The 72,089-nt window shown below is 43.1% G+C and overlaps 2 protein-coding genes across 3 annotated transcripts in view; both read right to left on the bottom strand.

The window, feature by feature from the left end:
• The window catches only part of fat3a (FAT atypical cadherin 3a), a 124,588-nt gene extending 110,537 nt beyond the window's left edge, over positions 1–14,051 (bottom strand). Inside the window, exon 1 of the mRNA XM_061718741.1 lies at positions 13,934–14,051. The gene's annotated coding sequence lies outside the window, so the exon portion shown is untranslated. The remainder of the gene's footprint in view (positions 1–13,933) is intronic.
• A 6,698-nt stretch (positions 14,052–20,749) lies between these two features.
• Positions 20,750–57,396, bottom strand: nlrx1 (NLR family member X1). 2 transcript variants are annotated; one of them, XM_061718743.1, is made up of 12 exons: positions 57,240–57,396; positions 49,931–49,991; positions 47,010–47,122; positions 45,058–45,448; positions 42,565–42,796; positions 38,433–39,600; positions 33,782–33,965; positions 30,348–30,443; positions 29,274–29,360; positions 27,321–27,572; positions 25,764–25,965; positions 20,750–22,381 (listed from the first exon to the last, which is right to left on the bottom strand). In XM_061718743.1, the coding sequence occupies exons 2-12, from the start codon at positions 49,945–49,947 to the stop codon at positions 22,241–22,243; spliced, it is 2,883 nt and encodes a 960-aa protein (XP_061574727.1). In that variant the 5' UTR covers positions 49,948–49,991; positions 57,240–57,396; the 3' UTR covers positions 20,750–22,240. The 2 variants fall into 2 exon arrangements, with proteins under 2 accessions (XP_061574727.1, XP_061574728.1); XM_061718744.1 differs by lacking the exon at positions 29,274–29,360.
• Positions 57,397–72,089: the final 14,693 nt, after the last annotated feature.

The following is a 72,089-nucleotide window of genomic DNA, read 5'->3' as shown; positions in this document are numbered from 1 at the left end:
CAGAAATGTATGGGTGACATCACAGAAGTTCTGGTCCCCGATGGGTGCTGCTTGCAGTCAGTTTTATTTAAATTTGCTGCCCCATCACAAGTTTTTCTGATTTTGGGTTGCAAAATACCAAACTTTCAGATTTAAAGGGGGTGAACTATCACCCTCCAAACCACTCCCAGGAGGCTCTGGGGATAAAAGACTGGGTTCTGGGGAGTTCTGGTGTCTGGATTCCCACAGAGCTGTTCAACAGCCGTCAGGGTCTCTGAGGCAGCGTACCAGTGGAGGTATGTGTGTAAAAGCTTCCAAAAAGAGCGGGAAAGAGGGATGGTGCAGGGTGTGGGTGTGGGGTGAAATGGTAATGAGGGGGGTGGGATGCGAACCAACTGCTTCCAGTCTGATGCCTCCATTCATCCTGATCCAGAGAGGCAGAGAGAGGAAGAACTTCAGGGGTCAAACACTCCAATTTCAATATCAATGCCCTGCACTTCCAGTGTGTGTGTGTGTGTGTGTGTGTGTGTGTGTGTGCCAGTAATTACAGCAGCTCCTACATGTGCTCATTCATCTCACAGTTCCAGTAACACAGTAACACGGGGGGAAGCAGCAGAGCCGTTGAGCTGATGGTTAGCTCAGAACCAAACACACCAGCAGCTGCAGGAACTGCAGCAACGCTATCAGGACAGAGCTCATGAAGCCAGCACCCAGAACTTCTTACACCGGATCGAGCCACCAGTACCGGACCGGAAGAAAACACAGAACACACACGAATCCAACACAAGGAGAAAAGATAACACAAAAACCACACACTGTACCGACTGGACACGCCCCCTGTGATGTCACCGGCAGGTTTCTGAGCAGTGTTTTCAAACACGCCCCCTTATTTCAGTCAGTTATTGATGCTAGCTTGGCTAGTTTATGCTAACCTATGATACATATTAATATTAAGGCTTTACACGAATTTGCTCCAATCTGGGAAACCAGGACCAGAAGAACTGAAATCAGAACTATAAGAACTGAAACCAGGACTAGATGAACCAAAACCAGGACTAGTAGAACTGAAACCAGGACTAGAAGAACTGAAACCGGGACTAGATGAACCAAAACCAGGACTAGATGAACTGAAACCGGGACTAGATGAACCAAAACCAGTACTAGAAGAACTGAAACCAGGACTAGATGAACCAAAACCAGGACTAGAAGAACTGAAACCAGGACTAGATTATGTAAAACCAGGACCAGAAGAAGTAAATCCAGAACTAGTGAAACAAAAACCAGGACTAGTAGAACTCTGGTAGGACCTGTGGTCACATGGTCTGCTGTTAGCAAGGTTGTATCCAGACCGTAGTGGTTGGTGGAGGAATCGCAGGTTTGGATTCAGACCCTAATGATCACCAGAAGAACCACCGGTCTGGATTCTGATCCTAGTGGTCAGTTTAGGAACAGCAGGTCTGGATCCAGATTCAAGTTGTTGGCAGAGGAATGGTAAGCCTGGATTCTTACCCTAGTGGTCGGTAGACGAACCGCAGGTCTGGATCCCACCAGAACTGTAGTGATGAAGATCAGCCGTAAATGTGAAGCTGCAGGAGTCTGGAGGAACGAGCTGCCGTCATGGAAACTAGCAGATGAAAACTGGGAACGCTCCCGAAGACATTCAGCTTCACATTCACACACAGCAGAAGACCCCGGTGTGTGTGTGTGTGTGTGTGTGTGTGTGTGTGTGTGTGTGTGTGTGTGTGTGTGTGTGTGTGTGTGTGTGTGTGTGTGTGTGTGTGTGTGTGTGTGTGTGTGTGTGTGTGTGTGTGAGTGATCAGATCAAATCGAGGACATCTCAGCCTTCAGGCGGCTGGTTTCCACTCTCCGTCTCTCAGAGTGCTCTCTAAGTCTCCAAACATCCATCCATACACTCTCTCCATCCCGCTGACAGCCAGGCAGGGGGAGAGCTTATTCCCTGTCATCAGGGGAGCGGGTTGGGAGTCAAACCTTGTGATCTGGACCACCTTCTTTCTCCGACACATCAGTTTCAGGTGTTGCACCTGTTGTTCACCACAAACCTACTACTACTGCTACTGTCATTTAGCAGACGCTTTTATCCAAAGCGACTTACATCTGAGACACACACCATGGAGCAATTAGGGTTAAGGGCCTTGCTCAGGGGCCCAAGGTGGTTCATCTTGGTTGCCGTTCCGGGGCTTGAACCGATGGGTAGCAGAAGGAGGTTAGAGTCCGTCTGCTGAGGTTCCTGCTGAGGTTCCTCCAGATCCACAGGTCCACCACCACCACTGAACATCTAAGCTCCCAAAGATTAGAGATGCACCGATCGATCGGCAACCGATCATTATCGGCCGATAATGGCACTACCAGTTTTGATCGGAGTTCTCAAAATAATAGTTCAAAGCAGGTGGATCCGATGACGTTTACAACAAGAAACCGTGGCCCGCGCATGTGTTCCCACACCTCATACAGAGGTGTCCTAAGGGGTTGTGTCCGTCTCTACAAAACATCAACACTGAGAATGGTGTCACTGGTAAGGGAGTTTTACAATGTCCGAAAAGGACAACAAATTTGCCCCGAGGAGGAATGTTATAAAAGAATTTCAACACAACAAAGCTGACATTTGAAAGCTTCTCACACAAAGGAGTATATTGGGTTCTCAAAGTTGACTGCTGCTAAGGCAGAGAAAGAAAAGGAGCAACGCCACTAACTCACCTGTAACAGAGACCTATAAACGACAGCAAGAAAAATAAAGAACTACATCGTAAGGTAATGGATTCATACGCCTTGATCAACAGCTGCTTTCTGTTGTAGAAGACGTCGGGTTTAAACACGTCGTTAGCTGCTCGGATCCCGGTATGCGCTGCTGCGTCGTAAATATTTCACTGATGAATGTTATACCAGAATATATACAATCACATCTAACCCTAACCCTCACTAACCCTCATGCAGGACGACAGTCGTGTCAGTCACTTCACGAGTCATTAGGAGTTCTAGTGTGAAGAGTTTTGCTTCACTCACAAGTGTCCTCACATGCAGCAGATGCTATTGCTAAAGCTTTAGTAAACCTTAATAATTCATAATTAATTTTAAGATTGAATTCCTCTTTCCACAGGAAAACTAAGGTTTATAGTTTACAACTTGTATCAACAGAGAGTCACATGTCTGCTGTTGTCTGTGTTGCTGCACATGTTTTACATAATTATTACCACAAGAAAAGCTTAAGCTACTAAGCTTCACATACTCTTTGTAAGCCAGTCCAAGTCATCTCTAAGAGTCTCTAGAGGGTGTAATATTGCCTCAGCCTGCAATAAAACAGATCATTCATGGTACTTTCTCATCTCCTAATGTTTATACCTAACAATGTCAGTGTTGTGTACATGACACAACACTATTGACAAATTTATGGATTTCACGCTAAATTCGGTGATCGGCAATATCGGAATCGGCAGACACTGATTTTGGTGATCGGTTATCAGCCCTCAAAATCCTGATCAGTGCATCTCTACCAAAGATCCACAACTCTGCAACACCTCCTCTTTGAACCTGGCCTCGGTGGGAGGCGTCACGCTGGACTGGGATGTGGAGAGGAGCTGTACTGTCCACACTGCCTTCGTTGTAAATTCTGTTCAGAACTTCCTATGTCTAGGCCTAGACCAAGCGAGGAGAGATCTGGTCCGGCAACGTCAGGACTACGTCTCTGCTTGTTGTTATGCCGTCCTGTTGGTTTCTCTGACAAGCCAAGTGTGAAGCACTAGGATGAGAACCTGCACCAGACCAGGACTGAGGTTCTGCCTCCAGTGGAGGAGTATCAGCATCTGAGGCCCCGTTTACACGTAGCAAAAACGGTGGTGTTTTCATGCGTTTTGGCCGTTCGTTTACACCAAAACGAAGCTCAAAGTCTCCAAAAACGACCATTTCTGAAAACTCCAGCCAAAGTGGAGATTTGCAAAAACTCTGTCTTAACGTTTGCTTGTAAACGGAGGGAAACGGACATTTAGTCTTCAGAACGTCACATTATGCGACAAAAACGTCACCAGCGTCATGAGTGCGACCTGTGTTTACAATTTGTTTGGCCACCGTCAATATTTTCTTGTATTTTACCTGTTTTATATTCTAAAGTCACACTTAAAAGTTACTCCACTTCTCTGTCACTCCAAACCAAAGACTCTCGTTCATCTTGGAAGTAACTGGAAGTTACTCGTGTCATTTGTTGATGTTTTTTTCCAGGATTCTGATTGGCTAGCATGACTTTATCTTCTCGTTACACTGCCCCCTGCAGGTTTGGCTGCTCATAGCACCTTAACAGTGTATTTATGCGGGTTCACGTAAATGATGGTATTTTTCAAAACGTAGAGGGGGAAATATCCTTGTTTGTAAATACCCGGCTATGTGTAAACGTGGCCTCAGGGTCTTGTTGGTGGGTGAGTGTGGAGATCTGGAGGTGGATCAGAGGTTCTGGTTTTCAGGACAAGAATCTAAGCAGGCATGAGCTGTAAAGGTTTTCGTCGTATTTCTGTACTGTACTTATTTCTGTACTTACTTACTTACTGCTGGAATCTTACGCGTTCCCTTCATTTAGATTTTGCTGGGATAAACTCACTGTAGTTTAGACATGTGGCTCTGGAGCAGGAATCTGACCAAAACTCCCTGAGACCTCCTCGGGGACGGAAACCCCTCAGACATGGTGCCACCTGACGTCAGCTCCGCGCAGACCTCTCTGAGCACCTCTGAGGCTGTCGTTACCGTCCTCGTCTGACTCTCTCCAAGCGCCCTACGAGTCACCCCCACCCCAGCCCCCAAATTTATGGATGCTCATCCCCACGGCAACAAGTTCAACAACTCAGCTATCTGAGCAGAAGACGAACGGTCGGCCTTATAAGGTGCAGAGAAGGACGGTCCTTTCAGCTGAAACCGAAGCGAACGGTCCGTTACTGGGGGAGAAAACCAGCCCTACAACGTTACGAGAACAAGACATTGTGCTTAGTGTGAAACTTGAAAGTTACGAGACGTTCTGTTTAGCATGAAACGTCAACGTTATGAGAACGAGACATTCTGCTTAGTTTGAAACAACAACAACGATACGAGAACAAGACATTTGCTTCATGTGAAACTACAACAACGTTACGATAACAAAAAAGTCTGCTTAGAGTGAAACTTCAACGTTACATGAACAAGACATTCTGCTTAGAATGAAACAAAAAAAACGTTACGAGAACTTCTGTTGTAATAGACGCTATATAAATAAAACTGAATTGAATTGTGCTTAGTGTGAACCTACAACTTTATGATAAAAAGACATTCTGCTTAGTGTGAAACTACAACATTACAAGAAAAAAAACCTTCTGCTTCATGTGAAACTACAACAACGTTACCAGAACAAGACATTCTGCTTAGTGTGAAACTACTACAACGTTACGAGATCAAAAAATTCTGTTTATATCAACTGCATATGGACTGCAGATATCACACAGAGAAGCTGTCCAAACCTGACTCAGCAGACCTACCGGTCTGGATCACGTGCATCTAAATGTTCTCGGTTACAGGAGAGGACTGTTACAACTGATCCCTTCATATTCAACCATGTTTTCAAAGGACAGTGATGGGTTCAGCACTAAACGGTGCAGTTTTCAGGGCGTCTAGCTGTCATTTTAGGAGGTGCAGGACTGGTTTAGCAATAAATAACATTTCAAAAGAGCAGTCATACCAGACAGCTTTTCTCCTTCAGCAAGTACTGATTTCATCTGCTGATTGGTCCTCTGAACGCAAACCACGAATCAGCCCCGCCCCCCTTAGGTCAGATTCAGTTCAAACAGAATCATCTTCCAGTTGTCTGTCGCCACGGCAACGCGACTTGTGGTGACACCTAATTTGTTTATGAGAGTAACCAATAGAGGGTATGTATTGACGTCACTTTCCCACTGGACCAGCCCCCTTACTCGCACTGAGTGGCAAAACATCAGCAAAAACAGCTGCAACTAGTGGAGAAGACGGGATAACAGCTGATTATGGGATTAAAATAAAGGCAGTTGGACTTGACAGTGACCCGTACAGTTACCCCAAGAACCAGTGGTCCATGGACATTAATATTTGGTACAGTTACCCCAAGAACCAGTGGTCCATGGACATTAATATTTGGTACAGTTACCAAGAACCAGTGGTCCATGGACATTAATATTTGGTACAGTTACCAAGAACCAGTGGTCCATGGACATTAATATTTGGTACAGTTACCCCAAGAACCAGTGGTCCATGGACATTAATATTTGGTACAGTTACCCCAAGAACCAGTGGTCCATGGACATTAATATTTGGTACAGTTACCAAGAACCAGTGGTCCATGGACATTAATATTTGGTACAGTTACCAAGAACCAGTGGTCCATGGACATTAATATTTGGTACAGTTACCAAGAACCAGTGGTCCATGGACATTAATATTTGGTACAGTTACCAAGAACCAGTGGTCCATGGACATTAATATTTGGTACAGTTACCAAGAACCAGTGGTCCATGGACATTAATATTTGGTACAGTTACCAAGAACCAGTGGTCCATGGACATTAATATTTGGTACAGTTACCCCAAGAACCAGTGGTCCATGGACATTAATATTTGGTACAGTTACCCCAAGAACCAGTGGTCCATGGACATTAATATTTGGTACAGTTACCAAGAACCAGTGGTCCATGGACATTAATATTTGGTACAGTTACCAAGAACCAGTGGTCCATGGACATTAATATTTGGTACAGTTACCAAGAACCAGTGGTCCATGGACATTAATATTTGGTACAGTTACCAAGAACCAGTGGTCCATGGACATTAATATTGTGCCACGAATCCAGTTTCCTGATATTTATATTTACTTAATTTCTACGCCGGGGAAATACACGAAGCAAAGCTTGAAGGTTTACAAAAGTCTTGACGCTTGGTCCGACTTCAAGGATTTGTTGTAGAAATTAAAGCGATGAGGACACCGAACTTTATGATTTGACCGTTTAACGTTAGCTACCCGAAAATCCAACATTACCTGATACAAAATGGGAACCGCAAATCCACGTTTCGGTGTCTGGAATCCAGTTGTTTCTGTGAATTGCAGCGATCCATTTGTCTCTCTTAAGCTTATTTTTCAGCAGTCTGTAAAACGATAACTCTGATTTCTTGCTAAATCTATGAGTACAGTCGATCGCACAACAGCTCTTTCCCATTTTAGATGTTTTCCAGTTGCTCAAACTGAAAGTTTACGCTCACACTCAGTCTTTCTGACACTCAGTCTTTCTGACACTCAGTCTTTCTGACACTCAGTCTTTCTGCCGCTCAGTGGGCGTAACCCGCTGTGAAGTCGTATCTGTGACATCATTCGCATTCCCTCTATACAGCTATCCCCATGTGCATTCAGCCCCGCCCCCCTTAGGTCAGATTCGGTTCAAACAGAATCATCTTCCAGTTGTCTCTGTCGCCACGGCAACGCGACTTGTAGTGACACCTGATTCGTTTCTGAGAGTAACCAATAACAGCAGAGTGAGCGGGGAGCAGTGAAGGGGCACACATGGTTCTCACCAGAGCAGACAGGAAACAAGATTTAGGCTGGAGAGTTGTTGACCGACATGACCAAAGTCCCTGTCCTGATGGACGAGGCTGGTCATGTTCCTCCAAGTCCACAGGTTCCTCTGGGTCCACAGGTTCTCCAGGTCCACCTGTTCCTCCAGGTCCACAGGTGCACCACCATTCAACATCCAAACCCCAACAATCAATAACTGCCTCAACTTTTTCTTTCTGTGTTATTTTTGGATTATCGATGTGCCGCGCTGCAGATTGCGGAGGGATCTTTGCAGACCATCTGCTATCCTCTGCAGACCTGCTTCTAACTGGGCATCTCCAGATACTAACGAACCACCATGCTGGTCCAGCTACGTCTCTGTAGCTAGTTAGGTTCATTTAACAAGTCCGACTTGGATTTGAGCGTCAGATCCATAAATCTAACCTGTTTCAACGCATCACGGGGACCATCCTGAAGGACTTGAACTCCACCATCACACAGGAATTTCATCAAACAGTGACCTGAAATAGCTAGTGATAGCCCTGACTGTTTCCAGCTTTTGTCAGTATTGCTCTGGGTTCGTCCCTCAGCAGATCTGAGGTCAGATCTTTGAACAAAACGTGACGTCATGAAGCTCCAACAGCAGCCGAACGAGCACGGACACTCAGCTCCGCCACTGACCGGGTTTTCTGTCCAAATGACGGAGAAAGATCCTCCCCAGTGAGTTGACAGCAACAGGACCCCCACAGCCCCGATGGAGAAGGGGGCGACAGAAACACCCATCCCCCTCTTTCTGTCATACAAGCAGGGAGAAAGCGGGAGCAGCGTCCTGGGTGTTGGCATTCAGCACAAAAGATGCAAACAATGATGGAGGGAAGCCAGGGATGAAGAAGCAAAAGAGGAGGAGGGACTGCTGCTGGAAGGCCGTTTCCAAGAAGACAGCCTGTGGATCAGGAACTCAGACTGAAGGAACGCCGTCATGTCCGACTAGCACAGACCAGAGCTCAAGGAGTCATCACAGGTGGAAAAACTACATGGACATTAAAACAGTCTGAAAAGTTGAAGCTCAGCCTGAAACAGGAAACTAGAAGGTCTCATATTCTCCCTTTCAACGGCTCAAAAGCTGTTTTCAGATCGTCTTCAGACCATGAGCTCCAAGGAGCTCCAAGCACTGCTACTACTATCACTACTACTACAATTACTACTACTACTACTACAACTACTACTATCATTATCCAGCTTTATCCTCTGCAGGGTCATGGGGGTCTGCTGGAGCTTATCCCAGCTAATTTCAGGCAAAAGGCAGGGGTTCACCCTGGACAGGTCACCAGTCCATCGCAGGGCCACATATATACACACAACCAGACACACTCACACCTACGGGCAATTTAGAATCATCAATTAACCTACTACTACGCATAACTTCAGACCTACTATTTACTGCCAGACACTAGATTAAAGTATAACTGTACCACCTAACACTAGATTAAAGTACAACTGTACCACCTAGCGCGAGATCAAAGTATAAATGTACTACGTAACTGTGACCGCCGGCAGAGGACCCAAATGCAACACACAGAGCACACAGCGGTAGCTTGTCTGGTTCACTTTATTTTCCACAACAGAGATGAAGAGCAGTCAGTAATACCAGACAAGGAGCAGGCAATAATCAGCGTCAGGTTCGGAAGACAAGGTCGGGTACCGGGGAACAGGAGACAAGGCAAAGTCCAAAAACAGGCGGCGTCGGCAACGAGAAGTCAGAATGGAGAACGCTGGAGAGTCTTGCATCGAGATGGCTAAGAACAATGAAAGTGAGTGGAGCAGGGGACTAGATAGTGGCAGAGTAAGTGAGCGGCAGGTGTGTGCAGGTGAGTAGCAGGTGAGTAGCAGGTGTGTGCAGGTGTGTTCAGGTGAGTAGCAGGTGTGTGCAAGTGAGTAGCAGGTGTGTGCAGGTGTGTGCAGGTGAGTAGCAGGTGTGTGCAAGTGAGTAGCAGGTGAGTAGCAGGTGTGTTTGATCAGTCCTGATTGCAGAGGGTGGAGTGGAGTGTGGGGCGTGGCAGAGTCAATGAATGAATGAGAGACTGGGGAAGAAGAGTGCAGGTTGTGACACTAATGCTAGATTAAAGTACAACTGTACTACCTAATGCTAGATAAAAGTACAACTGTACCACTCAACCCTAGATTAAAATACAACTGTACCACCCAACGCTACATTAAAGTACAACTGTACCACCTAACATTAGATTAAAGTACAACTGTACCACCTAACAGTAGATTAAAGTACAACTGTACCACCTAACATTAGATTAAAGTACAACTGTACCACCTAGCGCTAGATTAAAGTACAAATGTACTACCTAACGCTAGATGAAATTACAATTTTACTACTCAACGCTAAATTAAAGTACAACTGTACCATTAAACGCTAGATTAAATTACAACTGTACTACCCAACCCTAGATTCAAGTACAACTGTACTACCTACCGCTAGATTAGAGTACAACTGTACCACCTAGCGCTAGATTATAGTATAACTGTACTACCCAACCCTAGATTAAAGTACAACTGTACTACCTAGTGCTAGATTAAAGTATAACTGTACCACCTAAAGCTAGATTAAAGTACAACTTTACTACCCAACCCTAGATTAAAGTACAACTGTACCATTAAACGCTAGATTAAATTACAACTGTACTACCCAACCCTAGATTAAAGTACAACTGTACCACCTAGCGCTAGATTATAGTATAACTGTACTACCCAACCCTAGATTAAAGTACAACTGTACTACCTAGTGCTAGATTAAAGTACAACTTTACTACCCAACCCTAGATTAAAGTATAACTGTACCACCTAAAGCTAGATTAAAGTACAACTTTACTACCCAACCCTAGATTAAAGTACAACTGTACCATTAAACGCTAGATTATAGTATAACTGTACTACCTAGTGCTAGATTAAAGTACAACTGTACCACCTAAAGCTAGATTAAAGTACAACTTTACTACCCAACCCTAGATTAAAGTATAACTGTACCACCTAAAGCTAGATTAAAGTACAACTTTACTACCCAACCCTAGATTAAAGTATAACTGTACCACCTAAAGCTAGATTAAAGTACAACTTTACTACCCAACCCTAGATTAAAGTACAACTGTACCATTAAACGCTAGATTATAGTATAACTGTACTACCCAACCCTAGATTAAAGTACAACTGTACTACCTAGTGCTAGATTATAGTATAACTGTACCACCTAAAGCTAGATTAAAGTACAACTGTACTACCTAGTGCTAGATTAAAGTATAACTGTACCACCTAAAGCTACATTAAAGTACAACTGTACCACCTAGCGCTAGATTATAGTATAACTGTACTACCTAGCGCTACATTAAAGTACAACTATACCACCTAAAGCTAGATTAAAGTACAACTGTACTACCTAGTGCTAGATTAAAGTATAACTGTACCACCTAAAGCTAGATTAAAGTACAACTTTACTACCCAACCCTAGATTAAAGTACAACTGTACCACCTAGCGCTAGATTATAGTATAACTGTTATGACTATTGCTACTCAAAAGTCCTTCAGGGATTGCTTTACCGAGACATAAAAGTTTGGACGCGTGAACTCAAATACACATGACTGTTTATTCCAGTATAAACATCCAAGAAACGTGTACATGGCTACATGGTCACAAACTGTGTGCTCATCCCGGTCTCAATCACCTGCAATCAATTACACCTGCACCCGTGAGCTCAACTAAATTACCTCCAACTAAATTACCTCCAACTAAATTACCTCCAGCGCTAGATTATAGTATGAATGTACTACCCAACCCTAGATTAAAGTACAACTGTACCACCTAGCGCTACATTAAAGTACAATTGTACCACCTAGCGCTAGATTATAGTATGAATGTACTACCCAACCCTAGATTAAAGTACAACTGTACCACCTAGCGCTACATTAAAGTACAATTGTACCACCTAGCACTAGATTATAGTATGAATGTACTACCCAACCCTAGATTAAAGTACAACTGTACCACCTAGCGCTAGATTATAGTATGAATGTACTACCCAACCCTAGATTAAAGTACTACTGTACCACCTAGCGCTACATTAAAGTACAACTGTACCACCTAGCGCTACATTAAAGTACAACTGTACCACCTAGCGCTACATTAAAGTACAACTGTACCACCTAGCGCTACATTAAAGTACAATTGTACCACCTAGCGCTAGATTATAGTATGAATGTACTACCCAACCCTAGATTCAAGTACAACTGTACCACCTAGCGCTAGATTATAGTATGAATGTACTACCCAACCCTAGATTAAAGTACAACTGTACCAACTAGCGCTAGATTATAGTATAAATGTCATATCCAACCCTAGATTAAAGTACAACTGTACCAACCTACCCCTAGATCAGTGTTTCTCAATCCTGGTCCTCGTGGGCCCCTGTCCTGCATGTTTTAGATGTTTCCCTGCTTCAGCACACCGTGATAAAAGTACCTGTGTCATCAACAGAGCTGTGCAGACCTTGGTGACAAGCTAACGAGGACCTTTAATTAGAATCAGGTGTGTTGGTGCAGGGAAACATCTAAAACATGCAGGACAGGGGTCCACGAGGACCAGAGTTGAGAAGCACTGACCTAGATTAAGGTATAACTGTACTACCTAATACTAGATTAAAGTACAACTGTACCACCTAACGCTAGATTAAAGTATAACTGTACTACCTAACACTAGATTAAAGTACAACTGTACCACCTAACGCTAGATTAAAGTACAACTGTACCACCTAACACTAGATTAACAGAGACAAAGTCTATGTTTCTAAGTAACGATTGAGACTAAATTAATTATCGTCAGCAGATCTAAAACATCGTTCCGATTTATCTTACAATAAATGTTGACGTCCTTGTTGATCTTCTGGACGTAAAGTTGACAGTCTGAAGCAAAGCAGACATGGAACACATTAAATTAAATAAACGCCACTGTCTAACTTCTGAATTCCTGGAACAAGTAGTACAAGTACTCCAAATACATCTTCTTTTTTCTTAAATGTCATCATAAAATCCATTAAACTGATGATTTCAGGATCTTCAGTGTATTCTGGAGCTGAAAACTGCAGATGTCTGAGTTCTGGTCCCTGAGGAACTGATGCTCAACAGTCATTGGCTCATCTGTGTTGGAGGGGCGGGGTTTACTGATATGTCATTTGTGTTACTTCCTGTCTTGGTTTTTCTAGCAAGAAAGAAGATCTGGGATTGTGTTTGTCACCTGTACCTGTCCATGAAACCAGGGGACACTAAATAGATGGACAGACTACAATATGTCTTAAAGATGTGTCCCTGGATCCAAGACCGGGGCTGCCCACCAGACCTCCACCAGACCTCCACCAGACCTCCACCAGACCTCCACCAGACCTCCAGGACCAGAGGTGTCCACCAGACCTCCACCAGACCTCCACCAGACCTCCACCAGACCTCCAGGACCAGAGGTGCCCACCAGACCTCCACCAGACCTCCACCAGACCTCCACCAGACCTCCACCAGACCTCCACCAGACCTCCACCAGACCTCCAGGACCAGAGGTGCCCACCAGACCTCCACCAGACCTCCAGGACCAGAGGTGCCCACCAGACCTGCAGGACCGGGGCTGCCCACCAGACCTGCAGAACCGGGGCTGCCCACCAGACCTGCAGGACCGGGGCTGCCCACCAGACCCCCACCAGACCTCCAGGACCTCCTCTACACGGTACTACCTCGGCTCCAGTACTGCAGGTAGGACCCGGGTGTCTGTCCTTCTGGATCAACTTGTAGATCTGTCCTCACACCTGCAGCTAATCCTGGTGTCTGCAGCATCAGGTCCTGAACCTGTTCTCCATCCCCATCCCGAACACTCCGTCGCCATGACAACAGGAACCCCCAGCTCCCTCATCCATCAGGACCTCCAGGTCCATGTCCTCCGTGGACCTGGTGTCGTGGAGGTGATGGAGATGAGGGCTTTAGCAGCGGAGGCCTGCTGCGTGGGGGGGCATCTCCCACGACCAGCCCCCACTGGACCGGATCCGGACCAGGATCTGGTCCAGATCCGGAACAAGATCCGGTCCGGATTTGCTCAGAAAACCAGATCCAGCCGACCCGAGAGTGAAGGCATCCACGCAGCCGTGGAGTGGGGGTGTGTGGGGGGGGATCCGCAGCCCTGCAGCCGCGGCCACGCTCCTCACGCACTTACCTACTGCAGAACCCGAACCAGAACCGGTCACGTCCACGCCGTGGTGGACACAAAAACGAGCGAACCTCAAAGCTGCCCACGCAACCACCGCACGCATGCATGCACGAATGCATGCACGCATCCGTTCCTCCGCGGCTCCGCGGCTCCGTGTGCGGGACTCACCCGGACCTGCTGCCGAAGGCGTCCGTGGGACTCCGGAACCGACCGCAGAACCGACCGCAGAACCGACCATAACCAGATCCCGCGACGCTGCGGGGCTGCGGGGCTGAACCCACGCTCGTGAGAGAGGCAGGGCCGGGTCCGCAGAGATGCGGGTGCAGCGCAACCTGCCGGAGACGAGTGTGTGTGTGTGTGTGTGTGTGTGTGTGTGTGTGTGTGTGTGTGTGTGTGTGTGTGTGTGTGTGTGTGTGTGTGTGTGTGTGTGTGTGTGTGTGTGTGTGTGTGTGTGTGTTCCTTCTTGCGTGTAGTAATGAGGACGGACCGCTGACAGGAAACCGTTGGTGTGAGGACACTTGGAATTACGAGCTCTTTCTTCTAGTCAATATACAGGACTGTCTCAGAAAATTAGAATATTGTGATTTTCTGTAATGCAATTACAAAAACAAAAATGTCATACATTCTGGATTCATTACAAATCAACTGAAATGCTGCAAGCCTTTTATTATTTTAATATTGCTGATCATGGCTTACAGTTTAAGAAAACTCAAATATCCTATCTCAAAAAATTTGAATATTCTGGGAATGTTAATCTTAAACTGTAAACCATAATCAGCAATATTAAAATAATAAAAGGCTTGCAATATTTCAGTTGATTTGTAATGAATCCAGAATGTATGATATTTTTGTTTTTTTTAATTGCATTACAGAAAATAAAGAACTTTATCACAATATTTTAATTTTATGAGACAGTCCTGTAAACCGGAAGACTTCTCTGGTCTAAAGCAAACCTGCGTGTTTTCTTTTGTGGAAAAAAAAAGAAAGTGCAGTTCATCTACCGACCACTAGGGTCTGTAATGTTTAATACTACAGCTCTATTTTGAAATGCACCAGAACCAGTTACAGCCAAGGAAGTAACTGGACTGTATAGCTGCGTCCGAAATTCCATACTTCCACCCTAATGAGTAGCAAAAACACTATGTGAGATTTTTTAGTGCGTCCGAAACATTAGTATGTAGTATGCACTATCAATACTCATTCCGGAGAAATTTATTAGTGTGGATTGATGGACACTAGCTAAGCAGAAACTTCCACAATGCAAAGCAGCAGTGTTTGGTTGTTAAGTGCTGCGCATACGTATATGTCATGAGTATAATATTAAGTGTAATAATATTATTATAATATTGGTATATAAAAAATAATATTAAATAATATTATTATAATATTGGTATATAATAATATTATATAATGTTATCTTGTTTCGGGATAAACAGGAAATAGCGGAGCGGTGCTGCTACTGCTGCTGTGACAGGAGTTGTTGTTACCATGGTAACAACTCCCCCTCCCAACGGCAGGAAGTGCTGTGTGGCTCTGAGTAGTAAGTCTGAATTAATGCATACTACTGATATTTACTCAAAAGTGTGCCGAATTTAAGTATACTTTTTGAGTATATACTGTTTAGTATGGCATTTCGGACATGGCATGAGTGAATTGTAAATCGACCAAGTGGCGTGTCTCAAGCTCCCAGACAACTGCATCCACCTTGTTTATTGAAGTTAGACAGACGGACAAAACATGGTGTCAGAAGTGTGGATCCAGACCCGTAGGTCCTCTACAGACCGTTAGGATCTGGATCCAGGGTCAGAATCCAGACCTGCAGTTCCTTTACAGACCACTAGGGTCCTGATCCATCAGTGAGTTCATCTCCACTGACCTCCAAGTTAAAATGTTCAACTTTAAAGCAGAAATAAACACATTTACAGTCTGGAACAAAAACAGTTTTGGTCTCCATGGTTAATATTTCACATCCATGACAACTGTATGTACCTCATCAGATAAAATATCCACCTATTATCAATACCCACTCCAGGGTCATGAGGTTCTGGTGGAGTCTATGCTAGCTGTCTTCAAATGAAAGCTGGAGTTACATATGTACTTAAATTAACAGTCTTAAATTAAATTCAGAATCATTTAAATAAGTCAGCTGTAAACAAATGAGTTTTAATCTGGATTTAAAGGAACTGAGGGTTTCAGCTTCCTGCAGGTTTCTGGAAGTTTGTTCCATATCTGTGGAGCATAAAAGCTGAATGCTGCTTCTCCATGTTTGGTTCTGGTTCTGGGAACACAGAGCAGACCTGAACCAGAAGAAGTGAGATCTGGATGGTTGCTATGGCAACAACTCTGATGTATTTTGGTCCTTAACCATTCAGCAATGTATAAACTAACAGAAATATTTTAAAGTCTAAAGTGTAAAGTTACCTATTGACAGAAAGTAGTCCCCGTTCTTAAAGTAAGACTCAAACCAGTCAAGTACTGTCCCAGAAAGTCCGACCTAGTTCTCCAGTCTTTAGCAATATACGCTGAGGTCCAATAGCACCAGCACCGTGGTTCTTCCAGAGTCTGTATTTACGTGGACCTCATTGAACCCATTGGACAATGGAAGGTTGCGCAAGACACAACAGACTCTTCGTTGTACGTAGCCTGTTACCTTTCTGTGACGCTGCCTACAGCCCACATTGGCTCAGTACTACCTGCGGGGTTTCCGCTACATTAAATGACCAAAATAAAATAATAAAATGAAGGCCGCCACGCCTTCAGAATTACGATGTAAATTATATCGTATGAATGGATCCATATAAACTAAACTAAAATCTATATTTGCAATATTTGTCTATATGTATACATTTTACTTCTGTTAAAGAGTCTACTTCACATTTTTTTTGTCTTGGTAACTAAGAAAAATAACCAACCTACCTTGCTGCGCATCCCTCCATCCACCAGCCCTGACGTACGTCTCGTACTCCCTTTATTTTAATTGGTCGGTCTCAGCATGGGGGCGCAGTAATCGTGCCGTGTTGGACAAGCCCACTGTGATTCCAGCAGTTGATCACATAAACAAGCGTCAGAGGAATGGCCCCGTTTTCGGGTGCTTTAAGAGGAATAAACTTACTGAACCTGTCAACATGCTGACAAATATATTTGGCAATATTTATTTATTGGGGACTGAAAGTGTTTCCTCCATGTCTGAGTCGATTTTGTGAACAACGCTGTCCCCTGCTGCTCAGAGAGGGTACCTTACTCACCAACTCTTAATGAAACCAGAGCCCGTAAACCTGGGTTAGATTACCGTCAGTAAATAAGGCCGTGTCCACTTCCAGACCGTACAGGTGTACAGAGACCCTGCAGCTACCAGGGGCTCCAGGTTACGGGTTCAGCCGAAAACATCCAGAATTAGTGTGGTGAGAGAAAATGAGCTGTCTTTATTAGCAGACAACATTTCTGTTGGAGGAATTCCTAGATGACTTCCTAGAGTCTTTTATTTTATTGGTGAGGGTAGGAACGCAGATCAACTGGGGAATTGAGAGCTCATCTCCTTCTTCACCACAACTGATCGCTGCAGAGTCTGCATCACTGCAGATGCTGCAACGATCCACCTGTCACAATCTTCTGCTCCCTTCTTCCCTCACTCATGAACAAGATACTTGAACTTCTCCACAAGGGGCAGGATCTGGTTGTCAACCCAGAGAGGGCACTCCACCCTTTTCTGACTGAGGACCGAGGTCTCGAGTTCGTACTTGGCTGCGTATCGCTTCAGTGAGTATATATCTCAATTGGCAAAATCTTTAAAGTCCAATATACACGGGCCGCTCGGTGGCGCAGTGGGTTAAGCAGCAGGCCATATACTGAGGCCGGTCGCAGGTTCGAATCCAGCCCGCGCACCTTTGCTGCGTGTCTTCCCCGTTCTCTCTCTCTACCCCTTTCCAGTCTGCATCTCCAATAAAGGGCCACTAGAGCCCCAAAAAAAAAAAAAAAAAAAAATTCCAATATACACTATATTGCTAAAAGCATTCGCTCACCTGCCTCGACTCGCATATGAACTTAAGTGATATCCCATCCCTAATCCATAGGGTTCAGTATGATGTCAGTCCACCCCTTGACGCTATAACAGCTTAAACTCTTCTGGGAAGGCTGTCCACAAGGTTCAGGAGGGTGTTTATGGGAATTTATTACCATTCTTCCAGAAGCACATTTGTGAGGTCACACACTGCTCGACCGTGTAAACCCATCCATTAAGCTCTCTGCTTGCTGTTCCTGAGCTGATCTGAAGGTCACGTGAAGTCTGGAGGTGTAGCAACTGACTCTGCAGAAAGTTGGAGACCTTGGAGAAAAGCAGTAATGCAAGGCAAAATAATTTCCATCCATCCATTCATTTTCTATACCTGTTTTATCTTTAGCAGGTCTCGGGGGTCTGCTGGAGTCTATCCCAGCTCATAACAGGCGAGAGGCAGGAATACACCTGGACAGGTCGCCATTCCATCACAGGGCCACATATATACCGTAAACAGACAACCATGAATACTCACACCTATGGGCAATTTAGAATCATCAGTAAGAAAAAAAAGAAAATGAAGATATACATGACCACTGATAATCTCCCTCCATCTGGGGCTCCACGCAAGATCTCCCCCCGTGGGGTGAAAATGATCACAAGAACGGTGAGTAAAGATCCCAGAACCACATAAATACCCAAAGTAACAAAGGAACCATCAGTAACACACTACGCCACCAGGGACTCAGATCCTGCAGGGCCAGACGTTCCCCCTGTGATTGGGAGAATGTCATATGGTGAGATGAAACCAAAATATAACTTTTTAGTGGAAACACAACTTGTCGTGTTTGGAGGAGAAAGAAAGCTGAGTTGCATCCAGAGAACACCAACCCTACAGTGAAGCACGGGGGTGGAAACATCATGGTCTGGGGATGTTTTTCTGCAAAGGGACCAGGACGACTGATCCGTGTAAGGGAAAGAATGAATGGGGCCATCTATCGTGAGATTTTGAGTGAAAACCTCCTTCCATCAGCAAGGGCATTGAAGATGAAACGTGGCTGGGTCTTTCAGCATGACAATGATCCAAACACACCGCCCGGGCAACGAAGGAGTAGCTTCATAAGAAACATTTCAAGGTCTTGGAGTGGTCTAGCCAGTCTCCAGATCTCAACCCCATAGAAAACCTTTGGAGGGAGTTGAGAGTCTGTGTTGCCCAGCGACAGCCCCAAAAACATCACTGCTCTAGAGGAGATCATGGAGGAACGGACCAAAATACCAGCAACAGTGTAGAAAACCTGGTGAAGACTTACAGAAAACCTCTGACCTCTGTCATTACCAACAAAGGGTATATAAAAAGTATTGAGATTAACTTTTGTTATTGACCAAATACTTATTTTCCACTATAATTTGCAAATACATTCTTTAAAAATCAGACAATGTGATTTTCTGGATTTTTTTTTTCCAATTTGTCTCTCATAGTTGAGATATACCTGGGATGAAAATTACAGGCCTCTCTCATCTTTAGAAGTGGGAGAACTTGCACAACTGGTGTCTGACTAAATACGTTTTTGCCCCACTGTATGTTAAGATGGTGCAAAAATCCCTCACTAGATAGTCAATGGCTGGATTCAGAACAAGTGTTTTGCAATGATTTGGAAATCTCAGATTGACCATTTATCAGTCAAAACATCAAGCATCATAAATGATTTAAAAGCATTCATATTCGCTCCTCTCTGACAGCCTGGTGGGACTTCCTGAAAATAACCAAAGTATCACTTACTCCATGCACATCCATCTGGAACAACTCAGACATTCCTAAAAATAATAACAAGACGGTAAACTTCACTCAGTGGAGAGACCAGGGAATAAAATATTTAGAACATATCATAAGCGGAAATTTTGTACCTTTTAATACACTCACTGTACACATTTTTAGAATACCAACAACTCAAGTCCATAATAAGTAAAGAAAATATAAACTCAACCAACTGGATCTGCAACTTCCCATTAAGGTAACATAATTACTTAATCTAAACACCCTAAAATTACTATCAAAACTCTACAGGTTCATGTCCAAAATAGATAACTCAGTCTTTCTTCCAATTTCAAAATAGGAGGCTGGTTTATCTCTTAACACTAATAAAATGTTTCATCCTTTAACAAATAGCTGTAAAAACAGTCTGCATGCCCAGGTGCTTGATTTGATACACCTGTGGCCGTGGAGGTGATTGGAACACCTGATTCTGATTATTTGGATGGGTGAGCGAATGCTTTTGGCAATATGGTGTATATGCATTTTAATCTACACACAGTTTCCTGTGTGTAGCTGTGTCTATCCTCCAACAGTCCTGTGTGACAGTCTGATATACATATTTTATTAACTGGCCCGGTTCAAATCCTACCCCACAGTACATGCTCCTCAGGGATCTGTGAAATCAAATGCGGTGTTCCCCAAGGCCCGATTCTAGGCCCGATTCTTTTTAATTTATATATGCTTCCACTTGGAGATGTCATTAGGAGACATGGCATTAATGTTCACACCAATTGATAACATTTGAGACTGTATCTAAATATTAAATCAGAGATGGCAGAAAACTCAAACAAGACAAAACTAAAGTTTTAGTTATCAGTCCCAAGGCTAAGAACTTGCATGTCTTTAAAGACATGTGACGAAGTAAAGAACCTGAGCGTCATTCTTGAATCTGGGTTCAGTTTTAATCTACATGTTAGGCATATGATAAACAGGTTTTTATCACCTGAAGTCTATATTATTCTATGATTGTACAGAGAGTGCTACATGAATAAAGTAACCCTGCGAGCCGACGTTGTCGGTGTTGATACATGGCACGGTACGGCATGGGTTTGTCAACGGTCGGTGCATCACAACCAGGACCGGAGTCCAGACTCACTTAGTCTGGTTTCAACGGTCGGGAGAGTCCAGGAGACGAATGCTGACTTGTTCACACCTGTGGACAGCAGGACAGACACTCCTCAATGTTTCATCAGTCACGTCTTTATTTCATGGTTTAGCCAGCAAACATTAGTAAACGTAGGACACATGATCTCTGTGGGCTCGCGCCTCTTCTCACAACCAGGTCACCAACAAAACCCTCTCCTAAAGTGTTAAGGCTCTGCGGTGACAGTACATTCATGCAGAGAACATTTTCATTAAAAACGGGTTAAGAAACAGATTTACGGCCTTTGAAAGCGCCGTCAGCTGAATGTTGGAAAGACACGTCAGGATGACAACGTTCATTCAGCTGACGAAGAAAACCAGGAACAATTGGACACGAACTTACATCACACTTTAACTACGAGCTCCGCTCCGCTCTGAAAGGTTGGGACGTGGTGGACAACATAAAAAAAAACCAGAACGCTGAGATTCACGACCCCCTAAATCTAGATTTTATTCACAAAAGAGCATCGAACGCAGATCCATCCCGGACTTCAGAACCCCGGCCTGAAACACACTGAAGGTGGTCCAGCGTGGTCTGATGCTGAAGCGGAGATATTTTACCATTTCATGAAAGAGAAGAAGACATGAACGTGGTCCAGAAGAACCACCACCTTCTCTGGAACACGCTTGTTTCAAACCGCAGACGGTATGAAAAGACACGTAGCGCAGCTTTCACTCAATAAAACGCGCCCCTAATTCTGCAGAAACGTGTGCTTCACTCTAGTTTATGTAAAATGTCTTCAGTACTGGTGTCATGGCGACAACTGTACTAGAACTGGATCCAGACATCATCCAGGTCCCTGTACATCCAGTTCTCTTGGTCAGATTCATTTTAATTTGGACAACACTGGACAACGTGGGACCACATACCGCATCCATCAACAGCAGGTCAAGGTTCTGAACCGGTCTGCCTGCAGTCCAGACCTTTAAGCAGCTGTCACATCTGGAGTACAAAGACAGGAAGCAGCTCTGGTCCCACATCAGACCAGACTGGGACAACCTCCCTCTCCATCAGCTGCACCGGCTGGTCTGCCCAGTTTCAGATGTCCATGCACAGTTGCTAGAAGAGGAGATGCTACGCAGAAGTAATCATCGCCCTGAACCAACGTTCTAGAGACGAGTAGCCGCCAAGAAATTCAAAACGAGCTTGTACTTTTGATGAAATGGTAAAAACCTCTTTCAAGGCGTGGCACTTTCTCTCTGTTCTGCTGAGAAGGAAATCTTGGTTCTGGGATGGGGAGACCATTGTGTGATGCTTCTATCTGCTGTTGTGGAGGCGTTAGCGGGGTCAGTTCAAGCTTTCAGGAGTATTAATACTATGTCATATGACACATGAATCTGATGAGACAGTGCTGCACACCAGGAAGTCCTCCAGCTGTTTTCTAGCAGCTGAGTCATGAAGAACACGATGTTGACCACCATGAGCTCCATGCAGCTGCTTGGAGATCTTGCACCGGTGAGGCCACAGTCTCGTTCAGGCCATGGTGCTGATAATGCATTTCCTTTTTAATTCTGCCGGTGTTTGAGGTTACTTGTTGCTGGGCGGCACAGTGTCCTTCTCAAGCATCTTTAAGGTCTTCCGGACTCCTTTCTCCACCCTGCGGAAGTGGAGCCTCTTCCAGAAGCTCGGCTGCTGCTGACGGCCCCACTCCAAATCCCGGAGAAAGACCTGCAGAGAGGAACAGTGGGTCAACTCCAAACATCGGGAGGTGACGTCACAAGGTTTCATTGAAACATCTTAGACATGAAGGCTGACAGCAGCTTTTTCTGTTCCTTAACATCTTCATAATTGAGAACAGAAGACAGAAAACGACGACCCCAGAGTGGGGACCAACTCTGGCTGCCAGAACCAGTCATAAATAAACATCTACTGACTCATTAAAATCTAAAATTTAGAAAAAAAGAAGAAACTAATCTTTCATAGACAAAAATGACAATTCCACAACGTCATATTTAGTTTCAGAATATTCTGGACCACTGCAGTCCGGTGTTCTGATTCTCATGAACACTTGTGCACCTGTAGACAGGTGTTCCGGTCCTCATGAACACCTGCCTACCTGTAAACAAGTGTTCTGGTCCTCAAGAACAAATGTCTCCACCTGCAGACAGGTGTTCCGGTCCTCATGGAGTCTTAGGTCAGGTGGATGTTTTACACCAGTGGAATGTTTTAGGTCAATTGAATGTTTTAGGTCACGTTGGTCCCTCTGGTCCATGTTCAGTGTGGTGGACACCATGATATTAAAATCCAGGATAATTTCATTAGTTGTTTTGTAAATATTTCTGTTGAACAAAAACTCAAAAGCATCAAGGTTCAGGAAATTTGAATTCTTTATAATACAGTTTCAAGTTATTTCAGTGACCATTGTAGGTTCTTCTCTCTTTAATTTAAAGGAAACCAACAAATTACTGACATTATTACGAATTCAGTGGGGTGTTTTAGGTTAGTGGGATTTTGAAGGTCAATGAGGTGTTTTAGGTCAGTTGAGGTGTTTTAGGTCAGTTGAGGTTTTAGGTCAGTTGAGGTGTTGTAGGTCAGTTGAGGTGTTGTAGGTCAGTTGAGGTGTTGTAGGTCAGTTGAGGTGTTGTAGGTCAGTTGAGGTTTTAGGTCAGTTGAGGTGTTGTAGGTCAATAGAGGTGTTGTAGGTCAGTAGAGGTGTTTTAGGTCAGTTGAGGTGTTGTAGGTCAGTTGAGGTGTTTTAGGTCAATTGAATGTTTTAGGTCAGTTGAGGTGTTTTAGGTCAGTTGAGGTGTTGTAGGTCAGTTGAGGTGTTGTAGGTCAGTTGAGGTTTTAGGTCAGTTGAGGTGTTGTAGGTCAATAGAGGTGTTGTAGGTCAGTAGAGGTGTTTTAGGTCAGTTGAGGTGTTGTAGGTCAGTTGAGGTGTTTTAGGTCAATTGAATGTTTTAGGTCAGTTGAGGTGTTTTAGGTCAGTTGAGGTGTTGTTAGTCAGTTGAGGTGTTTTATGTCAGTTGAGGTGTTGTAGGTCAGTAGAGGTGTTTTAGGTCAGTTGAGGTGTTGTAGGTCAGTTGAGGTGTTGTAGGTCAGTTGAGGTGTTGTAGGTCAGTTGAGGTGTTTTAGGTCAGTTGAGGTGTTGTAGGTCAGTAAAGGTGTTTTAGGTCAGTTGAATGTTTTAGGTCAGTAGAGGTGTTGTAGGTCAGTTGAGGTATTTTAGGTCAATTGAATGTTTTAGGTCAGTTGAGGTGTTTTAGGTCAGTAGAGGTGTTTTAGGTCAGTAGAGGTGTTGTAGGTCAGTTGAGGTGTTTTAGGTCAATTGAATGTTGTAGGTCAGTTGAGGTGTTGTAGGTCAGTTGAGGTGTTGTAGGTCAGTTGAGGTGTTTTAGGTCAGTTGAGGTGTTGTAGGTCAGTTGAGGTGTTTTAGGTCAGTTGAGGTGTTGTAGGTCAGTTGAGGTGTTGTAGGTCAGTTGAGGTGTTGTAGGTCAGTTGAGGTGTTGTAGGTCAGTTGAATGTTTTAGGTCAGTAGAGGTGTTTTAGGTCAGTTGAGGTGTTGTAGGTCAGTTGAGGTGTTTTAGGTCAGTTGAGGTGTTTTAGGTCAGTTGAATGTTTTAGGTCAGTTGAGGTGTTTTAGGTCAGTTGAGGTGTTTTAGGTCAGTTGAGGTGTTGTTGGTCAGTTGAATGTTTTAGGTCAGTTGAGGTGTTTTAGGTCAGTAGAGGTGTTTTAGGTCAGTTGAGGTGTTTTAGGTCAGTTGAATGTTTTAGGTCAGTTGAGGTGTTTTAGGTCAGTTGAGGTGTTTTAGGTCAGTTGAGGTGTTGTTGGTCAGTTGAATGTTTTAGGTCAGTTGAGGTGTTTTAGGTCAGTAGAGGTGTTTTAGGTCAGTTGAGGTGTTGTTGGTCAGTTGAGGTGTTTTATGTCAGTTGAGGTGTTGTAGGTCAGTAGAGGTGTTTTAGGTCAGTTGAGGTGTTGTAGGTCAGTTGAGGTGTTTTAGGTCAGTTGAGGTGTTGTAGGTCAGTTGAGGTGTTTTAGGTCAGTAGAGGTGTTGTTGGTCAGTTGAATGTTTTAGGTCAGTTGAGGTGTTTTAGGTCAGTAGAGGTGTTTTAGGTCAGTTGAGGTGTTGTTGGTCAGTTGAGGTGTTTTATGTCAGTTGAGGTGTTGTAGGTCAGTAGAGGTGTTTTAGGTCAGTTGAGGTGTTGTTGGTCAGTTGAGGTGTTTTATGTCAGTTGAGGTGTTGTAGGTCAGTAGAGGTGTTTTAGGTCAATTGAATGTTTTAGGTCAGTAGAGGTGTTTTAGGTCAATTGAATGTTTTAGGTCAGTTGAGGTGTTGTAGGTCAGTTGAGGTGTTGTAGGTCAGTTGAGGTGTTGTAGGTCAGTTGAGGTATTTTAGGTCAGTTGAGGTGTTGTAGGTCAATTGAATGTTTTAGGTCAGTTGAGGTGTTTTAGGTCAGTTGAGGTGTTTTAGGTCAATTGAATGTTGTAGGTCAGTAGAGGTGTTTTATGTCAGTTGAGGTGTTGTAGGTCAGTTGAGGTGTTTTAGGTCAGTTGAATGTTGTAGGTCAGTAGAGGTGTTTTAGGTCAGTTGAGGTGTTGTAGGTCAGTTGAGGTGTTTTAGGTCAGTTGAATGTTGTAGGTCAGTTGAGGTGTTTTAGGTCAGTTGAATGTTTTAGGTCAGTTGAGGTGTTGTAGGTCAGTTGAGGTGTTTTAGGTCAGTTGAGGTGTTTTAGGTCAGTTGAATGTTGTAGGTCAGTAGAGGTGTTTTAGGTCAGTTGAGGTGTTGTAGGTCAGTTGAGGTGTTTTAGGTCAGTTGAGGTGTTTTAGGTCAGTTGAATGTTGTAGGTCAGTTGAGATGTTGTAGGTCAGTTGAGATGTTGTAGGTCAGTTGAGATGTTGTAGGTCAGTTGAGATGTTGTAGGTCAGTTGAGATGTTGTAGGTCAGTTGAGATGTTGTAGGTCAGTTGAGATGTTGTAGGTCAGTTGAGGTGTTGTAGGTCAGTTGAATGTTTTAGGTCAGTTGAGATGTTGTAGGTCAGTTGAGGTGTTTTAGGTCAGTTGAGATGTTGTAGGTCAGTTGAGGTGTTGTAGGTCAGTTGAGTGGTGTACCTCCAGCTGCTCTTTGACCCGTTTGTGGTCCCAGGACGTGGCGTTCTCCCGGATCACGCTCAGGATGGGGTGCCAGTTCTCTGAGATGTCGGAGCCTTCGGTGACTGAAGCCAAAACTCTGACCTTCCTGCTGCTGCTGCTTGGACCCCCCCGGACGTACAGGGACTGCTTCCCCACGTTGGTGAGAGCGTTCAGGTACAAGCTGCAGAAATGAAAAGACACAGAGACCTTCTGATTGACCAACCATGGCTGGCGGAGCTGGTCTAGAGGGGGTGCTAGCAAGTGTGGCCTTCTGCACTGCTGTGTGATCTCAGGTGGAGCTCAGGAGGTTTTCTTCTCCGTTTCCACCTGAGTTCAGGAATATCATGATGAAATGAAGACTGCTGTTCCTTGGTTTTGCCTTATTTAAGTTACTGTTAAGAGGTTTGGGGAAATACATATAAAAGTTCACTGCAACCACTATTCAAACTGCGGAAAAGAGCCATAAGGATAATTCATAATGCTGGTTTTCGTGAACATAACAACTCATTATTCTTCCATTCTAAAATAATCACATTTTTTGACATAGTGGAATTCCAAACAGCAAAATTCATGTATAAAGCTAGGAACAACTTATTACCATCTCACTTACAGGAAATGTTTTATGACAGAGAGGGGAGGTATAATTTAAGGAGTACTCTAAATTTTAGGACTAGTAGATAACGAACAACAATGAAAAGATTTTCTATATCAGTCAGTGGAGTTAAACTATGGAACAGAATGGATTCAGAATTAAAACAATATCCAAACATTAACCAGTTTAATAACAAATATAAAAACATGATTTTCACGAGGTACAAAGAGGAAGGGGTTTAGCGGCTTTTAGGGGCCTGATATAACACTATTGGGTGAATGAGTAGATTTGTTTTTATGTACAGATATGTATGTTTATATACAGTATATGTATATGTATATGTATATATATATATATATATATATATATATATATATATATATATATATACATATATATATATATATACAGTATATATATATATATATATATGTATGTATGGGTGTATGTGTATGGATATGTATATATATGTGTATGTGTGTGAATACGTGTGTAAGTAGATATATATAGATATAGAGCAGATTGAGTTAATATAGCGATAGTATGGTGTAAATAAGTATATTTATACAAATATTTATATGGGCATGTGTGTACAAATATATAGAAATACTCAACTATGTGTATGAATGTATAGGTAAGTGTGTGAGTATAATTATAGTATAGTTAGTTATTATAAATACGTGTTAATAAATGATTAGTGAATGGGGGTAGGATTAAATAAGTTTACACTTCTTCCTACTCCTTTTTGCACATGTAATTAAGATATTAAGTGTTAAAGTATGAAATTCTTCGTTTTGTTGTTGTTTTTTGTTTGCTTTGTTTTGTTTTCTTCTCTTTAATTGTTGTCTTTTACATGTACAAAATAAATCAAATCAGATCAAATCAAATCAAGTGCTCCCACCTCTTCCTTTCTGGATTTGAGTGAACATAGGCTTAGTTCTTACTGGACGGTGTGAATGCTGGGATGCTCCCTGCAGGCGTCCACCAGCGCCAGCGCCGCGTTGTCCCCGATGTTGTTGTAGGCCACGTTGAGCTCCTGCAGCCCCGCGTGCTGCTGGAGCCTCCGGGCCAGCTCCAGGGCCCCCTCGTCCCCCAGGCCCGTGTGCATCAGGGACAGGTGGGTCAGGGTCCGGTTCTCCGGCAGGGCCCCCAGCAGGGTGGAGCACCCCAAATCCAGCAGGGGATTGTCACACAGCCTGAAGGGGAACAGGAGAATAATGTCACAGTCCTGGTCTGCTAGAGCAGTGTCTCCCAACCTGGGGTCCACGCCCCCCTGGGGGGCCGCCAGAGATCTGGGGTGCGCTAAACTTTGTCTGCTTTGAAGATATGCAGTTGTAAAAATTATATTTGCGCATGTTAAAGGGGACCTATTATGGCATCTAATACCTATTTTAAACAGGCCTTGAATGTTTAAAAACAAGCTTTTGATTGTTTTTTCTAAATAAATTAGAAATTCAGCCTCTGAGCCATGTCTTTATCTTCCATTCTCTAACCTCATTATCTATGAGGGATTCTGAGTGGGCGGGGCTATGATAATGAGGCTCTGTGCTGATTGGCTGCCTGAATGACGCGATACACCGCTACGAAAAAATGGTGGAAGCTCCGGCCGGCGGAGTTAGTTGTGGGCGTGATTTCACACATCGGAGGCCAACCTATGTAAATCGCATTTTCGTTACGTAACGACGGGAGCGGAATCTGAACAGCTCGTAGATCCACATCACACTGGACGGCTCATCCGGGCGGCTGTACAGACACTGCACAATTTGGTTGCTTTCCTCCTTCTCTGAGTTGGCAGGCTGAGGGGAGACCACTTTATATATGTTAAAGCAAGAAAAAACCTGTTTTTCATAATAGGTCCCCTTTAAATAAATTTAAAAAAAATCATAATAACACATCTAATGGAATACAGTAATCCCTCGTTTTTCACAGGGGTTACGTTCCAAAAAGAACCCTTAATAGGTAAAATCCACAAATAAGCAACCTTTTTTTTTTTTTTTTTACAATTATTATACAAGGCTTATAATTGCAGAGACCAGCCCCGCCCCACCGTGACCCGAGTAATTGGATTTGAACGGGAGAAAATGAAAAAAGGATTATGAAAAAAAGAGGGGACTTGCAACATTTATCACTACATACCTGTCTGAGACAGCCTTCAGCATCATTATCATTATTCAACATTTAATCATAATACTACTCAGGTTGTCAAAGGAAAAATGTTAAAAATGTTTGCTCTCATATTAAAAGAGACATTTTTCAGAAATATTTTTATGTCCTTGCAATTATTTTTTGTGTGTATTTTATACATTGGTGACACAAAATGAAGGTGAGAAAAACAAAAGCATATGTATACAGGGTAAACCAAAGAGAAATGTATCAAAAAAACAATTAATGTTCATTTTTTTTAATTAAAGATTTGTAACGAATCACATTACTGTTTTGGTGCTAGTATGTACGGGGTCGGGGGGCCCGGCTGGTCTTAGACACAAGTAGGGGGACTCCAAGGAAAAAAGGTTGGGAACCACTGATCTAGAGGGAACACATCTGAACACAAGTACGATGGTTTCATAGGCCAGTTCCTGCTGCAGCAAAGGTAGACAGTCGAAAACATTAAACGGTCAAGAAGCAAACCTGTAGTTATTACGATGTCAGTGGTGATGAGGCGTGGTGCCAAGAACATCACACTTGGAGCATAAGAGGTGGACAATACCAGGTCTAAGGAGCTGAAACCAGGACTAAGGAGCTGAAACAAATTCTCCCAGACCAACCCAGATCTGGTCTGAGCGGTCACGCAAAGGCTTACTTATGAAGTAAAGTCTTCAAAATGTGAAGACTGAAAATGAAGAGACAATGTGGGAGTTCAGAAGGATTCCCCCTGACGTGAATGAAAGGGGTCTTACTGTAGAGACGTGATGGAAGCTTTGGGATCCAGCAGCAGGTCCCTCAGCAGGATGCAGGAATCAGGACCGAGGCTGTTAAACTGCAGACTAAAACACAGCAAACACACATCACACATGCAAGGCAGGCAGTCAGGCAGCAAAAAACATTCACATCATCAGTAATCAGGCCTCTGCACTCATTAGACACTTTCAAAGAGTTTGTTACCATGCTACCACGGATGTGGTGTTTTCACCATGTTTCAGACTGTTAAACAACCTGGAAAAGCCGCTAACATCCCCAAACGCCAACGTCCAAACTGACGGGCAGAGTCCAGGAAATGGGAGAAGTTAAGTTCCTCTACTGACCAAGGATCCCTTGGATACCCTTGTTTTTCTCGTGGTGGATGTTGTTTTTCTTGTGGTTGGATCTGGTTGTTCTTGTGGTGGATGTTGTTTTTCTCCACAGACTTGTCGCCCCCGCCAGAGCACCAAGCGTTTTGGGCAGTCATTTGTACCTGTGGCCATTAGGCTCCACAACCAGGCGTTGCCAACGGACCATCGCAGACAGGGGCGGGGGATCTGAGGACTGGTGTTTTTGCACACTACTTGCTCTTGCACATGTACTGGACTTTTACTCTTAAACTGTTTTTATTACCAACTAATCTACTCTGACAAACCGAATATCCCTACGGGGAAAATAAAGGTTTTCATTCATTCATTCATTCATTCATTCATTCATTCATTCATTCATTCATTCATTCATTCATTCATTCATTCATTCATTCATTGTGGTTGGATGTTGTTGCATTATGAGTTGCATTATTTTCCTAAGACACGCTTTCTATTGCAGTCAAGTCACTTACCGGCTACAAACATGAGGAAGTCACGTTTTCTCCACGATTACAACCTACTAACCAGGTCCCAGCGCGTTCAGAGCGCCTCTGCCTCCTGGGTACTGGTCTTTGTAACGTTTCTGGACCGACTAAGCTTCTCAATACTCACCTAAATGCGACCCATTTGGTGCAGTTTGACATGTACACCCATCAGCATCACACAGGCAAAGACAGCAGCTGCTGGTTGTGAGGCTGCTCTTACTTGAGCTTGAGGGTGTGTCTGAAGGCGGGCCACAGCATCTGCAGCAGGTCATGGTTGAGCATGCAGGAGGACAGGTCCAGGTCCTCCAGGTGGTCGCTGCACACACACACGTGGAAGACATGAGAGGCAGAACTGACTCACAACATTGTTGCTCGGATACCATGCTAGTCTACCGGTGCTACCCATTCCATCTATCTGATAATTGTCTGGATGAAAAACATCAACCGAATGTCTGAAGAAAAACGTTGTAAGTTAGGACTATAATAATAATAATAATAATAATAATAATAATAATAATAATAATAATAATAAGATTTATTTTGAACATGCATGTTAAAAAAAAAGAATACAAAGAAGTAAAAAAAAAAAAAAAAGTACAAATATATATATTTGTAGACAGAAGGCAAGACAGCACTTGGGCAGACGGATCTACCAACATGTTCCAAACGGAGTAGGATTGAAGTAAACACTTATCCAGTCCTACCCCTGAATCTTACATACATTCTTACATATAAGAGTTTCAATAAACTTACTTATAAAACACATAACCAAACACCCCTACTTTAATAACTATTCAATATAGTGATATAATACTCAATTATATGTATATATAAATATAGTCAAAAACAAAAAAACGCCTAGCAATTTAGTTGTGATACTATGTATGTACGGTATGTAATAATAGAAGTAATTATAATCCATAGTATTACATTATCATTACAATAATACTACGATATAATAGAGAACAATAGACAGCAATGATATAACAATATACTTGATTAACTATATAAGAGTAGATAATGCTATATATACTGGTTCATATATTTACCTCCAATTTTATACATAAAAATAACTATAAATCTATATATCAACATATCTACATATAACTATAAATCAATATATATTAATGGAGATATACATATATAAATACTGTACGTATAATATAACTCAATATATGTATATACATACCTACATTTAACATATCCATAATATAAATCTAATATAAATCTACATATATTAATAAATGTACATCTACACGTTTATTCGCATCTGTATTTTGAAAAAAAAAGTTTCTTTTTTTAAATGGTGATATGTTTTATCACCATGCTCAGGCTGTTCCACAGTTTCACTCTGCAGGTCGACATACAGAAGCTCTTCAGTGTTGTGCGTCTGTTGGACTATTTAGAAGAAGTGGGATTACTACATCCAAAGAGCCCCCGACCAAACTGAACCTGACGACGACATGTAGGAACGGGTGCCGGTCCTGGGTGTGCTCCCTGAGGACGGCAGCCCCAGACCCAGGAACCTGCTCACCCTGCTGGGCTACCCGCTGTCCGGGACGGATGGGATGTCTATGCTGGACATTTCTAGAGATCAGGGCTACAATCACAAAAGAAGTCAGCTGGTCGTAGTGAGTCCTTGAGTGAGGCTCCTCTTGGCGCTTTTCCACTAGTACCTACTCAGCCCGTCTCGACTCGCCTGGCCCTCGATTCTTTTCAATACCCAGATCAGGAGTAGGAGGTTGGAGTGAAGCTGCTGTGACGTATTTGATTGTGTGATCTAAACGAAGACCAGAGGTGGAAAAAGTACAAAAATATTGTACTTAAGTAAAAGTACAAATTTTCTGCTTGAAAATTACTTAAGTAAAAGTAAAAAGTACCCATTAAGAAAATTACTTAAGTAAAAGTATAAAAGTACCTCAACTTAAATATAATAAAGTACAAAAAGTACATGGGTTAAAATGTACTTAAGTACAAAAGTAAAAAGTAAAAAGTACAAAGTACAAAATTCAAAGTACAAATTATTTTCAAAAGGATTGCAAAGAAATGAAGAATCCAAGAATTTGCTTACAACTCTAAATAATGGTGATATTATTCTGACCCCTTTAGCGTTTGTTTCCATTTTAATTTCTCCCTTTGCTCATCACTGCTGCTGTCCCCCATTGGCCCCGCTGACAGGTTCACCCCCAGCCTGTAGTATGCAGTGACAACATTAAGCAACCCCAGCTGATAAAGGATGAGACTTTTGAACTTTTAAATGCCAAAACCACCTTAGAAGGGGTGGAATCAAAGAATGATGCGCATGGACACGCGTCGGCTGCCGCTCAAGGCTGATTTATGGTTCCGCGTTACACCAACGTACCCTACGGCGAGGCTCTGCGTCGATTTAACGCGGAACCATAATTCAGGCTTCAGTCCTTCTCGGTACTCGACGCGACGGCGGTTCCTCCGGCCTTCCGGCCCGCCTCTGCGGCGCAACTCTCCCGGGAGCTGCGGCTCCTTCTCGGTATATTCACGCGCCCCCCTTCCTTCCCGTCCGCCTCATGGTTCCGCGTTAAATCGACGCACACCTTACGCCGTAGGCTACGGCGTAGTGTGCGCGTCGCCGCGTAACCTACGCTGTAGCTCTGCGCCGGTGTAACGCGGAACCATAAATCAGCCCCCGCTGTGCTGTTCTTTAATTTGTAGCGAGTAACGACGTGTCCAATTTTAAATGTAGCGGATTAAAAGTACGATTATTTCCTTGAAAATGTAACGAAGTAAAAGTAAAAGTACAGAAAAATGAAAGTATCAATAAAAGTACAAATTCTCAAAAATCTTACTTAAGTAAAATAACGAAGTACTTGTAGTTCGTTACTTTACACCACTGACGAAGACAACACTAAAGATGTAGAACCTGGAGGAGATGATAGATGTGCTGCTGGGTCTGTGGCTTGTGTTCAATATCAAGTTAAAAAATGAGAGTGAGAGAAGCTTCAAGTGGTGACTTTTTTGACTGTTTGTTTGTCTCTGTGCTGCTGAAAAGTCAGCTGGAGCCGTGAGCAGCTATGAAGAGACAGAGCTCCTGGTAGATCTGGTCGTTCCTTATCTCCGTCTAGATCCTTTTTAATTCTCTCCTCAGCACCAGGTTTATGAACATCTGACCCTCAGAGTTGGATCATGAAACAGACTTTTGCTGCCATTGCTGGTCGAATAAGTGAACAAGAATCCGTCAGAGTCTCTTTCTCTGATTTCCTCCTCCTGACTCAGACGTCTGACTCCAACCCCCCGACCAATCGGTGGCCTGTAGTGTGATGATGTCAGATACAGCCGACTCAGCCACTTAGAACCTCGGCAGAATAGATGCAGAAAAGTATCTACTCGGTACGTTAGACCCCTGGTGGAGAAGAACCAAACCAAGTGGAGGAGAGCCGAGCCGGGCTGAGTAGGTACTAGTGGAAAAGTGCCATTAGACAAAAGACATTTTCTCCTGGAAACTCTTCCAGAGCCTCGGTCCTGGTTCTGTCTTCTCCTGATCCTGCTCTTGTGGACAGCTATCTTTACCCTGCAGAAGTTTTACCAAAGCTTTTTTTCCTTTTTTCCAACAGCTCTCTTTTTGTTATCAAGAACCCCACCAACATCTGAATCTCTGCTCCGGGTCAAACTCCAGCTTACCTTGTGCTGACGCATGAAAGAACTGAGCTGAGAATGAAGCACTTGAGGGGCGTCATACGAATGTTGGAGAGGTTAATGCTTCTGATGGCGCTCAGAACCTCTGCAGTCAGCCGGGGGTTCTGGAACTCGTACAGCAGGACCAGGACGTCCATGAGCTCTTCTGGAGGCAGAGGCTTGTTGATCGCTGGCATGAAGACATGAAGAACACCAACGTCACTGGATGAATTGTTAGAGAATTGTTACAGATTTCTTTTGTAATACTGTATTTGACCTGTATTTGTCTTTGTACGTTTTGACCGTACAGAAACGTAATTCTTGCCATTGTAAGAATGAGATGAACCTGCTGTACTCTACTGCCCTTACCTTTTAACAAATTGTGCTTTGGTATTTTACCTCTTTTCTTATCATTTTATTTCATTTTATTTGTTATTTACTGTTTAATTGTGTCTTGCTGCTTTTAATGTTGATGTAAAGCACTTTGGATTACCTTGTGTTCAATTGTGCTATACAAATAAAACTTGCCTTTCAGCTCTTCTCTACACGGCACCAACTTACTTACTGCTAACCATCTCACATTTAGAATCCCCCGTTCAGAAAAGGTGTGAAGTTGTTGGGAATAACTGGTTCTCTGCATTAACTCACCATAAACTGTGAGCTGATCTTCATCTAAGTCACGTTACAGATGAAAATAATGTGTTGAAGCTGATAACACACAGACTATTTTAACGTTGGTGTCTTAGCAGAACACAGCCATCAGAAAGTCACAGTTCTGGAGGGAAAATAAACTAATGACTTAAACCGTAGTTGGAGTTGGGAGGTGTGGTTTAGAGGCGTATTGACTGATAAAAGACAAACGTGTCAAGTTTACTGCTGGTGTGAAGCATGTCCTGCTGAAAGGTCTCTGAAGGCATACGATTGAGAGAGGATGAGCCGCACAAGGCTGGAAGGAGCTCATCTCAGAGTTTATCCTGCCTCAGTCCACATTTACAAAAACATCTGGAAACAGAGACGGTTTAGTTCTCTACATAATCCTCCTATTAATCCTCCTCCTGGACGTGGACATCCAGCCAAGAGGTCTCGGAGGTCAAGAAGAAGCTAGCAGGAGCAGCTGAGGGCGTGAAGGAACAGGAACTGGGGGGACATCACTGTTCATGAGTCGACCACACAGAAGTCCCAGACTCCACTAGGGCTGGGGATCCATTCAAATGTCAAGAATCGATAAGATTCCGATTCTTAAGATTCAGAATTGATTATCAAGATTTGAGACGATCTGAGTCCATTCCAATATTGATTTGGGTTAGTGTTATTAAAACTGTTTTTTGAGCTGTTGCATGAATGATATGACTGTCTAGTTCTGCAACATATTAATACTAGTATTATATTGAGATTAAACAGCAAGTATTGCAGCTAATGATGCTGTAAGGACCAATCAGCTCCCAGAATGCTGATAGAACTGCTTTCAGAAACATCGTGGGTCAGAATTACCAAACAGATCCAGGGAGGAAACAGAGACGGATGAAATCGATTTTATTTTTTCCCACATTCCGTTTTTATTTTTTCCATTTTCCGTCTATTTCGGTTTTAAATTTTTGAGAATTAGTTTTTTAGCATTTTATGCAAATGTAACCCCAAGACAGTAGATACAGTAATGAAATATAGAGTATTTATGCAATTATAACTGAAATCTTTGTCAAAAAGTTGTAATGTAATGATGAAAAAAAATATCGATCTTTAGACATACAAATCAATTTTTAGGAATTAATACGAGAATCGATTTAGAATCGGAAAATAGATTTTTTTCAACACAGGCTTAGACTCCATGTAAGGTCCATGAATGCTGATCAGTCTCAGCTCGGCTCCTGCTGCTCACTCATTAGCATAAGCCCCGCCCAGGAACCACCATATAAGGAGGTGTAAAGGTGCCTCCTCACATGGTCCACCTGTGGACATGAAGCATGTTATAGAAGAGAGTGAGGAGGAACAGCAGGGACCCGTCCAGGGCCCACTACATCACTAAACCAGCAGGTGCTTAGAAGACATATACCCGACGGGGCGGGATGGAAGCTGGGATCAGAGCAAGATGGAGAAGAGTTTCATTCCAACGTGATTCAGTGCACGAGTGAGAAACAGAAGGAAAAGTGAGGACCAGACACTGGAAGTATCACCAATAAGATCAGATAAGCTAATCTGGATGGACGGTAGCAAGACTCAGAGTCATCACCTGGACACTGAATAATAATAATAATAATAATGATAATGATAATGATAATGATAATAATAATAATAATAATAATGATAATAATAATAATAATAATAACTAGGGATGCCCCAATACCGATACTGGTATTGGTATCAGGGCCGATACTGCTCTCATATACTCGTACTCGCAAGAATTCTCCGATACCACGCACCGATACCACTTGATTGTTGTTGTAGTTACTGATTAGTGACTCTAGGGGGAGATGTTGAGCTGCAGTCAGTGGTGATGAGAAGAGAGTGATACATGAGTGAGATTGGCAGCGCCGTTTCAGGCAAGATAGCAACAATTAATGCAGCGGGACGTCAGCAGTGTGGACATATTTCAGAATAAGGGACGATGACAGAAGCAAGACAGACTGAAGCTACTGATGCTAAGGTGTCAAGAGGAGGAAAGGAGAATACGTCGTTTAATACCAGCAACTTGATAAACATCTCAAGACGCATCATAAAGCTGAGTATATAGAGTTTACTAATGTTACTGCAAGAACACAACAGCAACATTAGCTCAGGTTCTGCAAAAGAGACAGACAATGGCAAGAGACAAGTTAAAATAACGGAGGCTCTAACCCGTTATCTAGCGCTGGATGAGCAGCCACTGAAGTTGGAGAAGATGAAGGATTTCTCCGTCTTCTCCACGCACTCGAGCCGCGATATGATGTTTCATTGATATGTTATATGTTTGATATTTTCTTAAATATGTGCCAGTGTGGAGACTTTTTATTTACACAGAAAGATAATTTTTTGTTTAAAATAGTTATTCTACTTATCTTATTTATTTTTATTGAATTTATCTGTTGCAAATAAAACCTGTCTTCCAATTCATTGCGTTTTTCATTGCATATTTATCCTAGTTATTTTTGTGGTAGAAGTATCGTATCAGTACTCGGTATCGGCAAGTACACAAATTAAAATCCTTGTACTCGGTGTGAAAAACATGGTATCGGGGCATCCCTACTGAATAACAATAATAATAAGAAGAAATATAATAACGATAACAACTCGCATTTATATAGCGCCATTCATGAAACCCAAGGTAGAAACAAACAAATCTGGGAAAGCCAATGAGAAGAGCTGTGTTTTGAGGAAACTGAAGGGATGTGTGGGCTGCCGGGCCTCCAGGGGGAGAGGGGAGTGGTGAGAGAACGCCTGTTCCTGTTTGTTTTTGTTTGTTTTCTCTCTGGCAGATTCCAAAGGCTTGTGTGCCCGTTGTGTGTTTTCCTGTGTTTCTCTCATTTCAGATTCGCAGCACGCTTATTGAACCAATGAACATGATTTTCCTACTTATATTGATTACTAACTTATTGATCCATTAGATATAATCCACCCTGTGTCTAGTGTCTATTGCATTTAAACAAATGTGGGGTTTAAATGCTTGTAAGTTCTGTTTTTATCGTAGTAGAGCTGTCACTACAGAGCTCCTAGTCCATGACTGGGTCGGCACTGGTCCTGGAAGCGTGCCAGCGTTCAGTTATTCTGCTCCTCACCGGTGGAACAAACTTCCTTCGCACTGAGGTCTGCTCCAACTGTCAGCTCCTTTAAATCAGGATAAAAACATTACTGTTTACTGAAGCTACTCCTAAATTAAATACTTACCTGCTGTAATCTACTGCCCTTACTTTTCAACAACTTGTGCTTTTTATTATTTTACCTCCTTTCTTATCATCTTATTTCATTTTATTTGTTATTTAAGCGTACTCTTAAATTAAATACTTATGATTTTTGAAAACCATGCAACGTTATGGATAAGCCCTGAATGCAGGCATTGTGGCATATAATTGTCAAATTGGTTTAATTCACCGCACGAATCGGCACGGATTACTTTCTAATACTGTATTTGACCCGGTCTTTGTACGTTTTACCGTATAGAAACGTAATTCTCCTCAGTTGTGTGAAATAAGACCTGGAAACAGGTATTGTGGTATAGAATTGTCAAATTGGTTTAATTCACCGTACGAATTGTTACACATTACTTTTGTAATACTGTATTTGACCCGGTCTTTGTACGTTTTGACAATATAGAAACGTAACTCTTGCCATTGTGAGAATGAGATGTACCTGCTGTACTCTACTGCCCTTACTTTTTAACAACTTGTGCTTTTTATTATTTTACCTCTTTTCTTATCATTTATTTCATTTTATTTGTTATTTACTGTTTAATTGTGTCTTGCTGCTTTTAATATTGATGTAAAGCACTTTGAATCACCTTGTATTGAATTGTGCTGTACAAATAAACTTGCCTTGCCATTGCCAAAGGCCTAAAGGGACCTGCATTTCCAGCCTTATGTCATGTGAACTTCATTGTTAAGTGACATGACATAGCAGCACAGAAACCCTCAACCTGCTCTGAAAGCCACCGCCTTCTTCCCAATCACAGAGGAAAACAGAGTTTTACCTCGGACCAGGTAGTTCCTCAGGCCGCGGGTGATCTGGGCCACGGTGCTGCTCTGGATGCTGCAGCCCAGCTGCTGCAGGACGACGCGGTTACCATAGTGCAGCAGTCCCCCCATGAAGATGGGGTACAGCTCGAACGGCTGGTCTTCACTGCGGTGCTGCGGTGTGGGGCCGTGAACCCCCAGAAGGCTTTGCTCCACTTGGTCCAGGACATCCTCGTTGTCGAAGTCCTCTACGCGGAACATCTCAGCCGCCATGGTTCTGGCTATCTTGCCTTTGTTGCGACTACTTATTTTCTCATAGAACTTTGGGAAGAGTTTCAGGAGGTTGAAGACGGCGAAAATGCGGAGGGGGATGAACTTGGAGAGAATGTTGACGAGGGCACCGACGTCCTCACCTGCCTGACCGATGGCCACGGACATCTGCCCGGTCAGCTTCTCCAGAGCCGACTTGTTTTCTCCTAAAACGACGTAAAGAGCAGCCAGGTACTCCTGCATGGCTGGGACGGCAAACACGTATCGTCTTTCATCGTTCTCGCTGAACTCCTTGGGTAAATATTTCCTGCTTTCCACACAAGGAGCCAAGAAGAAGTCCAGAACATCAGTCTGGAACATGGCCAGCTGATGGAGCTCCTCGTCAGTCTTGGTCTTCCCACCGATCCACTGCTCCAGTTCCTTCTCTGAGAAGGATGTACGTTTGTTCGTCACTCCGTCAAACGCTAGTTTACCCACTGTACGTACCACCTTCAGCATCAGTGAACTGTGCTGCTCCTGATTGGACACGTTCACCCCAGCTCCTCTGCTCACAACTTCACCTCCGAAGTTCATCCGCAGGAAGCTGGTGTAAATGCCCGTCAGCGTGCGGATGGGCGCCTGAGCGTTGGTGAAATGGAGGAAGTGGAGGGTGGCGCATGTTAGCCAGCAGTACGAGGGGAGGAAACAGGCGGTGGCCAGCTGGCTCTCTCGCTGGAGGTTCAGGAAAAGCAGCTCTATCAGAGACTGGGCCTCTTGCTTGCGTACGGGCTCCCCGGTCTGCTGCAGCAGGCGGCTGGTGAAATATGCGCGCTGGCGGTCCGGGTCGTTGAAGCCGCAGATCTGAGCGTACCGACCCACGTACTTCTGGGGGATCCGTTCCACAGCAGAAAGTCTGGTGGTCACCAGGACGCTGGCCTAGGAAACAGAGCAGAGGGCCCCGTCAGCATTTTCAGGATCAGGGACAGTGTTCGGAGGACATTAACAGACACATTTTGGACAGAGGAGGAAAAGCCGACATCAAACAGAGGAGGAGGGCTCAGATTCACCATCAAACACCGATAATGTAGCCTCAAGTCTCCTGCCAGGTCGTTTCACAATCAACACACCTGGATTAATGTGACCAAAAACCAGGTAAACACCTCACAGGTGACAAAAGACTGATGACCCACAGAAGTGATGGAGGGTCAGGGATTTAAAGATGACTAAGGCTACGTTCACACTGCAGGCCTTAATGCTCAATTCCGATTTTTTCCCATATCCGATTTTTTTGTGTGGCTGTTCACATTATCTTTTAAAATGTGTCCTATATCCGACTTGAGTGTGAACGCATCGCGGCCCTGAACTGACCCGCATACGCAGAGGCGTGTGATGATGACAATGATGGATTTGCATCCAACAGGTGCCTATGAACTGCCAATTATCCATCAAGCTCCACAATTATCATGTTAACATTAAATCAGATAGATTTGTCAAGGACGTTTCTCTTGCATCTCTATCACCTCTCTATCATTGTGCGGGCATGAATTCTCAGAGTTTTGCGGTAGCGGGCGTAAACACTGCGGGCGGGAGTGTAACACACGTTGCGGGTGCGGGCGGTAATGGTCAGAAATGCAGCGGGCGGTAATGGTCAGAAATGCAGCGGGAGCGGGATGAAGAAAACAGTCCCGCTATAGCAGGGCTCTAGCTCCGCTCCCCGGAGTGTCAGCTCTGCTCTCCGGCGTTCAGCTGGGTTTATCACCTAACACACGGTCCAGCTCGTTGTAAAACGGGCAGGTTATGCGACCACGACCGCTTCGCTGATTTGAATCCTTAGCTTCTTTATTTAGTAATATGTTTAAATTCAGCGGGTTGTCTCGTCTGATCTGAGGTCGTATAAAGAGGTGAGCGCAGGGTAGGGGAGGAGGACAGGCTGAGGCGGCCCGGAGGGACCCCGCCGTCTCCCGTGTCTCCCCCGCGGCTCGGGGCTCTGCGTGTGACGTCAAAGTCGCGTTAATTGCGACCTGCCTGTTCACACTGAGGTCGCATTGCAAAACATCAGACCTGTATCCGATTTAGAACCACATATGGAAGCGACTGAATCTGATTTGAAAATATCAGATTCCATGTGACTTGTGCTGTTCACACTGTCATAAACAAATCGGATCTGAGTCACATATGAGCAAAAAATCGGATTTGGGTCACTTGGGAACTGCAGTGTGAACGTAGCCTAAGGGTCAATGATGTGACGCCTATATTTTCTGAAAAACTGATTTTTTTTTTCAATTTAGAAAAGGTTTAAATGGATAAAAATACCATATATATGAACTACCTGTCCCACATATGGACTCACTTGAATTTTACAAAAAATACTAGTTATTTGGGATTTTGTTGTTGTTTTAAGCGTCAAAATGTCATGTGGTGCGACCGTCCGACCAAAAAACTTTTTTTTAAATCACTCTAAATGTATTTAAATCAATCTTCTCCCCTATCTGGCATGATTTCCCAAATGTCTTGTAGTCCTGTGTAAGATTGCAACACATTTGTATTTATATTTCCATCATAATAATATACAAACAAAGTTTTACTGATGACGTCCATTTAATGAAATATCATGTGGCACGACCATTAAAAAAACAAACATTTTTGTATAATACTGAAAACTTGTAAAAAAAAAAGATGTCAAGATGTTAAGGAAATTAATTTATTTTAATATGAATCATGGTTGCACCACATGACCTTTTTTAAGGCTAGTGCCAATTCATCTTGACAAAAAACTCAAAAAATTGACCTGTTGAAAATCCTTATTCGTCATTGACCCCTAAACAGTTTAGAAGCTGCAAACTGCACCAGTTTGAATGGAGGAAGCTTATAGATGGAAGAAGAAACATCTAGAACAGGGGTGACCAACCCGTGGCTCGCGAGCCGCATGCGGCTCTTTGCCCGGTGTCATGCGGCTCTTCGTCTTTATTTGATGGTGCAGTGAAAGACAGACACGTAGGAAGTGGGGGAAAAATATGCCGCGACTGGAATCGAACCCACGTCGCTGTACAGGGGAAGGTTTATATCAGTTGCCTGCTCAACCCGTTGAACTATACGGGCACGCGCTCGTGTTGAATTTTGCATTTGTGACACAAATAACTTGGAGGGAAAAAAATCCACTCCTAAAATGGCAGGGGAAAAAAGCACGGCCAAATGAAAAAATAAAGACGAACACACAGAACGTTTTTAACAGTGGGAGAGTTTAATATATATAATATAAATTAAATATTAATATTTAAGCATACATCACGACAGACCGTGGTATACGCTCATTATATCACAGCTGAGCGGCGTCTCCGGGCCGACGCCAAGTGATGTATTGCTTTTAGAAAACGGTTACCAATAATGTAAATATGAAAGAGGAATACACAATCTATTTTATGTAGTTTTTAATTAATCAGAAATACATATTATCCAGTAAAAATAGCCCCACTGTGGAAAAAAACAGTCCCATCTCTCCAGATTTCAGCTCTGCATGTCGTCTTTTGCTTGTTTTTTTTTTTGGAGACTGGCATTCGTCAATCCATTCATCCATCGTTAGCTCCTCCCCGGAGATCAGAGTTTACAGTGAACATGCCTAATTAATTGTTAATGAAAATAAAAAATAAACTTTAACACCAGCTACTTTTTGCTACATGCTGTATCCGTCAAAAAATATGTAATCTTAAATGCTCCTCAGACTGAATGTACACCAACTCCAGCAGAAACACACCAGAATCTGCGGGACAGACTTCCAAGAAGACGGAAAGCTGCTACGGTCCCGGCAGGTGGAACGGTCAGGCGTCTGACCACTTTTGTCCGTGCAGTGGACCTTCACAGAGATTTAAGAGCAGGAACAAAGGTGTGGTGCTGATTACTTACCTCAGGAAGCAGATATTTCCTCAGCAGGTTCACCACGATTACATCTGGAGGCAGCGCTGCGTTGGGGTCGCTACAGAGCTCTGTGGATCCGATGCGGAAGTCTAACTGCATCTTCTCCATCCCGTTGAAGAGGAAGAGGACATCCTTGGCTTGGTCACCCTCCCCACTGAGGGAGGGGTGGTTTTTCAGATGCAGATACTTCCTGGTCACCAGGTCCCTCAAAGAAGACACCCTGAGGGGAAGATAAGCAGTCACTTCAGTATCAAAGGGCCTCCCACCTTTACAAACGTCAGACTCTGTGGTCGACCTGTGAGACCAGCAGGATGCCTGCAGAGATGCTGCTTTCTTTTTCCTCATCAGTTCAATTCAATTCGATTTTATTTATATAGCGTCTATTACAACAGAAGTTGTCTCTTAAGCCAAACAGTGACAAGGAAAAACTCCCCTTTAGGAGGGAAGAAACCTGGACCAGGACCTGGATCATAAGGGGGGACCTCCTGCTGAAGACCAGCCTGGTAGTGCAGGAAAAGAGAGAACAGACAGAGAGAATGAAGAACAGAGAAAGGAGAGACACAGACACAATGGCTAACTGGTGCAGTACAGGGATGACTATATAAACAGATGTAGACAGCAGACACTGAGGTGGTATATATATATATATATATATATATATATATATATATATATATATATATATATATATATATATATATATATATATATTATACACTGAGGTGGTGTATATATATACATATATATATATATAGGTATATGTACGTGTGTTTTTGTGTATATATGTATGTCTTGTTTATAGTTATACATTATTTTTTTGCATATCTCTCCCCATATCCTCTGCCCAGTCTGGCGAGGTTCCCCCTTATGTTCCAAGTCTTGATCCAGGTTTTTTCCCTCCTAAAGGGGAGTTTTTCTTGCCACTGTTTACGTAATAATTGATGGGGGGGGTCATGACCCCCCCATGTTCTGGTTCTCTGGAAAGATCCTAGAGACAACTTCTGTTGTAATATATAAATAAAATAGAAAGAATATCTTCACAATCCTCCATCCAATCCTCCATCCATAATGCATACTGTGTATGCTTGTACATAAATACCAGCTACCGTTCTACATAGTATTGTATTTTATCTTTTAACTTATATCATTTTATTATATTTTTTGCTTTCTATTCAGTCTTTATTCTCGAACTGTGGTAACGCACATATTTTCCCTTGTCGGATCAATAAAGTCTTATCTTATAATCGCATTTAGGTTTAGATTTTATTCGAAGACTGGAGATATAGATCGCTGCTACTCCACCGTCTTAGCCCGTGCTTCGGGGAATATGATAATTAAAGTAACCGGGCAGTGTTGATTCATTCAAACTAACATACTCTTCCTCCTGTAACCATGTTTCTGTTAAACAGAAAATATCACTCCTGCTCTCTGTAATTAGATAATTTACTAATAGAGACTGCTAGCTTATATAATAATATATTTAGTAGTCCGCATCTGATTTTTCTGTCTTTAATTGGTACTAAACTCCCCTATCACGCTGGGCTTGGTGAACTTTTGGAGGGCGGGGAATCAACACCAATTTTGCTAGGCACCTGGTTAGAGTCGCCAATTACATAATGCAATCCTATAGTTTTATTGGCAGGCGTTGGTCCTCGAGGAGCAGCAGAGAAGTGTGTAAGACTGTAACTCTGCATCCTGGCATGGACCCTGCATTGTCAGGGGGAGTGTCTAATAAAACTGGCCAAATTACTAGAGACAAGAGCAGCACCATCCCGGGTGGGATGAATGCCGTCTCTTCTAATAAGACCGGGCTTTTCCCAAAACGTCTTCCAATTGTCAATAAAGGCCACATCGTTTTCTGAACACCACGGAGACAGCCAGCGGCAGAGCGAGAGCATGCGGCTAAACATGTCATCGCTGGTCAGATTGGGGAGGGGACCAGAGAAACCTACGGAGTCCAACAGGGTTTTGGCGTAGTTACACACCGAGACAATATAAACTTTAGTAACTTCTGACTGGGTTAGACGGGAGTCATTAGCGCCAACATGTATGATAACTACCAAATTTACGATTACTCTTTGCCAGCAGCTTCAAATTTGCTTCAATGTCGCCCGCTCTGGCCTCAATGTCGGCCTCACATGCTTCACTATGGAGTCGCTAATCACCAGGGTCGGTTTCTCAGCGGGTGTGTCGCTGAGTGGGGAAAATCGGTTAGACACATGAAGCGGGTGGTGATGTTCCGTGCGCCCTTTAGGACTACGCTTCCTCCGAACCGTCACCCAGCCGCCCTGCCTGGCCGGCTGCTCTGGAGCTGCAGGGGAGCGGCTAGCAGCAGCTGCTACAGGCTGGAATGGCCATTTTCATTTGGAATTAGGTGTTGGTAATTATTAATAATTATAAATCGGATTTAATTTGAATTCTGAATTAAAGAGGAATTAAACTTCCCATTTAAACGCACTGACTGAGAACAGAGATACTCACTTTGACAGCTGACGGAGGTTCTCACAGGAGAACGGAATCAGCAGCTTGAACTGGGTCAGGCTAATATCAGAGCACCAGTCCAGCACCAGTTTCCGGAACACGGTGCTCTTGCCGGTTCCGACAGCTCCATACATCAGCACGTTGAGTCCCAGAGCGTCGCTCCAGGTGTCGGTGGGCTCGAACAGCTTATCCACGCTCAGTGGACGGCGGGGGAGAGTCTGGCTGTGGAAGGGGGAGGACAGCAGTCCGGCCTTCTCCTCCTCCCCCCTCTCCAGGATCAGTGGGTCCACGTGCATCGTCTCCGGACTGAAGACGCCTCCGAACTGCTTCTCCTCCTTTGGAAGGTGGTTGAACCACAGGAAAAGCTTCTTCTTGTGGACCTCTATGGGGTCTGCAGAGATGGAAAGGACCAAAAACTGTATCAGAAGTACTGGACAAACCCTCCAGTGACATCACTTCATATACTCCTTCGTGTGAGAAACTTTCAAATCTCTTATCAGCTTCGTTGTGTTGAAATTCTTTTGTAACATTTCTCCTCGGGGTATTTCCTTTGCACACATTTTGCAAACTGCAAATTTGTTGTCCTTTTTGGACATGGTAAAACTCCCATACCAGCAACACCATTTTCAATGTTGATGTTTTGTAGAGACGGTCACGCCCTCTTAGCAGACCTGGGTCTGAGGTGTGGGAACGCACGCACACGCGGGCGGCGGTTTGTTGTTGTAAACGTCATCAGATCGACCTGCTTTGAACTATTATTTTGAAAACTCCGATCAAAACCAATAGAGGCATTATCGGCCAATCCCCGATCGGTGAATCTCTAGAGCAAAGTCGGAGTTGGTCGAGCGATGACTGAAGAACCTCTGTATCCAGCTCAGATGATTGATGGTCAGTGGGTAAAACAGTCCACCAGCACCATCACAGCTTCTTCCGACGAACATGGACATAACGAGCACGACTCTATCTGCACCAGGGCTGTTTTGACCCGCATGTTTGTCACTGTGCTGTGGCGATCATAAATGTGAGGATAACAGCTGCTCAGCAGCCTCTTCACAAAACAGTCCACAAGTTTCCGACCTCCGAGTCGAGTCATTTGTGGTCAGCTGGTGCTCGGACCTGGACCAGTGGCACTTGCGGGCAGAGTGAGAACTGCAGGTCACGTACGCGTTCAGTGTCTTGGAGAACATGCATGTGGACGAGTCAAACGAACGCAGGATACGCGATGCAGCCATGATGCGTACGCGTTCTGAACAGCAAGTATATTTGCCCCCTTAGCCTTGGGTCGTAGTCTCTCCTTTCTCTGTTCTTCATTCTCTCTGTTTGTGCTGAACAGGAACTGGTTCATTACAAATGCGGCTTTAAGTGTCAGACCACTTTAAACAAGGTTTTATTAGCGACTGAGATCTTTAACTGGTAACGTTTTGTACCCAGTGTACCAGGTGTATGTAATATATTATATTCATGATCATAACAATAGAGGGTCCAGTAATAGTCTGCTTGTATTGCCTCGTTCAAAAATAAATGCTTTACAACGTTTTTTTATCTACAGGTTAATGTCTCTCTGGAATTATCTACCTCAGTATCTCTGCTATATTTACAGTAAATCAATTTTTAAGAGGAAACTTAAACGTGTAGCCTTCAGGTTCACCTGTCTAGCGTCTTCAACCAGAGTCCGACTCCAGGACTTGTCCGTTCTTTATAGTAATACTGTTTTTGTCCCCACTTTTTTCACCTGTCCCACTGGGTTGGATTTCCACCAGCTGAATCGGATGAAGCATCTCTCAAGCTGGGGCGGTGGAGAACCCGTGTTTCAGCTTCACTAGGAGGACTGGCAATGCCGGAGGAACAGCTGCTGAGTCCTGGACCACGGCGTGCAGCTAGAACTACGGTAGCTGTTCCAAACAGGTTCATTGCTTTCTAAAGGTAAACAAGATTGAAGGTGAGCTGTGCACCTGGATCTGACGACGTTGAGCTGAAGGTCTTGCAGGGGAAACTGGTGTTGGAGCAGATGGACAGCTCCGTCCCCTTCTTCCACCTCCATGCTGGTCGCAGCTGACTGAGCTGCCTGGAAAACAAAGCATCAGCTGGGTTAGCTGGTAGCTACAGCTAACTTTGATTGACATACAGTGGGTGTCTTCAGAAGAGCCCTGTGCCACGTGTCCGATGCTTGGTTTGTATTTTACAGACATATTTCCTGAAACGAGTGTTGTTAATCTCGCGTAAAAGAACAGAGGTGTTAAACAGACTATGCATGAAGGCGTTATTAACGCGTTGACATGATATTGTTATTGATGTTATTAACGCAGTGACCCCTCCGCTTTGAGAGCATGCCCTAAAAAAATAGAGCAAGAGGCAGTCCCTGGTCTTCTCGTGGTTGCCTGAAACACCTCCAGGGAATGTGTCCAGGGAGGGCCAGACCACCTCTGCTGGCTCTTCTGGATGGCCCTTTAGAACAACTGAACATGTCACCCTTTCCCTCCTAGAATCTTCCTCTAATTGTGGTTGAGCGGTTGGCATACTTGACTGAGCCCAGGAACCATGCCACGGTCTGTGAGCTATCTGGCACCCTGACCCGTTCTGATGAGTTGTGAGAGGCAGCAACTCTGCATCATGACCGAGGAGACCTATGGAAAAGACTATGGAACATCATCTGACCTGGAGACGAGAAAGGAAATATTCCTCTTTATAAATCACCAGAAAACCATCTAATGAGCGTATGTGATGCCAGAACCAAATCTTGGGACATATGGTAGATTTTTTGAAGTTTGCAGGTTTTGTTTAGATACATTTTTATTCAAAAGTCAATCTGAATAAAGTGGAGAGGAAACACACCCAGTGCCGTCACTGGTTAGTCACACTTCCACTAAGAGTATGTTTAGAGTCCAGCTTGTGCTGACTAACTCCAGTTTCAGTTCCTCTGAGAAGCTGAACCAGCCAATATTTCTCAAATGGCCGGTCTGCTCTGATGTTTCACTACAAGGCAGCTCAGGAAGTGTTAGAGCCACCGATGACGGCATCGCCAACAATGACCGTATCACCAACGATGGCGGCGTCACCAACGATGACCGTGTCACCAACGATGGCGGCGTCACCAACGATGGCGGCGTCACCAACGATAGCGGCGTCACCAACGATGACCGTGTCACCAACGATGAAGGTGTCACCAACGACGGCGGCGTCACCAACGACGGCGGCGTCACCAACGACGGCGGCGTCGCCAACGATGGCGGCGTCACCAACGATGGCGGCGTCACCAACGATGAAGGTGTCACCAACGATGGCGGCGTCACCAACGATGAAGGTGTCACTAACGATGGCGGCGTCACCAACAATGGCGGCGTCACCAACAATGAAGGTGTCACCAACGACGGCGGCGTCGCCAACGATGGCGGCGTCACCAACAATGGCGGCGTCACCAACGATGGCGGCGTCACCAACGATGGCGGCGTCACCAACAATGGCGGCGTCACCAACGATGAAGGTGTCACCAACGATGGCGGCGTCACCAACGATGAAGGTGTCACCAACGATGGCGGCGTCACCAACAATGGCGGCGTCACCAACAATGGCGGCGTCACCAACGATGGCGGCGTCACCAACGATGAAGGTGTCACCAACGATGGCGGCGTCACCAACGATGGCGGCGTCACCAACAATGGCGGCGTCACCAACGATGAAGGTGTCACCAAAGATGGCGGCGTCACCAGCGATGGCGGCATCACCAACGATGGCGGCGTCACCAACGATGGCGGCGTCACCAACGATGGCGGCGTCACCAACGATGACCGTGTCACCAACGATGGCGGCGTCACCAACGATGACCGTGTCACCAACGATGAAGGTGTCACCAACGATGAAGGTGTCACCAACGATGACCGTGTCACCAACGATGGCGGCGTCACCAACGATGACCGTGTCACTAACGATGAAGGTGTCACCAACGATGGCGGCGTCACCAACGATGACCGTGTCACTAACGATGGCGGCGTCACCAACGATGGCGGCGTCACTAACGATGAAGGTGTCACCAACGATGACGGCGTCACCAACGATGAAGGCGTCACCAACGATGACGGCGTCACCAACGATGACCGTGTCACCAACGATGAAGGTGTCACCAACGATGGCGGCGTCACCAACGATGAAGGTTTCACCAACGATGACCGTGTCACCAACGATGAAGGTGTCACCAACGATGGCGGCGTCACCAACGATGAAGGTTTCACCAACGATGACGGTGTCACCAACGATGAAGGTGTCACCAACGATGGCGGCGTCACCAACGATGAAGGTTTCACCAACGATGGCGGCGTCACCAACGATGAAGGTTTCACCAACGATGACCGTGTCACCAACGATGAAGGTTTCACCAACGATGGCGGCGTCACCAACGATGAAGGTTTCACCAACGATGGCGGCGTCACCAACGATGGCGGCGTCACCAACGATGAAGGTGTCACCAACGATGGCTGTGTCATAGGAACAAGGTTCTGGGATCAGAATCCCAGGTCAGCAGGGTTCCTCTTGTCTGTATCTTCATGTCCTTACCTTCCCTTGGTTTGAGGACATGACTGTAGACATAAGTGTAGGACTATATGTCAGGTGTATCAGCTGGGACAAAATTAATCGCGCCACAAACAACAAAGAAGAAACATCCCGCATCACTCATGCTTCCTGACCGATAACTTCCTGTGATGCATCCAAGTGAGATTGGAGAAAGAATGTCAGCTACAGCAGGATTCTGTAGGAGCAAGGAGCAGTCCAGAAGAAATCTTCAGGATTTCAGGCTGAGCAGCTGCATAGCATTCTGGGAGATTTTAGCAAACATGTACATCAGACAGAGGTGTGTTTAACAGTGGCGGTCTGAACTCACCTGTGCAGGAAGCTCATCCTGGGTTCTGCTGCTTCCTCTTGTCAGATGGTCAGCTTCAATTCTATGAAGAGAAGTAATGAAAACCAGAAGGATTTGGTATGAAAGCATCTTTAAGATGTCTTTATTTTCATTTATACAAAATACTCCCCCAGGCCACTTTACCGGGTGTACTGGGTGTACCTAACAAAAGGCCATGAGGGTATTTACACAACAGGGAAGTAATCGCCTGACTTGACGACAACAGGGACAGTGATGAGCTGGAATAAAAGTACCCGGAAGTGTTCTCGCTCCGCTCATTTTACCCAGGATGCACCCAGTGGCGTTTTGTGTGAGCTTGAGACAGCAAAGTATCCCAGAATGGATTTCACACTAGAGCTGCAACTAACGAGTTTTCACATAGTCCATTAGTCATCGACTATTTAAATGGTTAGTCGACTAATTCATCTCATAATTATTAAATGGCTCTTATTTAACTCTCAGCTTTTACATTTTAAATGCTAATTATAAATTAAAGACATGAAAGAAGGACACGCTCAAAATGCATGTTTCAATGAACTTTACAGTCAGTCGCCGTGGTGATGCATCGACGGCCGCAGTGTTGTTTCACTGGCACTATACTCTATTGTACATGTGCAACTCTCAGCAGAGATGGGAAAAGAGGAGATGCATCACTGTTAATTTTTTCTTTTACGGATAATTAAATTCGTTGGCGACTATTTTCATTATTGACTTTTGTTGACAACACTGACTAATCGTTGCACCCCTATTTCACACCAACAAGTGAAAGTAATAGAAGAAGAAAGAGAATGTTTTTTGTCAGAATTTAGTTTTTAGACGTTTTCTTGCAAGAATATAGTTATAACTTTATATTTGTGGTAAAGTTGTAAAGATGGTTTATTTTTAAATAAAATAATAAAAAGAGTGTACTTATTGCTTTTTAAGACACGCATGGTGTGAGCATGTACTCTTGCAACCTCTGTATGGATTAACTACTCTAACCGCATCCTCCTCGTCTCGCCTCGCCCCAAAAATGATTAAATATGCCCCTGTAAACATGCGGGATGAGACATCTTCTGCAGATGTTGAACATTTTCTGCAGCTTTTAATAAATTCACTAAGTTTCATTTTTCACTTCTCATCTGACACTCAAAGCAGATTTTCCCAAAACAGTTATCAATAGTATTTATTATAGATTCATTCATTAGAACTGAGTGCTGCCACTCGTGGTCAGTAGAGGAACTGCAGGTTTTCTTTGTACCGGTTTTCTTTCGAGTTGGATATAATTACCATAGAAGGCTCCTTGACCTTTACTGGGATTTTCCAGCCCTGTTCAACTCTGAATAATTATGCACATTCCTCTGATTTATGAACTTCAGCCTCAGGCTGCCAAACACGAGAGAAGAAGTGATTAAACTGGATCTGAGCCTGATGTAGCAGAGCGACACGTAGATTGCTTTACCTGAGACAGATCCGAGAGCACTACTGAGTCATCTTAAGGTAATTTTCCTGCAGATTTATCAGCAAATTCATTCATATAAAACACAAAGCCTCTTATTAGTAATCATAATTCTAAGTTGCATTAATGTCAGGACGTTACTGACCTGTATGAGGAGGCTAGGCCTGCCACTCACCGCTGACAGGAAACTAAACATGCGTGGTAATGGTGGTAAACTGCATGTTCCGGATGTTACACAGCTGTGCTCATTGTTTCTGAAGCCACACCGATGGCAGCCTGCAGAAACCTCAAGGTTGAATTTTAAACTTTCTCATAAAACCCACACCAAAACTGGTTCGACATACCTCGCTCTAAAAGAAACGCCACAGGTGTATAGACTGCTGCATGTCGCATCCATTGCTAATTCTTTCAAGTTCTGACATGAATGCGGCCAATTAACAGAAATCATGTGAAAGAGGTTTTTCTGTGCACGCTGAGACAGGAACCATGCAGAAAATCTGTAAAGCCTCTGGTTTCTGTGGTGAGTTGTGTTTACCAGGTCACCAGTCATGTAGCTGAGCTGCTCCAGAACTTAATATGCTTTCTGAATTATTTACATAGATTGTATGAGATAACAGCAGGGAATTTCTCATCTTTAAACATAGTTTCAATTTCCTTTAAAGAAATAACTGATTATTTTAGGATGTGTTGTTTAACTCTTGTGGTTTTCTATCCCAGCAATTACCAAAAACCAGCTGAAGTAACTCTGGATTTCCAGAGGAGACATGACACTAAATCCTCTTAATTGAACCCACGGCGTTGCAACATATGACTACGTTTACATGCAGTCAAAATTCGGGTTAAGGTCGATATTCTGGTTACTGAAACATTCGGAATAATCTGTTCCCATGCGTGAGCAAACAGGGTTATCCCTGTATACATGGTGATTGTAATCATTTGGGACCCACGGAGAACGTCATGACGCAATTCCCGTCATTTCCGCTTCTTCTTCCTGTATCCAAATCCAAAACAACAACAATAACAGCAGCACGACGGATAATGAACAGCCCAGTAGAAGTCGTTTTGTTTCTTGTCCCTGTAGTTCTCCTTTTTCAGCGTCTTCCAGCGGAGCTTGATCTGGTCTAGCGTTCGTACAAATCCTGCTTCGTGCAACTTTTCGCTCACCTTTTTGTAAATCTGGCTATCCCGGTACTTTCTACCGTCTACAAATGCCAAAATGTTCATATCTTTCATTACATTTATGAAGTGATTAGTGTCCTCCTGGTCTTGCGTTTCGCCATGTCTATAAGTATTTCTTGGACTCAAAAGACCAAGATTCCTTGTAAAAAGAACATGGGTAGAAAACAAATTCCTGTTCCTTTTTATGGGGAAATCCCGTTAGGTTATACATGACCAAATATTCGGGTTAGAAAAGGAGTAACCCAGGGGTAATGTTTGGGTTTTTAAAACCTGGAATATGAGCAAATTCCGGTTATTCAAAGGGGTTATTGATGTTTACATGGCCATGCGAAACCGGGTTATTGCTATTGCTTGCTAATATTCCGGTTAGAAAAGGGTTATTGACTGCACGTAAACGTAGTCATTGAGTCTCCACATCAATGCAACAGAGCCACCAAACCCCCCTCAACAGAGCCACCAATCCCCCCTCAACAGAGCCACCAATCCCCCCTCAACAGAGCCACCAAACCCCCCCTCAACAGAGCCACCAAACCCCCCCTCAACAGAGCCACCAATCCCCCCTCAACAGAGCCACCAATCCCCCCTCAACAGAGCCACCAATCCCCCCTCAACAGAGCCACCAAACCCCCCTCAACAGAGCCACCAAACCCCCCCTCAACAGACCCACCACTCCCCCCTCAACAGAGCCACCAATCCCCCCTACAGCGATTACCGGCCCGTGGTCCTGACACCAGTAATCATGAAATGTATGGAGAGACTGGTGTTGCAGCATGTCAAGGCCCACATCCTACCTGGCTTTGACCGACATCAGTTGGCCTACAGGTCCAACAGCTCCACAGATGACACCATCTCCATCGCCCTCCACTCTGCTCTCAGCCACATTGAGAGCCCCAGGGCATACATCATACGTCAGAATGCTGTTTGTTGACTTCAGCTCGGCATTCAATTCCATCAGCCCCAGCCGAATGGTCAACAAACTGCAGACACTGCAGCTTGGAACCTCCCTTTGTCTGTGGATCAAGGACTTCCTGACTAACAGACCCCAGCATGTCAGGATGGGCACCTCCACATCCTCCACCATCCCCAGGGCTGTGTCCTCAGTCCAGTCCTGTACACACTATACACCCACGACTGCGTCACCACCCACGGATCCAACAGCTTCATCAAATTTGCTGACGACACAACCATTGTTGGACTGATCAGCAATGATGATGAGGCACCATACAGGGAGGAGGTCAAAGCACTGGCTGCCTGGTGCAGCGACAACCACCTCAACCTCAACACCAAGAAGACGAAGGAAATCCTCGTCAACTTCAGGAGAACAAGGACCACGCCGCACTCAGGCCTGAGTATCAACGTGAAGAAGTGGAGCAGGTCAGAAACTTCAAGTTTCTCGGCCTGTACATCTCAGAGGACCTGGGCTGGGCTCCCACGCCTGGAGGAGATCCATTCCAACCGTCTCTCCGAAGAGCCAAACAGATCCGAAACAACCCGCTCATCCAGGACACTCTCTATTCTCCAGCCTCCCCTCTGGTAGACGCAGAGTTCTGAGAGCCGCACCGACCGGCTGAAGAACAGCTTCTTCCCCACGGCCGTGAAGAGACTGCTACAGGACTCATAACACCAGTCCTTACCTAAATCATTTCATTTCATTGCACTTTATTTTTGCTGTTTGGGATTCTGACTTGTGAATGTAGCTGCTGTCACCTGGAGGATGCTGCAGAACGAAGTTTTGTTGTATACTCAGGGGTGCACACAAGCCGGTACTCGAGGGCTAGTTTACTGCATGTTTTAGATGTTTCCGCGTATTCAACACACCTGATTCTAATCACTGGTCGTCATCAACATGTCATCAAGGTTTACACAACTCTGTTGGTGACACAGCCTTGTCTATCAGGGTTGTGTTGAGGAGGGGAAACATCTAAAACGTGCAGTAGACTGGCCCTGGAGTACCGGCTTGTGTGCACCCCTGTGTATACTGTACAATGATAATAAAGCTTCTTATTCTTATTCAATAGAGCCACCAATCCCCCCTCAACAGAGCATCTTCATCGACGCAAACCTCAACGTGACAACTTAGCGACTTTGTTCATATGTTAAGCGACCTTTGAAACCACTCTACCACTCTTTTTTTTTTAACTGACAAATCTTGTGACTTTTTTAGGTCGTATTGGAAACTTCTGGCGACTTTAGTGTGAAAGCTGTATGGAGGCAGACAAAAATGTATTTATGAATACAGGTTACTATCGTAGAGACACAGGGTCTTATATTCAAGACAGACCTCTTTTACACAATAATAATAAAAAAAGATCAATAAATAATTTCAACTTTTTTTAAATAAGTAAAACTGGTTTATATCTAGAGTTGCAAAGACATCACCAGTATGTAAATACAAACATGACTGCATTTATAACAGGAGAATACCAATGTGTTATTCTAACTCATGTAATTATTTTAATAGTAATTCATTGACACTGAGCTGGCCTATAGAATAAATGACAAAGATTGGAAATGTGGCATGACAAACAAGAAAGAATCAAAAAAAGAGAGCTTATTTATAGTTCTAGGCATATGCTGCGTTTTTAACTGAGGTTTTACGTCTCCCAGCACTTAATTCCTTTCTCTCGCAGCGTCCATTACGATTATATATGCATAACTGTCAAGTTTTGGATTTAAAAATACGAGAAATTTTCCGCCAACCGAGGTCCAGTAAAATCTAAAATAACTACCTGTAAACCACTTACAGACTACAATTATGTGCTCAGAATCTGATAAGTCTACCTTTGTCGATGATAAAATGCTGTGGACATTCCTATGTGTGTAATTCTTATAATACAGCCTAAATAAAAACACAAAAAGTGAATTAAAGCACATTTATTTATTTTTAATATTTTCAGTTCTTTTTTCTGACATTGATTGTCTTCAAGTGAAAAATTAACATTTTCTTTTAATTTGTCATTTTCACAGTGAAAATTTCACTCATGAGGCTCTCTGGTATTCACTGACCGATGACAGATGCATGTTATATGGGTTTAAAAAAGGTCTCCAATGTAAACAAGTGTAATGCTTTCTTGGAATAATGCCTTTTAGTTGACTTTGTATCAGCAAATCTGTACTGTCATGAAACTGTACCTGATCCTATGCAATTCTTCTAATAAATTCTTCAATCAATCAATCAATGTTCCTTCCCCCGTGAGACACTAAAATCTTAGTTACACATCCTTCAGGACGGGTAACTGAGCCCCGTCCTGCTCATCTTTAGGAAAGTAAATTCGGTTTCCCATTTTTAGAGATATTTATATTTAGCAGAAATATCTTCTCTCTCGTTACATCCATCCATCTCAGATTTGTTGTTCCGAGTTTGTTCCATGGATGTATTATAGAACTGGATGGAAGACCAAAAATGGCCGCCCATTCATTTCAACGCATTTTGCTCAGCCAGCGTATGTGCCGAAAAAATTCCTGACTTCCGGGTTTACTTCCGCGTACACGGGCCCATAGAGCATGCGCAGTTGAGTCACCTCCCATGATGCTCTGGGGCCTCCCATCATGCCCCGGGGCAATGACGCGAATATTAATATAATATGTATTAATATAATATATTAATCCATGTATATTATTACATGTATAGTATTACATATAGTATTAATATAATATATTATTACATGTATAGTATTACCGGTACATATATTATTAATGCATTAATATAATATAATTATATAATATATATTAATATAATACATCCGTGGAATGCACGGACACAACCGTGACGTCACGCCCAGAAAGAGACTTTTCTTTGACTTTTCTGGCCGTTATTAAACATTTTTGACGGATATAAAGTCCATGACTTAAAAATATAGAATACAAAGATTAGTAATTGCCGGTGATTACAGCTGGAGGTTCCTGTGAACAGTTTTAGAGGCTTCTCTTTTACTATTGCGGTCTATGGGAAAAAAGCTTTCTGGGCCCCATGGGATTTTGTGTTGCAGTACCGCAGCTGGCCACTGGAAAATATCGGCGCGCCTTCTGAGCGAGGGATTCGGGGGCTGGTTTGTTCGTTTGTTCGTTCGTTTGTTAATATTATAGATCCATGGTTTGTTCCCGTTGTTGCCACTAACCTCGCGAGAACTGCCACTCAGGCTACAGCAAGGGATGGTTATCGCGAGATTAGTGACAATTGAGTTTGCTGTTTAAAAATTATTATATTATAAAACGAGAAATTTAAGGGGAAAATACTAATACAGGAGGAGGGCGGGAAAGAGGGGTAAAATACGGTAGTTTCCCGGCCAAAACGGGAGACTTCACAGGTCTCGAATGAGAATGAGATCATATTAATTATGCGATGACGTCATTTACAGCCTTTCAGGACCGCCCCTAGCAACCGCCAATAGCAACCGCTCCTGCCGAAGACCTGGAATCCGCTTGTTTTCATCAGGCATCTCCGCAGCCAGCTGGAGCGGGACAGGGACACGCCGTACCGGCGGGGACACGCCGGGGACAGGCCGGACCACCGGGACCACCGGGACCACCGGGGTCTCGGGGCGGACCCGGACCCGCCATTCTGGGTGTTTTTAACCCCGCGGGACGACAGAAGGTCGTCTGACAACCGGAAGTAGAGTCACCGACGGCGGTCAAATCAAAGCCGGGCCGAGGTGGTCGCGACCACCCGCTTACCTGCGGTGGTCCGGCCCGGGTTCGGCCTGGGTCAGCCCCCTGGTCGGACCCTGGTTCGGCCCGGGTTCGGCCTTGGTCCCGCCGGGAGATGCCACCCCAGATCTGATCTGACAGAGAGCTGTTCGGATCTGGGACCGCTGCAGCCCGAATTTCAAAATAAAACGTGGTTTCAAAGTAAAAGCAGGGCTTCCTGGGAGTGCTGGTGTCACCTTCACAACCAAACACTGACATGCAGAGAAGAATCCACAAGTAACTTCGGAGGCTGATACGCAGTACTCGAGTTGTAAAAAAAAAAATCAGGGGGGATGGTGGATTTGATCATATGGGGACAGATCATTTGTGCTGATTACAAATAATATAATATATTACAAATAATAGCAGTGACCAAAACACCTGCAGAAATACTGCAGGAATGACATAGCAGCAGTTAAATGCAGCCTTCTGTAAGCTTTAAATATCCACTGGGCTTACATCAAATACATCAAAACACAACAATTAAAAACACTTTTCTGAACTTATCAATATGACTCTGTCCTTCACAGGATAAGTAAAATGGATCACTGCAAAAACTTAAAATCTTAACAAGAATATTTGTCTTATTTCTAGTTAAAATGTCTCATTTCAGTAAAAAAAAAAAATCTCATTACACTTAAAACAAGACTCATCACTGGAAAAAACAACAATTTTCACCATTTTTTTTTTTTTTTTTTCAATATTTTTATCCCGGTTTTTTCCCCCATTTTATCACCCAGTGCTCCTACCTAAGTAACAGTCCTGGGTATTTCCATCCTCTACCAACCCCGGGAGGGCCCTGCACTCAATTTTCACCTTTTTCAAGTAGATTTTCACTTAAAATAAGTAGAAAAATCTGCCAGTGGAACAAGATTTTTTTGCTTGTAATGAGAAGATAAATCTTGTCCCATTGGCATATTTTTCTACTTATTTCAAGTGAAAATTTACTTGAAACAGGTGAAAATTGTCAAATAAGTTATTTTTCTGGTGATGAGTCTAAATGTTGAAATAGCAGTAAAACCACATTCATTGATGAAATGACATAAGGGATGGAAAGGGGGGATGGCAGTTTTACAGGGGGATGATTTGGACCGTTTTTATTTCAGGGGGGATGCCATCCCCCCTCACCCCCCCTCAACTCCAGTACTGGATATCTACAATTACATTCTTCCTGTCCACAATTGTCATTTCAGATATCCACAACGTCATTCTGCCTAGGACAAATTACGTCACTTTTGCCATTCATGTGTATGGGGTTTCTAATTACAGATATCTACAATTCAGTTACAGATATCTGCAATGTGAATTAAGGATATCTGCAACTGAATTACGACTAGCTGTAATTCCAGTTGCAAATATCTACAATTTAATTCTGACTAGTCATAATTCCGGTTCAAGATATCTTTAATTCCCCTCAATTCAAGATATCTACATCGTCCAGTTTAGATTTCTTAAATTAAGTTTTGACTAGTCAGAACCAAGTTGTAGATATCTTGAACTGGAATTATGACTAGTCAGAATTACATTGTAGATATCTAAAACTGGTATTACGGATAGCCATAATTTAATTGTAGATTTATATAATATAATATATAATATCTATAAAGTTAGATATCTTGAAATGATTTTTAATTAGAGAAATCTCAAATTGGAGATATCTTTAACTTCCATTCTGCCTAGTCAAAATGTAATTACAGATAGCTTGAATTAGAGTTTTGACTAGTCAAAGTTACGTTATAGATATCTTGAATGACGATTCTGACTAGTCAAAATGCAGTTGTAAATATCTGCAATGTTAATTCTGGATAGTCAAACTTAACCATTAAATGTTAAAACGGCTTGCCCTACATACCGTATTTCACACCTGCGGCCGTATCTGTTTCTGTCTGAATATTAATGGTACAATTACTTTGTCTCCCTCAGACAAAACCTCATCAGCTTCGGCGTGACATGGTTCCCTTGACCTGATCATATACCTGGCCTGCAGAACGCACCTGACTGCTAAGCACCAGTACTGCAAGCAGCAGGAGACTCACCTGAGAATGTCAGTAGGTGTGTCTGAGAACATCAGCAGCTGAATGCAACTGTCAGCTCCTTTTAGTAGTCACGACAACCACTGGCATCCGGGGGGGCGGGGACACACTGCCTGAACAAGTATAAATGCAATACTTTGACCCAATCCGCTCATTAAATTACATACCCAGTCTATTTATCTGTCCCATTCAACTGCTTTATTACTCAGTAAAACCTTCAAAAAATAGTCATGCACTTTATTTTAACTGCTTATTATTGCTTACTTAATTACCTAAATTGTTTGTATAAGTTAAAATGTACTCGTTGCCTATCAAGGGCAAACAAAATCCTGGCGGTTCCCCCCTCCTGACCATGGAAAGTTCCCCCTCCTGCCCTCAGGCAGAAGGTTTCTGAGCGACAGGTGCAGAACAGCCAGGCTCCATGACAGTTTTTTTTCCCCCACTCCATAAAACCTTTAAATAAACAGAACCCGTTCCCTGTCTACCCTCGACAATGTACAATCTACAGTACTGCACCAAGCTCTTTGAACTCTGTATGTCCTATGCACTTTTGAGTATGCAGCGTTGTAGTTTTTAGCCTAGTGTCCTTATCTTTTAGTATTTAGAGTTATTGTGTTTTAATTGTTTTTATTGCTTGCTTTGAGCCAGTGGCAATGAAATTTCGTTCCACTTGTACTTGGACTTTTGGAATGACAATAAAGTGAACCTTGATACCTTGATAGTGAAAGTAATACGAAATATAGATGTAATCATTGGGCCGATGAGCATGTGAAAAGTGTGTCAATGGACATCTAAGTGATTCAAGACCCGTATGAGGTCCGAGACATGTATGTAGTTCAAGACTGTATGAGGCCCAGTTCAATTCAGTTTTATTTATATAGCGTCTATTACGACAGAAGAGGCTCTTGCTTTTTTTTTTTTTATAACTTTTTATTTTTTCCTTTTTCACAAATAACAGAACATTTCCCCCTACACAGACAATCAAAAAGTGCATATTAAGTCGATATTAATACAGACAGCAAGATTACTTATTAAGACAATTCCCCTTCTTTTACTACAACCCATTTCTATCAGTATCCAAATACAGCACAACATCTCCCCATCTTTGGTCAAAAGTGTCCATTTTCATTTGTAGCCTTGCGGTCATCTGTTCCATGATGTATACCTGCTTCAGTCTCTGCTTCCACTGTGTTACTGTCGGTGATTTACTGTCCTTCCAATTCACAGTAATAATTGTCTTGGCAATCAGTAACAAAATCCGCAGTATATATCGCTGTTCTGCGTTATACGTTTCCTTTGCTACAGCTCCCAACAAATACACTATAGGATCCAGAAGAACATTTACCTTGACAATATTTTTTATTTCTGCTTCGACATTTTTCCAAAACGCCTGAATTATTGGACAATCCCAAAAGATATGAGTGTAATCCCCAATTCCTCCACAATTCCTCCAACACATTTCAATCAAAGGTGTCTTGACAAACAAAGAAATATTCAGGGGAGTGTTAAAATATCTCATTTTTAATTTCCAATCAAACTCTTTCCATAATTGACTATTTAATCCCTTGTGACTGTCCATACATAATTCTTCCCACAGACTATCTTCGATTATAATATTTAGTTCCAATTCCCATTTTTCCTTAATATTCAGTGTGTTTTGTGTATCCGTTGAGATTCTTTTATATATCTGAGATACATGCTTTTTATTTGGGATACCCTTCTCTATTATAGAAATAAAATATTGTTCAATTTTATTTGGACTTTTACTAACTGTCTCTCTCTCCGTGTGGCTTGTCAGATAGTGTCTTATTTGGAAATATCTGTATAAATCATTTGATACAAGTCCAAATTGTTCCTGAAGTTGTTTAAATGATTTAATCACTGTACCATCAAATAATTGATTTATTGTGATAAGTCCCCTATTGGCCCATATTCGGTACCCACCATCTCCTATTGAAGGGGGGAACTCTGGATTACCTAAAATCGGCATGGCTCTCGAGATTGAATTTGGGCCCCCTAACCATTTTTTAACTGTATCCCACACTTTCAGGGTGTGTTTGATCCATTCATTCTCAATCTTAAGTCTGTTAATAGATTTAATACTAATAAACGGCAGTACACCTAATGTGATCCCCTTTGTCGTACTCTGCTCTATCTTAACCCAACCCGTTTCCTCGTCTTTCGCTATCCAAGACACTATTGCAGCCACCTGAGCAGCCCAATAATAGTTTTTTAAATCGGGCAAGCCCAAACCCCCCTTATCTTTTGCTAAGGTCAAGGTTTTCAGTCTTATTCTGGGTCTTTTGTTCTGCCAAATGAATTTAGAGATCAATTTATTTAATGTCTTGAAGAAAGAGACTGGAACTTTTACTGGTAAAGCTTGAAATAAAAACAGGAGTCTCGGAAGTATATTCATTTTTGTTGTCTCAACCCTACCAAATAGAGGAAGAGGAAGGATCTCCCAACGTGTCATGTCACCTCTTATTTGTGTAAGTAGTTTATCATAATTGGCTTTGAATAGTTGCGTGGGATGGGGTGTGATGACAATTCCCAAGTATCGAAATCCTTGCTTGGACCAACGAAAAGAGACAACATTATTTAGTTGCACGGGCCAATTTCCCGAGATCATCATTGCCTCTGATTTATTTTGATTAATTTTGTAACCTGAGATTTCCCCATATTCACCAAGACAACGCATGAGTGCTGGAATAGAGTTAAGTGGGTGTTTTATCATAACCAAAATGTCATCCGCAAAAAGTGCTATTTTATGAACCGACCCTTCCTCATCCGTCAGCCCTTGAATCTCCTCATTTTGGCGAATAGCCTCTGCTAGAGGTTCAATGCTAATCGCGAAAAGGATCGGCGACAGCGAGTCTCCCTGTCTCACACCCCTCTCCACCCTGAAGAAATCAGAACAATGACCATTAATCTTCACTCTCGACTTGGGATCTTTATAAAGCAAACGAATCCAACTGGTAAATGTTTCTCCAAAGCCCATTTCCAATAGCGTATGTTCAAGAAATTCCAGATCAATTCTATCAAATGCTTTCTCAGCGTCCAGGCTGAGAAGCATCGAAGACTGTCTATTTTTAATTGCTATTGACTGCATATTTAAAACCCTCCTTATATTACTTGTTCCATGGCGTCCTGTAATAAATCCTGTCTGGTCCGGTTTAATTAATTTCTTTATGTATTTTTGTATTCTGGTTGCTATAATTGACGTTAATATTTTATAGTCCACACACAAAAGGCTTATGGGACGATAACTAGGACACTGCAAGGGATCCTTCCCCTCTTTATGTAGTACTGTGATAATAGCTTCCGACCACGAGTCTGGGGGATCTCCTGAATTCAGAACATAGTTATATACCTTACATAACACCGGGGCGAGGTCACTCACTAAAACTTTATAATATTCTCCCGTAAAACCATCTACTCCCGGTGATTTGTTGTTTTTGAGTTTAGCTATAGTTTCTTTTATTTCATCTTCTCTAATTGGCTCCACTAATTTTGTCGCTTCGTCATCTGTCAATTTAGTCATTTTTAAGGGGCTTAAAAATCCCTTAATTTTCTCTGTCTTTGATTCTAGGATCAGACATTTATATAGTTGTTCATAATATTTTGCAAAAGCTTGTGATATTTCTTTTGGGTGTGTTTCAATCTGATTGTTTTCTGGGTGTCTAATTCTTGGGATTACACGACTGGACTGGGCCTTTCGAAGCTGAAAAGCCAGTAGTCTACTTGCCTTATTTCCCATTTCGTAATATTTTCTACTCACAAACCTGAAAGCCCCCTCTGCTTTGTATGTTAATACCTCATCCAGTTTCAACCTGACCTCTTTCAACTTTTTGAGCGTCTCCTCTTTTCTATTTTCTTTGTGTTCTCTCTCTAATCTTTTTATCTCATCCTCAAATTCAAGTTGTTTCGCTAGTCTTTGTTTTTTAAGTTGCGACCCTATAGATATAATTTTCCCTCTTATTGTGGCTTTTCCTGCATCCCATAACACAGAAGGAGTGACAGTATCATTATCATTCAGGGCAAAGTATTCAACCAGAGCTAATTGAATTTCCCTTTTTGTATGAATATCTGCTAATAATGAGACATTGAGCCTCCAAAATTTATAATGATTGTTAGACCCTAAATTAATTTCCATAGTGACCGGGCTATGATCTGAAATTGTTATTGATCCTATATTGCTGTTTCTTATTCTGTATATGTCCTTTTTTGAAGTGAGGAGATAGTCTATCCTTGAGTAACTACCGTGTACATGAGACATGAATGTAAAGTCTCTATCCTTCGGATGTAAATAGCGCCAAACATCCACTAAACCTAGCTCTCTCATCATATTTAATAGAGCTTTTGACATTTTAGATTGGGGTTTCATTGTTATGGGTTGTCTATCTAATTTATTATTTAATGTACAATTGAAATCTCCCCCGATTAGGATAATACCCTCCCCTTCATCTGCCAAAAGAGCTGCAATTTTCATAAAAAAATGTGGGCAGTCTTCATTTGGTGCATATTTAAAATAGTTACTTTTTGTCCCGCAGCTGTTCCAACCACCATAATATAGCGGCCTTCACTATCTTGAAAAGTTTTTTCATTATTATAATACATAGATTTGTTAAATAGGATAGCCACCCCTCTTTTTTTCTCATTCCCATATGATGCACTGTAAACCTGATCCACCCACTCTCTTTTTAACTTTGAGTGTTCTGATTCAGACAAATGTGTTTCTTGAATCAGCGCCACAGAACATTGCATTTTCTTTAACTGCCCTAAGATCTTTTTCCTTTTAATTGGGTTGTTGATTCCTTTTATATTATAGCTAACAAAATTCAAATAAGTCATTGTCTGGATTGTACCAAAAGTTACATGTCTGTGTATTTAAACGTATGTTATATACAAAATTCTGCCTAGACTGTATGCACATGAACAATTTATGGTCAACTATGTGTGTCAGGGGGAACAACAACAAAAAAACACAAAGAACCTTAATAAAATAAAATCGAACTTCCAAATTTCCAATCGAACACAGAGTTTTAACCCAAACTGTGTCCGATCCCCACTGGTGTTGGGGCAGAGAGGTGTGACCTACCCTCTCTGTGGGAAAAAACACATAAAGCGCAAATAAAACCAATATTACACCTAAATGTAAAAAAGGTCTAAATGAGTGTAATCCACTCATGGTGAAAACTAACAAAACAAACAACAACCGGCATCCGTCTGGACTTAACATATGAATTGTAAATAAAATAACAACAATACATATCTTTACACTATAGTGACTTAGCCTTATATGTATTCATTGTCTCTTTATCACTGTAATTACTGTCGCATTTCAGTCATTTTTTTTTTTTGACTACCTTGGCAGTTAAAGGTGGTTTAATCTTCTCCTTGTAGAAAGATCTTCAGGTCTGACGTCAACATCCCCCGATCCTTCCTCTTTGCGCTGCTCCTCCATTCTTCCTTTAATTCCTCCTCGACCCGTTCCCTCTCTCCACATCGCACCTCCACTCCCAGGTCCTTCAGCACCGCTGCGGCCCTCGTCAGTGTGGAGAAGGTCTTATTTCCCGTATCCATCTTGAGCTTCAGTTGCGCCGGGTACATGCAATTTGCCTGCACGCCTTTCTTTTTGAGTTGCTTGATGACTTCGCGGACTTTTGCTCTTTTCTTTTGAAGTTCAGGGGAGTAATCTTGATCAAAAAAGATTCTCTTGTCTTGGAAAAAGATCTGCCCCTGGCTCCATGCTTGCTTTATAACCGCATCCTTAACCGCAGCATCCAGAAATCTCACAATGATGGACCTGGGTGGAGCCGCCGGGTCTGTAGGTTTGGATTGCAGTGAGCGGTGCGCTCTCTCAATCCTGACATCCAGCTCTGGTGGTAGTTTCAGCACTTTGTGGAGTAGATCTTTCAGGAATCCCACCATGTTCCCTCCTTCACTTCCCTCGGGTATTTGAAAGATCCTGATATTATTTCTTCTTAAAGGCTGAATTATGGTTCTGCGTCAAAACGACGCCGTGCCTACGGCGTGTGGTTTTTGTACACGCAGAGGACACGCCGTCACCTGCGCCGTCAGTGACGTGCACCTCCTGAAAATTGTAACTACGCGTCGAGGAGACGCCGACCACACGCAGACAGAGAGGGCTGTGATTGGTTCGTTTGAAAGCGAAGCATTTCCGGTTTCCGGTTTGAAGCAGTAGTGAACTTCCAGGGCTCTTTTCTTCGTTTATATGTGATTTCTTTTGTTTTGGTTTTTTGCACAATAGTTGTCCTTATCTCTTTGATTTACTGTGACCGGAAAAAGTCGGATAAACCATTCAGAAAAAGATCGCTAACTAGTGGTCGCGGGGGGTACTGCACCGCAACCAAATGGAGAGACGGAGAAGTCCGAAGGATTCGTGACGGCGTCACGGGTGCGCCGTGTGCTCTGCGTGTGTGTGACGCAGAACTATACTCAGCCCTAAGTCTATTTTGGAGATCGTCGCAGGTGGCTGAAAGTTCGATATCCCGGTTAAGCAGGTATCGGAGCGCCCTCTGCTGGCGCATCACCGTATCTTCAGTTATGCCGGCCCATTCCTCCAAATTTTTAATTATCTCTCCATGTTCGCCCATTTGTTCTTTTATGTCTGCCACTGTTTGTTCCAGTCTGTCCAGGGACTTTTTGGTTTGGTTATGCCCCTCTTGGTTTTCCCTTCGAAGTTGTTTCAGCTCCTCCAACAACCCTTGCTCGTGTTGGTCCGTGTGGCTCGTGTGGCTGGCAGCATTTAAGCTAACGTTAGAGGGGCTCCTCCGTTGTTTATCATCTTTTTCTTTCGAATTTTCTTGTTTGCTGGAAGCTTTTTGTCGCGTAGACCAATACATCGTGTATTCTTTCTGCTATGTGGACGGCAATTACTGTTGTCACTGATTTAAAAGTGTTGTCCGACGGAGCACAGTTTCTAAGCTGCTATTCACTTCATGACGTCACCGGAAGTCCGGCTCTTGCTTTTTTGATCCTGTTTCAATTCTGTTTTTTTGTAATCCTGCTCAGCAGCGTTTTGGTTTGGTTAAGATAATAAATCACCCTTTTTGGAACTCCTGCCTCCTGGCGTCTCTCCTGCATTTGGGTCCTCAACAGTGGTGGACAGTAACGGAGTAAATTTACTTGAGTACTGTACTTAAGTACATATCCAGAGGATTTGTACTTTACTTGAGTATTAGATTTCTTTGGTACTTATTACTCTTACTTGAATATATTTCCAAGACAAATATTTTTACTTTTACTCGAGTAAATTTCTAGGAAGGCTGAAAAATACTCGTTACTTTCAGGTCTGCTCTTTTTTCTTCTTCCCTAAAATCGTATTGGACACAAGCTGTTTTTGTCAAAGGAGGAGACCTATCACAGTGCACGCTCTCCACTGGGATGTACGTAAAGCGGAAATACGTCAAGCCTCCTCAAAACGATACCGCCAAAGTAGCCTGCGTTTGTCAAGACAGAGCCGCAACAAGTCAAGACATACTGTAGCCGCAACAATGGCTACGCCTGCGTCAGGAGAAGAAAGTTAATAAACTCTGCATCATCTGCTGTCCTCTTATGATCCCATTCATTAGGGCCCGAGCACTGAAAGTGCGAGGACCCTATTGTATCTGTGATGTTTATTATTATTATTATTATTATTATTCTCGCCGTAAATAAATTGCCTTTTTGGAGGCCTTAAAATGCTCCAAAACTCACCAAATTTTGCACACGCTTCCAGAGTCGCGTAAAATTACGTATTTTATGGGCGACAGGCATGGGTCCACAAGAATGGGCTCTATAGCGCCACCTATTTTATGTTTTTTGACGAGCCCCACAATATGGTTTGACTTACAGCAATGACCTTTATGTGAGTATTATATTCGACAAAGAGCTACAAAAAAGTCTTTTGGACCCATGGTCTAAGTTACACAGGAAGTCCGGCATTTTGAACAGAAAATGTCATTTTTCATGAATTCTGATCATTTCTAGGCCTCGTACTTTAACGAACTCCTCCTAGAGATTTTATCGAATTGGCTCACAACTTGGTTTGTACAATCTAGACACATGGCCGACGCTAAATTGCAAAGCTTTTAAGTTTCTGCCAGAGGGCGTGACTGTAGTGATCCGGCAAAGTTTGAGGTCATTTTTAAGCTTCGCCATCAAACATCAATTGGCTGTAATTCAGCAATACATGATTTGATGTGGTCGAAAACGTATGTGTATGATTGTAAACTGAGCCTGAAGACATCTATGGTGGAATATTCAGGATCGGTTGTAGCGCCACCTGTTGGCACCAGGAATTGTCATGTCTTCTAGTATGCATCTGTGCTCCAAACGAGATCAGTTTCTTGATCTCAAAGTTGGTCAGATAAAAGGTAAGACATTGACGATGAGTGACAGAGAAAACTGTAAGTTTGTGTTAAAGGGCGTTGCCGTTGGAGGTTGTCAAATATCGGGGTCTCGCCATGAACATAAAAGTTGTTGTAACTTAAACATAATTGGTCAGAATGAACCCAAATTCAATACATTTAATCAGGCTTCCATTCTGAACAAGTGGATATGACAATCTTGGATGAACTCCATAGCGCCACCTTTTGGTCAGGTATACATTTTTCATCAAATTATGTGCTTTAGTTGCTGTTTGGTTTATCCAATCTTAAGCAAATTGACACATTTGATTGGCAGTAGGTCCCTTGTTGACCGTGTCGCGTATCGTGGCCGTAATTTGAAAGGAATTGGCCTTTTTATGTCACTCTGTATTTCTGGTAAAATATTAATTAAAAATCAGAGATTTTGTGTAAGGAAAATTAAATGGCAGTTTCAGATAGCTTACAACAGGACTAAAAAATCATACACTGGAACATATTATTTTCTGAGAACTCCGTCACTCTAAAAATTAAAAAAATGAACTAATAACATAAAAAGCTATGTCTTTGTCACAAAATGTCAAAATTGACATCCGACTTCATAGATATGTTGTTTACTATAATGAGAAAATATCTTGTGAATTTCATAAGCCTGAGTGGGACCGTTGATTTTCTATTAATATTTATGTTAAATTCACTGGATTCTTAACTCTGACTGACAGCCAAAGGAGGAGAGGAGAGAAAGGAGGGGTGCTCCCGCGGGGGACGGAGGGAGGGGTGGGGGGTGGGGGGAGGGGAGGGGGGGGCTTGTTATGTGCGCGCATCTCCCGCGGGGGGGCGGGGCATTGGAGCTGACGTTCAGCGCGGCCGCCATCTTGGATAAGGTACCGACGGCCATCTTGGAGAGGCTGGCAGAGATTTAGTTATGAAACAGGACGCTGTCACACATTAAAAATACGTACTTTTATGCTGAAAGACTTTGTATTATGCTCTTTTACAAAGACATGGTATGGAATATTGATAAATGTATAAATCAATTAATTGTATAAAGAAACAAGTTTGATTGTTCATTTGAATTTATTTGAAGGGGAGAGGGGTGTGTTGTTGTATTTATTTATATATATTTATTTATTTATTTGAGAGTGAGAGTGAACTTTGTAATATTATAAGTCCTCTTGGCTTACTATTCCTATCCATTTTTCATTGACTGTTTTTTGTTTTTTTTTATAGCAAAAGGTGCAAATAAAAATATACACCGTCGGAATTCGGAAACTGATGATTATTTCTTCATCCACTGCATCTTTCATCCACTGGTGCGTTCAGGGACAATTGGAATTTACTCAATTTGGCGAGAATTGACCATTGTGGTTTCTCCTGTTTACTGGTGTGATGAGTGATATCTAAATATTGTAATCTTTAAAGGAGCTTGAGGCTCCTTTTAAGAAATGAGACTCTAGCGCCACCCTTCACCACGACGGCCGTCGGGGGTACTGCAGCCAACAGCGAAGCCGGCACGGGAGAACGGGGAGAACGCGCATGCAGCGTCATGTGACGTCACATCCGCAGGACAGCGCGGGAAATTCCGGGCACAATTGCAGCACATTTTGCAGCACACAGCCTGTTCAAGGCAAAGGACAGATACGCTAGAGGGCTCATTCTTTTTGGTTTGGAACGCTTCATCTGACATTATTACTAGAAAACTTAAAACGTATACACATTTTTTTCATAAATCCTGCCTCAATCCTGCCTCATGCTCCTTTAATTACCAACTTCATCTAATTAATGTTTTTCATCTAACCTCAGTAGTGTGAGATATTGTTTCAATGGGAAACTGCACACAAACTCAGCGGCGGTTGGTGTTGTTTTTCCTATGGGCAAGCCAGGCCTGGCGATAAATTAGATTTTTCATGGTTTGCATTAATGGGCGTGGCCTAACGGCTCAACAGCGCCCACTAGAATACTTTTCTCTGCCATAACTTTTGAAAGGTTTGACATAAAGAGTCGTGGGTGGTATCATGGGACTCGGTATTGAGTCCTTGACCATAATTGGCGAAAATTAGCCCCGCCCCTTCTTCTGATTGGTTGTCCCGATTTTCTGCTATAACTTTTGAATGGTTTGACATAGAGAGTCGTGGGTGGTGTCATCAGATTCTGTATGGAGTCCTTGACCTTCATTGGCCTGAATTAGCCCCGCCCCTTCTTCTGATTGGTTGTCCCTTTTTTCTGCTATAACTTTTGAATGGTTTGACATAGGAAGTCGTGGGTGGTGTCATTTCTGATATGCTTATGGGGGCGGTGGCCGTGAGTGCGAGGGCCCGTTCATCGCTGCTTGCAGCTTTAATTTGATTTGTTTTTGGTGTTTCTGCAGGTTTTATATAACATTGTGGTTCTAAAAGCAGCACATCAGTGCAGCTGGTTTCAAAGAGTTAATTCTCAGAAACAAGAGTTAAAAGATCCTTAAATTAATTTAGAAAAAATATAGTAATTTACTGATGTGGAAAATAAGAAATTTACTCTTACTCTTACTCTTACTTTTACTTAAAGTAAATTTAAAAGCATTTACTTTTGGATACTTAAGTACCTTTAAAAGCAAGTACTTTTCTACTCTTACTCGAGTAATATTTTGACTGAGCTACTTTTACTTGTAACGGAGTTAATTTTGACCAGTAGTATTTGTACTCTTACTCAAGTACTGGGGTCGAGTACTCTGTCCACCTCTGGTCCTCAACCAATCACAGTCTCATCTGCAGTCCAAAACTCTGCAGAAAGGCTCTGACAGAAGGTCTCACATCACCCCAGTCCTAAAAACTCTTCACTGGCTCCCCGTCCCTTTCTGTTTTAACTTTAAAATCTTGGTGCTGACTTTTAGAGCTCTGCATGGTCAGCAGGCCCACTCCTACATCAGGGACCTACTACGCCCCTACACTCCATCTCAGAGGCTGAGATCATGTGACCAGAGCCCACTCACAATCCCTCGTACCCGCTTTAAGACGCAAGGAGATGGCTCCTTCCAGGCACCGTTGTTATTTTTATTTTTCTGACGAAATGAGGGCCTTTTTTCCCCATAAACGTGCCCCAAAAGTCACCAAACTTTGCACGCAAGCCAGGCCTGGCGAAAAATTGTATATTTAATGGTTTGCATTAATGGGCGGGGCCTAATGGCTCAACAGCGCCCCCCCGGAAAACTTCGTGCCTCAAGCCCCACAAAACAGGAAGTCGGCCATTTTTAATGAATCATGTAATTTTGGCGCTATTTATGCCATTCCTTCAGCCGCTTCTTCACCCGAACCGTAACGTCCACCCAGGTGTGTTATACATCAAAATGTGCGTCACGATCCTGTGACGACGCGCATTACTTTTCTCAGTCAAAAGCATCACCGTGGCGACGACAGACGCCAAAAAGCGTGCCCCCCCTTCATCTGATTGGTCCATATTTGATAGTTCCTACTTTCTGCCATAACTTTTGAATGGTTTGATATAGAGAGTCGTGGGTGGTGTCATCCACTAAATGTCCAGGCCTGAAGAATCTACATGCAAGTCATACAAGCTTCCACTGCAGCCTGAATGTGCACAAGGGTGCGAGGGCCCTTTCATCGCTGCTTGCAGCTTTAATTGTATTTTTACATTTGTTGTATTGTGTATTAAAGGCTTTTATTTTGAAGGTGCTTTTAGTGAAGTGACGCAACAGCCCTCGTAGAGCAGCAGCCGCACAGCTGACTGCTGGAGCTGCAGACTAATATATTTATACTTAAATATGTATATATGTCAATGGCTGGAGCTGCAGACTTATATACATACATATATACATATATACATATGTATATATGTCTATGGCTGGAGCTGCAGACTTATATACACATTTATATATGTCTATGGCTGGAGCCACACACTTATATAAATATGCATATATGTCTATGGCTGGAGCTGCAGACTTTCTCCCTTTCACCTTGGCACACATGTGGGGACTTTCGAGTAGATTTGGCCTGAAACCAAGGTGGTTTTTGTTCCGAGTGTCCTTTTATTGTGCTACTCTGAGTGTTAAGTGGATGCACGGAAACTGTTACAACACTGAGTGCTCAGTAAAGCACAGCGGTCATCATATCTGATGGAAAGAGCTAGCATTAATCCTGCCTCACAAACAGTATTGTGCTTATTATTTGTGGAGCACCTTGTTCCCTGGTCTGTGAAAGGTGCTATAGAAATAAACCTAATAAACGTACTTACTTATTTACATTAAACAATTAAGTGACTATGATTCTACAATCCCTTTTGAAGAAACTTCGAACCAATTAACTCAATAATTTAAAGTTACATCTTGAACATTTGATGCACAAAAAAACAGTTTCTTATTCAACAAGTAAAAATGAAAACTCTTGAGTAAATTGTCAAATTTTTCTCTGTTTAAAAAGAATTATAAGCTTATAAACAGGTATATG

The sequence above is a fragment of the Cololabis saira genome, chromosome 4, assembly GCF_033807715.1.
Source record: "Cololabis saira isolate AMF1-May2022 chromosome 4, fColSai1.1, whole genome shotgun sequence".
In the NCBI taxonomy this organism is placed as follows: domain Eukaryota; kingdom Metazoa; phylum Chordata; class Actinopteri; order Beloniformes; family Belonidae; genus Cololabis; species Cololabis saira.
This window is presented reverse-complemented; position numbering and strand designations above follow the sequence as displayed.

What these genes read in the sequence shown, in the direction of transcription:
- nlrx1 (XM_061718743.1), bottom strand. An exon ending in CTCAACGTCGTCAGATCCAG is followed by an intron (nt 45,449 to 47,009) that starts GTGCACAGCTCA and finishes CCATCTCTGCAG; the next exon opens with ACCCCATAGAGGTCCACAAG. An exon ending in GAGGAACTACCTGGTCCGAG is followed by an intron (nt 33,966 to 38,432) that starts GTAAAACTCTGT and finishes TCTTCATGCCAG; the next exon opens with CGATCAACAAGCCTCTGCCT.